We start from the raw sequence: 71,108 nt of genomic DNA, 5'->3' as shown, positions 1-71,108 counted from the left end.
GAGGGAGTGAGGGAGAGAGAGAGAGAGAGAGAGAGAGAGAGAAAGGAAGACAGTTTGCCAACAGTGGCGCTGCCATTGTTGTTTTCCCATGAGCCCTCAGTCTGCATGGGTCTGAGGTGGCAGAGCGTGTCAACACCGAGCTGCTTTTCACTTCCTTGTTTACATGATTTCCTCCAACCCCCCACCCCCCAAGGCTGACAGAAATACACAGTGCTATCAAATGATGTGTTCCTATCAGATGTTGCATCCTAATCTTCTGACAAATTATGACGTTATAAACAGCCGGATTATTATTCATGTTCATAAAAATGTATATAATGGTATTCAAAATACAGAATGTACTGTATGTTTCCACGGCCTACTATACTTTTAATATTCTGAAGAGGACTTAAATAGATTATTTAATCAACAGTAATCACACAACATATTTGTTATCTATTTTAATAACAACTTCCTCTGCTGCCTTTTTCTTTTCTTTTTTGTTCTTGGCTTTCTGGTGTAGCGGACATTTAACAGTGGGTGGCAGCAATCACCCAGAGTTGCATCTACATACTTGTAAATGAAACAAAAAAAAGACGACGCAGCAGCAGCAGCAGCTCTCAACACGTTTATTTTAAGAGGGCGATTCCATCTCTCTTTTGTGTGCATGATTGCATCCTCGCGTACAAGTATTCATATACAAAATTATTCTATATTCATATTCAGTTTCTCTTGAGCACAAATTCAAAATCAACATAAAACACGAGTGAAGAGCACATTAAAGAGCCGTGGAAATGGCCTCCTCGTATCTCGTCTCCTCCTGGCTGTGTGTCCTCTGGGTGCTCCTGCTGTCACGGAAGTTTAGTGTCAGCACGGTTCGGACCGGCAGGGACGCACTCACCTTGACATGATCAACTCGGAAATGAAAAGAACGAAATCCACACAGTCAGAATGACAGATATGTCAACCAGGGATTTGGGCTTATTCTTTCTTTTCTTCTCTCTTCCACTCTTCCCTTCACATGTCTTTTCTCTCTGGCTTCCCTTTCTTTTCCTACCCATATCTTCCTCCTCCCTTTCTTTCCTCCTTCCATCCATATGTTCTGTCTTCCCTCATCGCGTTCCTTCCTATTTCATTTCCCTCACTGCTTCCTTCTGTCTTCATTGCGCATCGTTCTTTATCTCTTTCATATTCTCTTCCCGACTGGGATCACTCCTTGACCTCTTCTTCTGTTCCTCAACTCATGCCTCCCTCCAACAACTCTCTCCTTCCTCTTTTTCACCCGTCTCACCCATTCTTCCGTATCTACTTTACACTAGAGCCACATTTTCTTGGAGAGGATTATTATGTTCAGCAGACTGTGTGGTGATTATATGTTCATCTAGTCTAATCTGAGTTTGTGTGCAGACCCGCACCCGACCAGCTAAGTGCTGTGTAGGAAAAAAAAATCACGCCACAGTGAGTTATTTCTGGCTGGGTTAATCTTATTTCTCTGGGCACTTTGATAATGGAGAGGACTTGAATAATGAATGTAGTATATAATACTGTTCTTCAGGCCCACTGAATGAGTTAAGCAAGTATACCTATAAGTGAGTTTCTGTGAGTGTCTCTAATATAGTGCCCTGCGTCCTCCTTTGTCCTTTCAATGCCTTGTTCTTCTTATTTTGTATTTTTTGGAAGTATAGAGCAACACATATACACTTCAGCAGATAAGAATACTACAATGACAGAATGTTATGATGAAATACAAATCACACAATTATCTCTAACATTCCTGATCAAGAAGGGCATGTGTGTGTGTGTGCGTGTGTGTGTGTGTGTGTGTGTGTGTGTGTGTTTGTGTGCGTGTGTGCGTACGTGCTCACATCTCAGTCGTCTCTAAATAATGCATGGTGTGTTAGTTAGCAGATAATTTGACCTGACACGCACACACACACGCACACGCACACACACGCGCACACACACGCACACACAGGTGTGCCAATCAGGTCCTACTCCAAAGTGAAGTAAAAGTTTGCATTTAAAACTGTATTTTAAAGTCAAAGTAAAGGTACTTAAAAGTATTTTTACTACGTATTATCAACATAATTTACATAACTAAGTATAAAACTAAAAGTACAGACTTTTGCAGGCAAAAGGACCTCAGCTTCAGAGTTATTATGTTATGTCATATATCATTGATGATGCATTAAATAGCATTTTAATATAACAGATAGCCTCGGTGGATCTTATTCTATATACTTTTGGGTCGTTTAATTTCCTGCCATAATAACAATGACGTATTGTATTTTTTTAGGTTTTTAAGATCTTAATCTGCAAAGTACAAAAAAGCCGAAATATAAAGCATTGCCATTCAAATAACATCTCTATACCTTTAATAGTCTTTCTTGCCGTGATATGAAAATAATCGTATATAATGTGCACAAGGGAGAAGGGAATGGAAGCTACAGATGGACAGCGTCTCCTCCTAAAGACACCCATCACCCCGTCCTCAAGTTTCTAGAAAGTAACACAATCTCACTCTGTGTGTGTGTGTGTGTGTGTGTGTGTGCGTGTGTGTGTGTGCGTGTGTGTGTGTGTGTGTGTGTGTGTGCGTGTGTGCCCATACTTGTACTGCACACAGGTGTGCGTGTAGACTTCAGGAGTAGTTTGGTCCCGAGCTGGTTTGTCTTCTGATGATAATAGAAGGAGACTAATAGAGCTGCATGTCTCCCTTCGCTCTGGTCACATTCTCATTTGTTGCTACTGGCAATGAATGAATTATTGAGTTTGGGGTGTCTTGGCTCCGACCCCTCCCTCGTTGCATTCCCTCACTCTGTTCCCAAAGATGACAGCCACCTTGTGTGTGTGTGTGTGTGTGTGTGTGTGTGTGTGTGTGCGTGTGTGTGTGTGTGTGTAATGTGTGCTTTCATCCTCATTCTGTCAAAAAAGGTCTTCCCTGCATGAAAACATCTCAAGCACCCCCTCTCTCTCTCTCTCTCTCTCTCTCTCTCTCTCTCTCTCTCTCTCTCTCTCTCTCTCTCTCTCTCTCTCTCTCTCTCTTTTGTTTGTTTGTATATCTCTCTTCATAATCTTAACTCAGCTCTCTTTTTCGTTTTAACTATATTCTTACTTGCATAAGGCTTGATTCAAAACGAGTTTTCCTCCTTATCATAATGCATAAATGGGATCTAACACACCTCCATTATTGCATGAGAAAGTGCAATACACCTTTGAGCTGCTGCTGAATAATTAAAGTGCCCTCAGTCGCCACATGCCGCTAACGCTTACCAGCCTTCAGCTCAACTTACCACATAGCGAGTACGTTATGATATCAATACTGGTATTACAAAGATCAATTATTCACACGGCGAGGCTCCTTTTTTAACCTTTGCATTACGTCAGAAACACACAAAGATATGGGGCGTTTGAGGCCTAATTGTTATCTTTCTTAGAGGGTTTGATGATATTTAAATGGCGAAACACCGTCTGAAAGATGTCAAAAATATATATTTCCAAATAGATCAAAGTTTGGAAAGCGGGCTAATATAATAACAACATTTAACATTCGCATTTTTTTTCTGCCTGCCCTTTAAAAAAAAAGAAGAAAAATTCATTTTAACGCCATAAATAAAAGACTGTGATTAATCACATCTCAGCATCAAAGAGAATATTAATAAGAGCCACAAACGTTTCCGCCTAATTGCGAAGTATTGATCCTCTGGCTGAAACAACCCTCCGACAGTCTCACTGGGAAAAGCACACAACCGCTGGTCATGTTGGCTCGGATGATTCCGGTGGAAGCTTTTTATCCTTCTAATTATTTAACACAAACGTGTTTGGTTAATATTAGGAGAAAAGGGGCCATCGTTGTGAGCGGATACACAGAGATAGAATTAATCAGGAATTCTGCGTAAGAGTTTGCGATTATTTTGAACCATAATAATAATGATAACAACAATAATAGCAATTCATAATTGCAATGTTGGCCTAAATGGATACAGAAGTACAGCCGAGTGAAATTGTGCCCCGATCCTCTGAAGTAAAATATGTAAATACACATATGAGTATATAATAAAAGGGAGAAATACTTACTTAGTCAAAAGAGCAAAACAATAAATTAAAAAATGTAGAATAAAAAGACTTTAACGTCCCTCTTTCCTCGCTGAACATGTTGTGTATCCAGCTCGTCTCTCGAGAGAGTTTCCAGTCAGACTTCTACTCCCAACGCCTCCGCATTACTTTGTTTTATACCAATATATAATTAATATTGCATCGTCATTACTTAATAATTTCAAAGCCCGTGCAGGAGATAACCCGGTGACACGAGGTCATCCATAATTAAAAGCGCACTAATCAGAAGGGCCTTCAGCAGCGCCTCGACGACGCGCATTCAGCGCTGCGCCGCGTGAAAACCGAGGCCCTTTATTTTTCTGTGGCGTTTATATCATGTACGACAATACATTTTTAATCCCAGCAGAGATTTGGGGAGTCATAAATAAAACAGCCGGGTTGAATTCCCATGAAACAAACAAAGATTGCGGTTCAGGGTGTAGAGGAACTTTGTTAGACAGTTCATAACCTTTTCTTTTTGTCTATAGTTAAACTCTTTCTATGCCGCATTTATATGCCTATATGATCTAAATAAAACACAAAACGTCGCTGCCCCATTGATTTTCTTAAAAATAACCAATAATTTATTAAGTTTAAACTTCACACATTTTTAAAAGTGAAATCAAGAGTGAGAAAAAAATAAATACTTAAATTAGGTGATACTGTATATATCTGGGCTACATAATAATTAGAGCTCACCTATAATGCCCCAAAACATGTTCACATCAAAATACTAAAATATAGCAGCAGCCAAAGCCACATATATGTGCCTCATATGACGGTGTCATTTCCATTTCTAAATAATTCAAGATAAACAGACTCAGTGTGTCGTGAAATTGCATTACTGTAATTATTCATATTTGTGCGTAAATGACCTTCAGACAGTTCACGAGGAGGTTTTAAAAAAAAAAAATGTGTGGTTTAAAAATGTGAATTTTCTTGTAACCCCTCATCTTCAACTCACATTTGTCTGAATTAATAGATACAAAAATACGTGAGAACACAGTTCAAGTGATGCACGTGTGAGCCAGTGACGTGGAGGATCAACTCAACCAACATTACAAAAGATTACCCATTATCATCATCTCTTTCTCTTTTAAAATATTCACACAGCATCAGTTTTACACCACTGACAAATAAACCGCCCATGCATTTATAGCCTCAAATCTTCATTTCATTATTTAAAAAAAAAAAAGTGAGTTTATATCCCTGAATGTGACAAACTGTCAGGGTGGATTTGCTGAAAGTTCATATTTAGTGTGTGCAAGATACACGATCAACAACATTAAAATCACCCTGCTCACAGATCTATAACACAATAATGTATGAGTGCCATATTAATAAGTAAATCGAGAGGGGAGGGAAAGTGCAACAACGAAGAGTGAGTGACACGAAATGAAAAACAAAACAAAAAGGGAAAAGTCTTTGTGGAGATAATCCCAGACGAGACGTGAAGAGCTGTTGATGAATCCCTGTTAGTTATGCTACTTAGGCTATTATTAATCACTCGATCAAAAATGTAGTAGGCTATTTTATTCATGATGTGTGAAACTCAGTGCACCGCGGAGTATTTCATTCGTTTCTGTTTCTGCCGCTGGTTACAAAACCACACTCGGACCACGTTCTTTTTCAGGTCCAGTTTTTCGGCGATGGCCGCAATTTTTTCCGAGGAAGGCCGAGGCTGGATGGCAAAGTAAGCCTCCAAAGAGCGCTTCTCCGGCGCGGCGATGGAGGTGCGCTTTCTTTTCCTCTCGTTCCCGTTGAAAAGGTCCGGCTTGGTGCTTTTCTCTCGGTACGCAGCCTCTGCTTCCTCCAGCCAGGCCTGGAGAACCGGCTTGAGCGCTATCATGTTGTTGTGGGACAAAGTGAGGGACTCGAACCTGCAGATGGTGCTCTGACTCAAGGACCCCACTCCGGGGATCTTGAGGTTGGCCAGTGCCGACCCGACGTCTGCCTGGGTCACCCCGAGTTTGATCCTTCTCTGCTTGAACCGCTCGGCAAAGGCTTCCAGCTCCCGGGGATCCGACTCCACGTCGTTGACGCATGCCATGCCGCCGTGCACGGACAGAGAGTGAGGGTGGGCCATGTTGGCAATCGCCTGGTGCAGCTGCCCCATGGTCTGCAGGTGGTGGTGAGGGTGCTGGTGGTGGTGCGCCGACGTTGTCATCCCGGGAGGCTCCGGAGCGCCCATCCCGGTCATGGACAGGCTGGTGGAGAGGTGGTCCAGGAGGTCCCCGGCCTCCAGGGTCTGTCCGAGGTGGTGGTGATGGTGGTGGGAGGCGATGGCGGAGGGGACGTGGGAGATGGGCACCGTGGTGGAGGAAGAAGAGGATGCTGAGGTGCAGGGGACACTGCTCATGGTATGGTAAGTCACGTCTGGTTTGAACGGGTGACTCTTGCCGTGAGAGACAATGCTGTCAGCAGCTGCCAGAGCCTCTGCCCGTGCCAGCAGGCTCTCATCAAAGCCTCCGAATATATTGCCCTGCAGCTGCAAGCAAGAGTGCGCATACTGGAGTCAGTGGGGAATTCTGTCAGGCAGCTCTCAGGATCTAAAAAACATTTTCCAAAGGCAAGCAGCACCGAGGAAAGGAGAGAACCCTCCTCAAAGCGCAGGTCATAAAAATTAATATGAAAGCAAGAGCACTGCTTGAAAAGACATGTGGATGAGAGAGGGGAAGGGGGGGTGGGTGGGATGGAGAGACGAGGGACACAGTCAGGGGGGGGGGGGGGGGGGGGGGGGGGGGGGGAGAGAGAGAGAGAAAGAGATAGTGGATAGAACAAAGTCCTGTCAAATCAACTTTACAGACATTCCCAGTGTGATATTTTCCCTCCTCTCCCCCATATACGCCACAGCCTTTCTCCCCTGACCCGAACGTACCTGCGGGGCGGGCAGACAGACTCTGCGCATGCCCTCCGAGCCTGAGTGCAGGCCGGGATACTTGGGCTCGTGCAGAGCCGGGTGCATGGAGAAATGCTGTTTGCCGTTCATGGTCATCATCCTCCTCCCTTCGAGCACCTCGCAAGCAGTGTGGCCCCTGACATGAAATCCGGGGAGCGGACAGCCACAGAGCTCCTCTGCTCTGCTTCACCAGACTGAGCTGTTAACATCGACAGCGCCTCCCGGCATCCCTCTCTCCCTCCCCTCCTCCCCCTCCTCCTCTTTCAGCCTCCATCTCCTCCTTCCCTCCCACCTGCTCAGTTTACAAGTTGAAAAATGTTGGCTTCTGTGCGCAAGCGCCAAATGAACCCAAACATCACACTTTATATTTCTAATAAAACGTGTTTTTGTGGTGATGTCGTTGTTGTGTTTTAGCAGTTTGACTGATGAGGATATTGGGCGTGACACAAATGAAACCATCGCACTACGATGGGCCAATTGATTCAGCACCACGGACAGCGCTGCACCGCTGAGAATAGTGCACGCTGCTCCAGCGCTGTCCATGGTGCTGACAGTGTTCCCTTTATAATGACATATAACAGATAAATAGCATAAACATACAATATAAAGCACATCAATTAATTACATTCTACAAATTGCATCAAAGTAACAAGGCCTGCATGGTTGCTGACCAGTTGACCCCGAGGGCCTTGGCCTGCTCTCCTGCCATGTGGACGCCCATCCTCGGGGCTGCATTTACAGCCTTCTCGTGTGGCCCCTTGATAACTCACAAAGTCGAGGTGGACGGGCCGAAAGAGGAGCCAGGCAGGGCAGAGGCAGACCGATGACACCAGCGGGTCCATCCGATCCTGCTAGCCGCCTATCTTGTTCCCCAGACTCTGAATAATTTAGCTGCACGGTGGCAGGCATCCATTACCACGCTGGCATGTTCTTATTCATTACACAGATTAAAACAGCCGAGTTCTTTTCTCACCGTGCAGACCTGTTGCAGTCTGGGGAGCCAAACTTTAAGAGCTGCGTGTAGGCTGAGCTCTATTGCATGCGGATCGGAAAGAGAAAAGACTTGACTAGCATTTAGCAGATGGAGACGCATTTCAATAATTAAAAAGAAAAGCTGAGATCTTTGATCACAGCCTGAACGTTTTGATTTTGTATCTAATGAGTGCAAACTGAAATGTTACAATACAGCATCAATACAATTCTTTTATGAAAGAAAAGTGAGAGAAAGATAATGTAAGTGTCCAACATGTGAGAAACTGTGAGAAGACTGTGCAGGGATCCTATGGAATGTATGAGATGTTAGTCTGAATAAAGCCTACAGTCCCTTTTCTCACCCTTTCCTTTTTCTTTCCCCTTAATAGCCGTTACACAGCTGGGACCATTCATAATTTAGAGGCCAATGTTTACGTCTCTGTCATATCTGTGCTTTTTTATTTTCTGAAGATTGAATGACATGTTTTATCAAGAGTGCTGTCATTTTGTGGCCAAATGTAACAGGGGCTCTCTCCTGCGTTTTCCCAGATGACCCAACTACTGTCACACCATGAATTCCTTTACTGTGGTGCCGAGTTTTAGTAGGCTATATATTTGTTTAGCTACAATTCAGCAGCCTTATTTGATGTTTCTCAATTAATCAGAACTTATGAGTTTTATTTGTTTTCATCAAAAAACATTGTTTTGCCCTTCTAATTGATAAATGTGATTTTCCTGACAAAGTCAGATCAGAGTTTAATGGTTTAAACATATATATAAAACATGTTAATGTCAAATACATGTATAACTTGACTCACTAGGGCACTATTCCTTCGATGCTTACTAGTAATTTTAACATCATTTTATTATTATACTAGCCTATGATATAATATCAGAAAAACATCCATTCTAATTTTTGTCATATTGTTTTTATTCATTTATTTGTTATAGCTATATCAAACTGTACTGGTAATTGGCTTCCGTAGAGCACAATTGGGCTACAAGTGCTGGTTCCCTAATCTCCCATAGCAGACCGCTGTGGGATCTGCCCAGAAGAAGTGCACCACTCAGGCCCTACTTTGACATCCTTTCCCCTTGGAAGAGCCGGAAGTCCCTGAACTACACTGAACACTCACATGACTTCCAAAAGGGAGAAACACGATTGCATTATTCAGGGATATTTCAATAAGTCATAGTCGCTGTAATTAAACTGAAGTCAGTTTGTACTGTGATTTGTTTGCGGTGTGGGTGACAAAGTCGAGGTCATTCTTATATATTCCAACATTACTAGTATGATTATATATTTATATTTGCACCCAACATGTAATTATAAACTAATTCTAAAACATGCAATAATTGTGTTTTGAGGAATATTTAAAGCCTTGGGCACTCCGTCATATAAAAATAGTGCATGCGGAAGACGTCATTATTTTCTATAAACAAGGACACTTTGTCTCAGAGGCTTCTGCGTAGTTGGTCGTCAGGTCAGCTAATTGATGTATTAACATTTCTGTCATAACATGCAAAAGAAAGGAGACCACACAAGAGTTTAAGGTAATATTTTCTGGAATGCTTTTGCTTGCATTTTTTCCCCTTACTATATTGACATTTTTTTGGTCAATTTTCTTTTTTCCCCAGATCAAATTCAAATTGTATTTTTTCTCTTTTTTTCCCCTTTCTTCCGTTTTGAACGTTTTCCAAGCACCCCATTCCTCCATCTTTATTGGCAAAAGCAAACATGCTAGTAAATTAGAAATCCATTTTTTTTACAAACAAAATACATGAAGAAAATACATCCACATCCTGCAAATATAAACAGTAACAAATCCAAAACTATTATCCAATAAACATTTACATTTTTTTTTTTTTTACACCATTGTGATAGTAGTATACAGAAGATAGTACAAAAAGTGGGAGTGAAACCTTCACTGTATCCTCACTTACACAAGCAAGAACCTCACCTGCATAAGTTTGTCCTATACAAATGCCAATGACCTCATATAAATAAAAATATCACAGGAGCAAACCATATCAAACTACTGAGCGCCAAAGACAGCGGCTTCAACTTTCCGTTGCCCACCTGAACGCCACTGATCTCAGTAGTTTAAATGGGACAATGAGGCCACTGGCAGGAGGCTTCTGAGTTATTAGTCAACAGTGAGATATGCAATCCAAACAAGAGCGCTACCGACATTGTAGGTGGGAGGAAATCACGTAATGTGTTTCAAACAGTTTCCATGTGGCGCTAGTTCACGTTAGGGAACAATGCAGACCGTTGCTGTAATAAAGTCTGTTACTGATACTCCCATACAGATAGAAATACGTGTATATTTACATGCAGGTCTCCATATACAGGAAGATCTCTACCTGCACATTTGTGTTAAGTAGTCAGACTGCTACAGTTATCTTATAAGTTACTTTTGTTTTGGTGCTTCAGTGTGACTGGTTGTGTCCTTGGATATGATTAGTTGGAGTTATGATAAGCGTACGCCTAACAACACTTCATTAGGCTGCGTGTAAACAGTTATTTGTTCAAGGGAAGCCCCAAAAGTAAAAACTTGCGAAACTGTCAAAAAGGTACTCATGTTCTTGCATTGAGCACATTCGCAGATAAACTTTAATGAATTTAATTCCTCCCACCCTAAGGATTCTAAAAATACAGTATTTTCAAAGAAGGCAAAATAAAAACTATTTGTCATGAAAGGTGTACACGTGCACTTGTAGAGTGGGTTAAGAGCACTGTCTGACAATGTTCAGATGCAGGCAAAGCTGCACTGATGTAAAAATAATATTGCAAGTGTTTTCCACAGCTCAGAAAGTTCATTAAAAAAAAAAAAAAAAAGAAAGAAATGTCCTACTTAGATGACAGATTTAGTGAAATAACATGGACTGGTTTAAGCACTCTGAGCACTCTTGCCTGACCTGCTCTACCCGACTGAACCTCGTCATTCGTTTAGAATGAAAAGAAAATCAAAGAAAACAGAAACAAAAACCGTAATTTCTCTTTCAAGCATTTACAAAATTTACAAAAGTAAATCACATATCTTGTAAAAAGTCAGCCATCCGCTGATTGTGTAAGGCAAATAAATGTATATATATACACACACATATAAACATAAATATAGATAGATATCTATATATACACATATAATGTGTATATATATACATGTATATATATATATATATATATATATATATATATATATACATGTATATATATATATATATATATATATATATATATATATATATATATATATATATATATATATATATATTTACACACACACATATACATACATACATACATCCATACACACAAATATATATGTATATACACACATATATATTTTAAAATCAACTGTTCCGTATTACATTCAAACACCTGTCTCGCGATCTCGCATCTTTGAAATGGGTGATCTGAGCCTTGTCCTGCCCGGCCCTTTGGATGACCAGGAGACAGAATAAAACAAGTGAATAATGTTGCACACTCTTAGTAAATGTAGAACCCTGTGTGGGAGTTCACGTTTACACAGAGTGGCACCGGACATTTAGTGAGCAACAAAAAGCAAGCGGGGAAAAATTAGAGATTTTACTACAAGACTGTATCTGACGTGCATGGACACGGCAATTTGTAAACATAGTTTAGATTTTTCTATTGCACTGGTATCCTTCTGTACCCGCACTGGCTCTAATATGGTTAGGGCATCGGCACCTTTGGGTGCTGAGCAGTTTGTTTGTTTGTTTGTTTAGAATACAACATGCGCAAACTAGTATGTCTTCATGCCGCCACAGTGAGAAACATATTGTGGATTGTTTAACATGTTGGGCTTATCCATACCTAAACAAACGCAGAGAGCAAAGTGAAAGGGAAAACCATACTGTGCCAATACAGGCACTGCACAGGGCATTTATGCAGTGGAAAAATAAATAAATATCTCTCTGGTAGCGACAGAGAACGTTCTATTGGTGAAGGAATGGCTGTCCCTGAACTGAGGACAAGATTTAAAAAGAAAAACGGGTGAGAAAAGAGTTTAAACACAGGATGTATAAAAATACCTATTCACAGTAGACACAAATGTTGTGCATTACTGATATTAATAATCTGGTATGCACACTGAAACTTACATAGGTTTTTCTATCTATAAAGAACAACTTAACATTTATCTTTCTCAGCAAAAGTGAGACGTTTTAAATAATTGTTCAGTTCGAGGGATACAAAAACTGTCTGCCCTCTGAACTTCTTTTGATGTACAGTAAAGTAAAAACAGGTTTACTTTGATTAGTCTAAAATTATTTAGTTTGAAAATACTGGAAAGGAAAAAAAGTCAATTTCTTTCAGATTTTTTTCTGCACACTGGGAAAAAGAACAGACGGATTGGGCTGGAGAGCAGGCCACGACGAATCACAACGCCCTCATCGTCTCCAAGACCGGCTCTCATACTCGTCATCTTCATCGTCGTCTTCCTCCTCCTCTTCTACTTCACCACCAGGCAAATAAGAGGTAGATTCCTTCTGTGCGAGTGACAACAAAACAAGTGATGTTTTATTACATTGTGTGTTGAAACAGTGAGGGGATTTAAATGAGTGAGACGGTTTTACATTTTTTGCTAGGACCCATTTCGAGGCACATGTGTGATGGATAAAATAATGTATTAACTGATTACCCAACTGATATGCATCTTGGAATTGTACAATACAAAGATTTTGTTGCACTTGTCCTAGACAAGAAGCACGTCTGTAGGTCGAGGCTGAAGCGAAATGTTCAGGACTTTTTGCAAAGAAAAACTTGAGTTTTCTCACATGAACCACATTTCTTGCTGTTTTTTTTGCTAAACTGTCAAAAGGAAAGCTTCTATTTCTTTCTCTCTGAGGCCTGAGATACACGTTTGATTATCAATAATCACTGTTGAATCATTTCGGTGCCTGTCACACACAAAAAGTCAGCCCCTAGGTCACAAAAACTTACTTGCACACCTCAAAAAACTAAACTAAAAACATGAACATACAGTATGAGGATGTCACCTGACAGTAATGCAGTTTTACTCAAAGGGCTAAGATGCTCTTAGTACTGAGAGGCTTGCCCTGATTTTCCATTGGGAGCAGCAGTGAAAGATTTACAAGCACTGGAAAGAAATGTACAAGTAAAATCTGAGAATATAACTCAAACTTTTAAAACTTAGATTCTCCAGACATATTGTAAATTGACTTCCTCTCAAGGTTTGTGGGTGGCTATAGGTTACTGTTGAAAACGCATGAAGCCAGAGGTTTGTGTGTGTGTGTGTCATACCGTATTGTCCTCATCTTTAGCCTCTTCCACCTCCGGCTCTGTTGTAACCAAAGGCGTCTTTGGCTTGTACCAGGAAATCTGCAGCACACGACCTTTGAACTTTGCTCCCTGGTTAGCTGCCTATAAAACAAAAAAAGGAGGACAGTTGCAAGTTACACTTAGTTTGTGTTGCTTTTGTTCCAGTTAAACCAGAACAAACATTTAATAATATTCATTTAGTAAGTTACCATTTCAATTGACTTACATTCTCTGCTTCGCTTCGCGTCTTAAAGGTCATGACAACACTGTTTGCGTCTTGGTCACGGACATCTTCAACCTCACCAAAATTCTAACGTAAAAAATAAAGAAAATCAGTATTCATGTCAGTGCAATTCTCTGTGTAACAGTTATTAGTTCAACTCCTGAAGCGGTTACTAAATTATACAGAACAGTGTAATGCAGTCCTCACCACAAAGTGAGGCATCAGCTCTTCCTTTTCCTCCTGAGTGACCCCCAAAATAGCCAGGGCCCTGGGTCTGTGGTCAACCACCATACGGTTCACGGTCCCGCTTCGAGCCATCATCTCCCGGCTTCGTCCTCTGCCACGGCCCACATGCGCCAATCCGGGATCCAGCGCCATCTTCCCTCGACCCCGACCTCGACCCGCTGGGGGCCGGATCAGACCCAACCAAGTCGCCTAAAAAGGAGGACAGTTCGGGAGGTTCAGTGTTATAAAACAACTGACTGGCTGCCGCTTCCCCCCCCCCCCCCACCCAACAGACACAGACGGGAGTGAATGGGCGCCACCTGGCTGTGTTGAAATAATCATTTTGAACAGATGTGGGGGAAAAATGCATTGATGTGTTGTGCTTTTCAATGTAAAAAAACAGAGCAGGAAACTACAGTGTTTATTTATCATGTGTCTAGCATAAAACAAATAATCTTAATTCATACAATTAACAACTTCGTGAAAAAATACAAAAAATAAAAAGTCAGTATGGGCAAAATATTGCATATCTTTTCTTATCCTTAGAGCTTAAACATTTTCTTGACTCGACTCTAGCCTCCTCCTCTGTCACTCTCTGCCCTTTAACATTAGTTGTCACTCCTACATTTTTACAGTGGCATCTCCTCGCTTCCTAACCATTCCACAGCCTCACAACCACTCTCTCATCCATTTGTCCCGTGCTCACTTCTCCCTCTAATTGTCACCCCACAATTTTCTGACAAGGACCAGCAGCTCAAACTTTAATGAAGCGGGCTCCATCAGAGTAGGACCCGTGTCTGATTTAGCTTCGTTAGCAGCTGTTCCTCTGGGCTTGCTTAAGTGGCTGCAGTTTAATGTGCAGAAGGAGGGTTGGATTTGGAGGGGTGGGATATGCATTTTTAATAACTAGCTAATTTAAGACCCACAGGGGCAGAGGGAAAAAAAAAATGCCAGGCAGGGAGTTGCTAACAAAAGCCATGTTCTTGTTCGGCTGATCTTGTGACACAGCCGACCTCGTCTGTGTTTGTGTGCTCGAGATGTGAGCCAAGTCCGAGCTGGCTCACAGCTTTGGATGCAGCTCAAGAGAAATTCTCTTTTTCTTTCAATTCGTTTCATGATGAACAGCATTTAGCAAACAAATTCACAGCTTCAAGTACTTTTTGGGTGTGTGAGCCATGTCAGAAACAATAATCAACTATACCATTTCAGAATAAACAAGATGATATGTTAATAGCAATATCAATACGCTTGAAAGTGTCAAACCGTATTACACAAACAAGAGATCTGGGGATTGCATATTGTCTCGCATATTTGTATTATTTGTAACTCATATACCAATCATATATTGATATCAGCATAATTTAGATATCCTTGAAAGCATGATTTGCAAAAGAAACTTTGTTTATTAAAAACTTAGTTTTAATGCTCCCAAAAAATTCATACATACATTATGTGACCTAAGACTTCTTTTATTGTTAAGTTATTAGATTTTAAAACAATTGTATAGATATTGATTGTATCACAGATATTGTATACAATTCTACCTCAATTCATCCTAAAATGCTGAGTATTATGTACTGACTTACTAAACACAAGCTTTTTGTACTGTCAATACGATTTGAGTTCTATAATGCATTACGTCTATGGAGGAGCATTCACTCCCATTGAGTGACATTCAACTTTAACATTAGTGTCAATGAGTTTTCATATGATTATAAAGTAAATCTATTAACATTCCACTGAGCATCAGTTCAAATAAAGACCTCTATATTTCAAAATAAAAATGTGTGGCGCAGATCTATGTGAGACTCCTTTTAAACACTTGAAAGTGAGGATTTTGTTTGTATTATTTATTCTTGTCAGATTGTTGGCGTGTGTGTGTGTGTGTGTGTGTGTGTGTGTGTGTGCCTGTGTGCGCGTGCGTGTGTGTGTGTGTGTGTGTGTGCGCGCATTACCTCCACCTGTAACTGTCCCAGTTTTCTCTTGAGGTCTGTTGTATCTTCTCCAGAGCTCATCTTCTTGTGAAAGTCCAGCTCAGCATCTAGCAATTCCTTCTGGGCCTGGTCACGTATCATGTAAAATAAAATACACATAATTCAGAAAAGAAATGCATAAAAGCAATGAAAGACTGATCAAGAGATTTAACATAGATCTACAGTGGCAGGACAGAACTTCATTTTTGTCTCTCTGTTAAGGACATGAAGCAAAACCACTAAGCTCGTGACCAAAATGGCCCAAACTTACATCAGTCTTTGTCTTTGACTGGCCGTGGTTTGGTTTAGCACTGGATACCTGGGAGGCAGGGTTCATTTCATTCTGCAGATGTGCGATCTTCTCCGTCAGCTCCTTTAGCGTCTTCATGGTGTTGGCTCGCTCCTCAGGTTTCATCCCTCGGTTCTTCTCCAGGCGGTTTATCAAGGCCTGGAGACAGAAGGACAAGCAGTGAGAGAAGAAGGTGTAAACGATCGTAGAAGAGGCACGGACAGAGCCCAGGGAAACAAATGAGATGGACTGGGTGAAGGCCGGTCTTACCTTCTGGCACTCAATCTGTGTCTTTAACATCTCTTGCTTCTTCTTTCTCATGTCCTGCTGGAGTTTCAATGCCTCCTAAATGGAGAAAAAAAAATAAAAATACATTCAATGGAGGTGGAAAATATGCCATTTTCTGTTGGTGAAATTGTATTTCTCAATGGTAGCCTGTTTTCCCCACTAGTGGCCTCTGAGGGGGAAAAAAAAGGGTTACTCCCAGCTCTGCTATTCTCGTACAGGTCAAAATACGTATTAAAAAATTAAGCCGCATGCCTGTTTCTTCTTGAGGATTTCCTGTGCTTCTAGTGCTTTTCCCGTTTTCCCAAAGCTCTTTGAGGATGACTTGAGGGCTGGGGAAGCGTAAGGGCTCTTCTGGGTGTTCATCAGTGCAGACGCCACCTAAGTGTCACAGAGAGTGAGCGAGAGATTGAGCAACACATTTAGTCCGCAGAATGAGCGCGTCTACAGCTGCAATAAACACACGCAACAGTGCTTTCTCGGTGCCAACACAATACTATTTATTCTCCTGCATGTTATATCCTGTTAAGATGTGTGAGGCTGTCAGGGCAGCGTCACTAGGCTGCAATCTTAATGCCTCCGTGGCTACAAGGTTCATGGTGGTAAACTGGCGGTAACAGTGTTCTCCTGTTTAGAATGGCGCACACACACAGCTTTGTGTTTTAATCCTATGCTTTGAATATTCCACAGACACTGCTGGGAGCAATAGCACGTTTGACAGACAACAGGCAGATACATTTCTCCCTGTTATTTGGAAAGCCTCTAGACTGGACAAACTGACTCAGAATAATATTATACCGAGCATGCCAATATGCAAAACTAAAATAGTTGACATTATAGCGGTTCCAACATTGTCATTGTGATCATATAAGCAGGCTGTGGTCAACTTAATCAACTTTTCACGGAGAAACTACTGGCCTGACATCATCTGTATTCTGCTGAAGATATTAACAAGTGTAGTATTCCAACAAATCATTTATTTGAAATCGCCATTCCACCTGGCCTGGCATCACCTGACACACACTGGTGGAGAGAACAAAACGTACAGTGACAGCATCGGTGTTTGGGTTCAGGCTGTCAGGCTTGATCGTAGCTGTGAAGCCAGGCAACACTGGCATGCGATGCTTGGGTACAGTCTTGTTCAACACATAGGCGGCTGGACTATGCTGCTTTATCCCCTGCTGATAAAAGAAAAGGGAGAAGAAAAAAAAGTTAATCTGGGTTGCAGAAGCGTGGCGAGACTAAGAGATCAGCAGGAAAAGATGAAGGACTTCTGTCTCTTAATACTAACCGTATGCATGTTGCTGTGCTGCAGCGCCTGGCAGGGTGCTGATCCGGCCACCTGGCTGCCTGAACTCTGCTCCTGAAGCCCTGTTGCGTTAGTGCCGGGCTCGCGGTGCCAATACACACGGATGAAGCGGTTGTTAAGGACCGCCTCGGTGCTGGATATGGCCCGCCTGGCTTCTTCATTCTTTGTGTACTGGATTAACGCCGCCTCTGGGTCTCCGCCAAACACCACCTGGATTTAGAGCAGAGCGTGCAGATTAGGTATCTGTAGATTACAAAACTAATTCTTCTGCAGAGTTAAACATATTCAAGTCATGAAGTCCTATAAATAAAAATAAATATATATTATTCCATGTTGTGTTGAGTCTAAAAGGTGCATGTGAGCCACATATGGTCCTGTTGCATTTTGTCATGCAACGTGTGAATTCTGAACTATAGTCACATGTCTGTCATCAGACTTTAAAAAAGTGAAATAAAAATGATTTCTGCTTTACTTTTTGGTAAATTAGGGTCTACAATTACTTCTTCTACCACTAATCTTTCAAAATGTCAAAATTATTATTTCAAAACTGACACATGTAGCCTTTTGCAGATTTTCTTAGTGGGTGGGCCTAGGTCAAATTATTTAATAAAACCAATACAACATGTCTTGTTTCTTGATAGGTCAGATATTTTTGGAGATGTGCATTACCTTTAACAAGTGACTGGTGTCGCCAAGCCGGATTATTATACGGTTTATTGGGTAGTTTTTGATGGGTGCACAATTTGATTTTATGCTGACGTTGCAGCATCTGCCATCTGTGGCTTATGTATGTGGTTTATATGGCCACCGTGCCAGGATATGTAATGCTGTTAGTTCTGATTACATTACATTACATTTAGCAGACGCTTTTATCCAAAGTGACTTACAATAAGTGCATTAAACCACGAGTACAACTCATGATGATGCTGTACAAGACTTGTATGACTTAACTTCTGCTGCATTCAGGCAAGTATAGTAGTAATAGTCTATTTTGACAACTGACACCTGATTTTCTCTGTGACCTCTGCCAACAGCACTGTGTGATGCATTTTACCTGGATATTGACGATGGTTCCAAACTTGCTGAAGTGCTCATTGAGCTTGGTGATGTTGTTAAGGTCACGTGGGATCTTGCGCACCTCCAACTTGGTGTTCACATAATGATACCTCTTGGGAAAAGTGTTCTTATGTTGGTTGTTAAAGGTTGGCCTGAAATGAGAAGAAGACTGTGATGCTGACATCTGAAGTTTGCCAGAGTATTTATAATAAAAGCAGACAAGCTAATCAACATTCATTTTGAGCGAGATCGCTCACAATGTTGATGATGCTGGCAGTGAAATGCAACCCAGAGTCAAGGCCTGAGGTTCGAGTTTCTGTCTTCATATTAAAGTTCATAACGCTATACTAGTTACTAGTAACACAGATCAACCTGGTTGACACTTAAGATATATTAATATATTAAGTAGACCCTTTGCAAATTAAGCAACACCTTCTTCCCACAACTGACACAAAAGATGGGCTCTTGAACTACGAGTCACCTTGGCTTGAAACAAGGCTCCTATTACCTTTACCAGAACAAGGGGGTGGGTAGTTTGTGTGATGGGATCTTTGCACATCACCCTGATGCAGTGCAGTTTACATGCGATCCAAGCTTTAAAATGTTCTCCCTTTCAAATTGTAACATCGTATTTTTGAGCGATATTTGTAAATTAGGAGTGTCTTTAAGATCCGTACTTCTCCATCCAGGGTTTTTTAACTGTTGGTGCCTCAGCGACACTGGGACCCATGGTTCTCTTCCTGGTGTCCTGCTCTGTGTTGAAACGGAGGGCACTATTTCCAGGAGTGCTGGCTGCAGTGGCGGGTTCTGTCTGTATCACAATGTTGGCAGCTAGAAGATAAACACATAATAAACCCAAAGAGAAACCATAATTAACAAGAGGGAGCTTTTTTTTGTGCAATTCTCTACAGAACTTTTGTTTGGACAAGTATTCATACTTTCCCAATCAAATATCAGCCCAACACTGCCCATTTCCCCAGATTGTTACTAAGAAGCCCAATTGCTACCTCTGGATCCTTGTCCTTCGTTGGAGGTGAGGCCAATAAGGTTGGAGCGCTGGGTCTGCACTCGGGGAATGAACTGACGGTACGGGTTACGACCTGCTGCTGTCAGGCCTGGTGATTCTGGGTTATAGCCCTCTGGATCATAGTTATCTAATAAACAGACATAGAACACAAACACACCGGTTTAGGAGGGAATATTAAACATTTTAACAGCGATAGACATGTGAACAAAATACCAAGGAAGCTAGTATGAAATTACACTATGAAATCCAGCAGTACTGTATAAATAAATAAATAGTGCCTGGCATTCAGTGACAGCCAGCACAAATCAGTTTTGTAAAGAAGGTCATGAGTTTAAATGTGTGCAATGAAGTTACAGCAACTTGTGACAGTCAATGGTAAATACAGCTCTGACTACTAATTAAAATAAAATTTATATTGAGAATCTAATTACACTCACATGGCGAAGTACAATTATACTAATAGAAAAATATATAGCCTAAGATGATACGCCATAAGATGTAAATTCTTATCCTGAGACACCATTTAGTGCAACACTAAATTTAACAAAATGGGGCCTTTCAGGACTAATGATTTTGCCTGATTCAGAGTTGAATTAAGGCCAAAAACCTGAGGTTGTAACTAACTCAAAATAGACCTCCATTTTGTGTTGAATTGGAATTATTCATGAGCTGAAGTATGGGAAAAGCACACAACACAATAAGATGTGGCAGAGTTCAAGTGTATTGCTCACTGCTACTTTGTCTTAGGTTAAGAAACAGTGCGACCACCTGGTCAGATGCCGTTACTGCAGCATGAAGAAATATAAACAGAATTTCCTAATCTTAATACGAAAAGCATCCTTGCTTACATTCAGACTGGACATATTGGGGACGAAGAGACACAGATGAGGACGAGGGTGGAAGTGGAGGAGGAGGATGAGTAGGCGCCATCCCCACACCAGGAGGTCGGATAGGAGGAGAAGAAGTGATTGCCGTTTGGTGGTTGGCGGTATCAATGCCACTGGTTGCTATCAGTGGGGGTCCTGAGGGAGATACAAGTCCAAGCACATGTGTCAGGTATATTGCAGGTATAACAGGGAGTCATTGGTTGGCACTAAAACGTTCATCATGCTGCAGTTTCCTTTAATATGTCGGTAAAGGTGGCTTAAATATATATATATTTAAATCAGATTTATAGTTTATCAGAAAACAAACTTCACACTAAGAACACAAGTTCAAGAATCAATAGCATTAGACAGGATGGGATGTCGGAAGAAAAACAGTCTAGCGAAAGTATTTTTCTTCCAATAGGTAAAAACAGAACCCTCTTTACGAGTGTGAATATTATGTTAAGTGTGTTTTCACACTTAATGTAGTCTCTACAAAACGGGGTACGGATACGTTATAAAGCAAACTGGATTTCCAAAACAAAACAGGTAGTGAATTTTACTCGTTTCTCTCAAGAATTGTTTGTCAGATGCCTCTGAATATGGAAACGGCATCACATAAAATGAAAGGCTACACTCTGAGAACAGATTTCTGATCTTTGCAACACTCACAGAAGTTAGGACATAACTTTGAGAAATTGATAAGGAAGCACATAACCAGAGATGGAGGAAAAATGTGTCTCATGGTGCAAACAAGGACGTGAAAAATACAGTGTCTTACAAAAAGTAGTCAACCCATGTTTTTCTTTTTTATTGCCTCACAACATGGACTTAAAGTAGTTTTTTTATTTACATTTTATGTAATGGACCTATACAAACTAGAAAAAACAACAACTTGTAATGAGCAGCAGTGGTTTGTATAAATCAAAAGTCACCAGTTGTACTAGCCATTGGAAATGATGCCGTTCACATCAAATGGCACCACATGTGATTTCTAGGAGTTGCACTTCATGCACCAGTGTGGTGGTACTACTTACCATTCATAGGGAAGACACCTGGGGGTGGAGGCTGGCCAAAGGGTGGCATCACAGGCATCCTGAGGGGAGGCGGTGGCTCAGTGATCGGGGGCATGGGCAGGCCAGCAGGGGGCATGACAGGTGGAGGAGGGAACGGAATCATGTTCGGTAGATTGACATCGTCAACAATGAGAGGGTCGTTTCCATGGTCGAATGGACAAAGGTCACCACGTACACAAAATCCCTTTTCTGTGTGAGACAGGGAGGCAGATGTCAAAACTTTTGCTTTTTCATTCATACACACACACAGACGTAGGTATATTACAAGTTCAGGACAGAAAAAAAACATGCTCTAGGCACTGTGGTAACCTACCTACTGTAATCCTTCTCAGGGGTTTGGGCCCCTGGAAGTCAAATGTATTTCACAAAAATATGACTGAAAGGGAAATTAAAACAAATGAAAAGCGCAATGCGAATAAAAAAAAAGATGAAAGCTTGTCCAAGTTCAAAGCAGCTAAGACAGAGTACATGTATTTACCCCCCAGTCTCATTAAGAAACTGGGTCCCTAGTGGCAGTGTTTGAGCACTGTCAGTGCTCAAACACTACAGCAATATGCTTCAGGGACAGCGGGTAAGTTTAAACCCTTGTGTGTCTCTGGGGTGAGGTGGGTGCGAGCCTGCTTGCTTTTCTCCCTTTCACTGGGGAGAAGTAAGGCAGTGTCTAACAGTGGTCATTAGTGATGAGACTAAACAAGGCAATCAATAACCCTCCCGGGAAGATAATGGTAACTGTTCAAAAGTAAACTTTACACAACAACGACGTCGTCACATTTCTGATAGAAAGCAGAAATCAAAAGCATTAAGTAAATGATGATCATCATCTCGGTTCCTACCGTCGTAATCCCTGCAGCGCTGTTTGAGCGAAACGCTCTTGTTGCTGAATGGCTTGCCGACACCATCCTGCCGCTGGGAGCTATAGTAGCCAGACCAGCTGTCTGTAGTGCTATCGGGCAGGTGAACCGGTGTTGCTACGGGAAGACCCCCAGCTACGGAGACTCCAGCGGACGACGGGGAGGAAAACGGATGCAGAGGTGTGGGCAGAGGCAGGAGAGGCGATGGGTGCTGCTGCTGGGAGCCAGATGTGTTGGAAGAGTTGAAGCAGTCTGCATCCTTCCTTTCCAACTCAAACTTTGACTTAAAGTCTGTTAAAGACAAGCACATAACAAAAATACATAATAAATTCCTGAACAATAGAAGATATTCCAACCCTGAACAATTTTAAGCTTTAAAGACTAGTGTAGATTACCGTAACCGTGTGGGGGATATGGCCAATTCCAGGCCGTGTTGTTGAATCCCCATTGATGTAATTTCAAAGTTGTCCACATTGTTCCTTATCAATAAAAAGAAACTCCTAGCCAACACTGACCAACAATCCAATAGAATAGAATACAAACAGCTACATCCAGAACTCCGTTTAGTCTACTCTCAAAAACCTGAAGCGCCTCTGTGCATTTCACACTGAGGATGTCTCCAGCAGCACTTCTGCATCACTTCTGCACAGTTCAACTGTGCCGACAGGAGCTTTAGAAACTTCTCCAGGGTCTGATCCCCTCCCTGAGCTGTCGCCATTGGTTGTGGGAGAACTTTCTCACCTCTGCCTCCTCTGTGCTCCATGTCCCTGCTCTTTCCTCGGCTGCCACTCCTGCTCCGGCTGGGGCTTCGGCTGTAGCTCCTCCCGCGGGGGCTGCCCCTGCGGCGCTCGTGACGCTCCCGCTCACGGATGGATTCGCTTCCACTTTTCAAGTGCCGATCGAAATCGCGGCGCTTGCGCTCATCCCGCCTCCTGTCATCGCGGCCCCTGTGTAGTTGATGAGTTAGAGGGAATATATTTCAATAATTATCTGTATGCCAGTTTTGAATAGACATATACAGTCCAATAGACATATTTAGGAAGGTTGTAAATGTAGGTAAATGTAAATATGTTCGAGTGGCCTGTATTTAAAAGTACTGAAGAATGAATAAGGCTTTGAGTTGAGAAGAATTTATTAGAGCGGTGCTTTTATTTTCCTTGTTTGGTAAGTATATCCAATCATATCTTAAAAAGTGAAAGGCCTCTCTTCTGTCTGATCTGCTCAAAAGCACCGTGTTAATTTGCTGTTGCTGCAGCTTTCCGTTAATGAAACTGTAACATGTTTCTTAATGTATTTTATATTTCAGCATAATCCTGTTCATTCCCTAAAAGGCTCTTTGTCTTTAAAATCTCCAGGAAGTGTTGAGTTTCACTAACTTTACACAGTGAAAGCACAGGAAAAATAAAAATGGTCAGAATAAATAAAGGAGGTTTATTTATTATTTATATGTTTTCCCACTGTCTTAATGATAATGAAGATTAATCACAGACCAAAGCTGATTAAACACTTCAACTGTTGTACTGAAGGTTAGCATGACAGTTATTGTTTTGTCCTATCCGTTACTGATGATGTGTGTTATAGTCAAGAGACCGGCTACTGGAGACCAGGGCCTTCATCAAGCTAAAAGCAGAACTCATGGGATTTCAAAGTAACTATGCAAATATATCCACACTTTTAGATCTGTACATAACTAAAAAAATGCAAAAACGATGTTCTATTTCTCGCTGCTTTCATCTGCAGTAAGAAATGAAGGACCTGTTTATTAGAATGTTTAGCTTGACTCGACTAGAATTAAGGTTCTAGCTGTCTCGTGTCAGAATAGTATCTGCATATGCACTGCTTTGACATTAAGCCGTTCTGAAAGGCACAGCCATACCTGGCATCATTGAAGTCAGCGCGGTTTCTCAGAGGACTTCTTCTCCGCCTGATTCCTCTCTCTTCCTCTGGAGTTTCAGCCTTCAGGGGAAAAAACTGTTACTTGTCAAAAACTCTCCTCTATTTTGTGTTTTTAAAACAGAATATATATATATATATACAGTGTTCTATAATATACAATGAGATAATCAAATTTGTTGCTCTAAAAGTCCTTTGTATGGACCACCATTTGCTGTGATATGCACTACCGCCATATCCACAAAAGTACTTCAAAAACACTTTGAAAATGAATAGCTTGCCACACAGCAAAGTCAATACATGTTACACAAGGGACCTCTGTCCATGTAGCATTTTTGTTTCTGTGAGAAAGCATCTTGCCCCCTACAATTATTAAAAATGACTTAAGAGCGTTTGCAAGCACACGCAGCTGCCTAGAGAAAAATAATTGTTGCACCCGCTTTCTTTTTTTCCCCCTCGAGCATGCCACCTCTTAACTGTGTGGCCGCTCTGAGCATTTCTAGTTGAAAATCTCTAAACTTTTCAGAAAATTGCTGGTGATGTCACTGTAGAAAACAGGCTTGTTTTGGCCACGTTTGTCAATCCTCAGCTATATGTCAAACAGACATACCTTTTTTTTGGAGGGGGGGGGTCCTGTGACTATGCGATGGTCCCGGGACAAAGGATGTCGTATGTGTACAGATTGTAAAGCCCTCTGAGGCAAATTTGTGATTTGGGGCTCTACAAAATAAATTTTATTAAATTGAATAGCAAAGACTGAAGCAGTTCGGCCGGCCGGACACCGAATGCTGCTCATTAGTGTTGTACTTTTTTAGCCCTGTCCTCCCTGATTGTTATGGCTGTCAGATTGAGCATTCACAAACTCATCTATACAAAGTATGAAGCAAGCAATCTCCAGTTGGTGCTCGGGTGGAAAAAACAACGTCAAATAAATAGATAGTAGGCCAAATAGATAATAAAAAGCAAAGTGACGATGCTAGTCAATCGTACAACAACAGTGACATGTTTAAATTATTGTTGTCATGGAAACAATACAAAAAAGTGCTCAGCACGCTTTTCTGATAAAACTATAGGATGAAGCACTCTGCAGCGCCCTGCGGACGCTTTTTTGACAGAAGCAGATGCTATATGGACACATGCCCCAATTCTTCTTACCTCCACACCATCAGCTTTGACTGCAGGTGGTTTGACTTCTTCCTTCGGTACTTCCTTGGCAGGAGGATTTCCAAGGTAGTTCTTGGTTGTCAGACTTTCAAACAGTTTATCGACAAATCCTGTTGTCTCTGCAAAGACGACACGAATAATGTAAATAAATGTAAGCTTTTATTGAATTATGTGCAGTTTTGATAATTTCCCCTGAATGAGCAATATATAACATTAATTATGGTCATGTTGCATTTAGGTGGGCAAGGGGCCAGGCATTGTGCATGCTGGCTCAAAATAGAATGGGACAGTAATTAAATTTGATCAATTACCCTTGTTTTTACCTTGTTATGTCAAAAAGGCTGTTGTGAAAAGGGACTATTGGCCTTCAGACATAACATTTACTGACATTCCTCATGAAGGATTATCTGCTCCTGGCTACAATAAATATATCCAAAGTCCACACAAAAAAAGTTCATTAAAAATAGGTCATTTGAACCATGTATTTGAGTGCAATCTTCAAATCACAGATTGCTATAGGCTTAAGACTTGGTAACTTAATGTGTGGGCTTGCTCTGTGCTTTAGTTCAGGAATGATTAAAGTGTCAAGGAATTTAAAATGTCAAAACTAAGATGATGTTGCAGGGCAAAGAACCAAACTGTAATTTGAAAACCTTCACAACTGGAGATAAAGTTATCGCTGAGACTCAAGCGAAACAAGTTTAGGCTTTCTGTAATACAAGCTGGAGACATCAGAGCTTGACATGTTTGGGATCCACAGATAGTAAATGGTGATCATGTACAGCTCATTGCATCTTTAAGTGTATAACTTAAAGTAACTAAAATAAAATTAATTCAGCTTGTTAAGCTTAATGATAGAAATCTCTGCCAGAGGAAAACCTTCTGCACAACTTTCTTGACCAACAAGAGCTGAGGGCAACAACTGCATGTTGCATTCAGTCACATTCGCAGATAAGCTTTGTGTGACATGGCATTCATACCTTTTTGAAGAAAGACATCAAGCTGATCAGCACACAGTGCTTTCAGATCTTTCTCCGATTTGTCCTTCTTTACAAGCGCCACCACATAGTTGGCTAATGCAGAGGGGTCAGCATCACATCTGTAGGATCAAGTATACATTCTCAAATTCAGCAATCCAGAATTTTACTTTAACAACATAATGACAAAGTTTGCCAAAACTTCTTAATTATTGAAATAGGAGAGACCAAAACAAGAGACAGGACAGAGCAAAAACAGAAATCAAATTCATAGTTAATCTAACTGCAATATACTATCCACTGGTGCCCAACCATGCATGCAGAAATGTTCAAAACAAAACCTAAACGTAGTCAGTACCAAGTGAAAACCTAACTATACCTGCATTGTACAACATTGCTACAAAACATTTTTAAAAAATGGCAGCCAAACTTCAGCCATAGGAAAACACTCTTGACAACTTCAAGCTAATATATAACTAAATGTCTAACTATACTCTCAAACCTGCTTCACTACCATTTGACCGTAACGAACCAATAAGGGTCAGAGATCAATGTGCCTAAAACTAAGCTGTCAGTAAGAATAATTGTTGTAAAGTTTATGACGTGCAGCAGCTTTGAGAGCATGCTTTTATTTGTTAAGACATTAGGCAACTGTTACTGCATCACCTACACCTAAACAGTGTGTGTGTGCATGACACCACCTCCCAGTCTATGCACCAACTCATCTTTAATTACTTTGGTAAATACGTAAATTAAACCAATGCATCCATCTATGCACGTTCTCGGACAACATATGTGTCCTCATTACAACGCAATTTAATGATTTAGCTAACTTACATGTTTAAAAGAGAAGCAAAGGGAGACGAAGTACGTGCGTGTAACTATGGTAACTCAAAAGGAGCACCCAGTTCGTGTTAAGATATAATATAATAACTCAACGCTAGATATAGTTGAAAAGCACTTGCTTTAATCTCAAGTAACGCAATAAGCTTGCAAGTTATCTGTTGCAGCTTGATAGCTCGCGACAGAGCTGCGTTAAAGTCACATCATCGTTAGCCAACAACGTGCCTAACTAACCGAAAATAACTGCGCGACAAAACGCTTTACGTCGTGCACAATATTATTGCCTTCAATGTCAGTTGATGAGAAGTCCCACAGCCTCTCTCTTTTTCTGTAGAAAGCCAGCTAGCGGCAATGGTGGTTTTGCTAACTCGTGCAAGAATTCGCCATCAGATTCTAGCAAGTCCCCCATTGATGCCTGGCTAACCCACTGGCTCGCTAGCTAACGAAGCTACGTACCATGCAAGCGAAATGCCATTATAATTCAACACTCACATTGGTTCTAGGAGTTTTGCCAGCCACGACTTCAGGGCTTCAACGTTCTCTATGATCATTGTGAGGAAGACGATAATACTGTCTATAAAATGAAAGTGCGTTTGGATAACCCTGCTTTCATCGTCTATAAATTTATAAGCTTTAAGGCCTTCTGTCGCTCTTCACTGGCAGGTCGGACGAAGTGCTTTACGGCATGGCAACACAAGTTGAGTTGTCGTAACGCAGGCCAAGGCGACGGACGTTGAAATTATGTCGTGTCATTAGCTATATTCAGCGGTGTTCATGACATTTAGATCAGCGGCGTATTAGGCCAGTTGAATTAAAATATTTAAGAATAACCCCAAAAAATAATTACCACGTGAATACAAATCCTAGTTTACTGGATAACAATAAGATTCCTGAAAAGTTCTTCGGACTACATTTCCCAGAATGCTATGCGAGACGATGCTCGTGTGTGTCGTCAGCCAGGCACCGGTGGCGTGGGTTTCTCTTGTCAAACTGGGATACTACTTCTACTGTTTCTGCTGTCTAAACAATAAAACAATTCTCCAAATTGCTCGTAATTTGGGTCGAAATGACGGTGGGTTGTATGCTCCATTTGTCTACAATTTAAAATAGTTAATGCTGGTTCGTAGGAAGTGGCTTCGTTAACTTACTGAAGCTAGTAGTTACGTTAGCTAACTTAAGCTAGCTAGTTGTCGAGTCAACTGTATACCTCAAATAAATCTGTTTGAGTTTTACCAGAGATTACAGCTGTTTTCTTGTTTGTTATTAGAATTTGTTCATTCTAATCTATTACATTAATACATTATCGCGTTCTTATGAGTTTCCTTAAAGTGTATTTGTGTTATCAGATCAAGTTTTTTTCAGTTTAATTGCAGCTATTGCTGTACTGCATTTTCTCTTATGATCTATACTCTTGCACTTCATTGTATTCTAGGAGCGGAAGGGAACTGCAAAGTTAGACTTCTTGAGAAAGATTGAGATAGAGGTCCAGGAGAAATGGGAGAAGGAAAAGGCATTTGAATGTGATGCACCGACAACAGTTGGGGAAAGCACACAGTGAGTATCTGTTATCATGAAGAAGGACCATATGTTTAAGTGTCACACTTGAATAATGTAAGACAGTCTTTTAAAAAAGCAATTCTCATAGATTGCTGTTCTCAGGAATACAAGAGCATTGCAGGTGTACAAAATCAACTGATCTCTTCCTGATGTAATTTAATAGGTTTCATAGTAGGTACATAATGTGTGTTTTTGCCATTTGGAAAAAGAAAAAAGCTGTCAGTGAAGTTTGGAAATTCAGTCATTCGGTGCAGTTAACATACCAAGGGTGAGCCTTTGAAACTAATGGTTGCCCCGTATTATTATTACATATATTGATGACACTTTTTTTTCTTCTTTCCAGCAAAAACAAATTCTTTGTCACCTTCCCCTACCCTTACATGAATGGCCGATTGCACCTTGGTCACACGTTCAGCTTGTCAAAATGCGAGGTAAGTTTTTCATACAAAATGAACTTCTTCAGTCTGTACCTATGACATATTACTGATGATTATGATCACTGACTATACTTTCTTTCGTAGTTTGCTGTTGGTTACCAGTCTCTGAAAGGGAAGAAATGCCTCTTCCCATTTGGGCTCCACTGCACAGGAATGCCAATCAAAGTTAGTATTATTGTTTTCTTTTTAGTCCATCACATACACACTTGTGTGTAGTTGCAAAGATATATAGAGCTGATATTCTACTTTTTTCAACAATTAGTACTGAATCTTCAACCCTCTCACAGGCACTGCCTTTTCATTCTTTCTGGCATACACTCATATTGTTTCCACCAGGCCTGTGCAGACAAGCTGAAGAGAGAGATGGAGCTTTATGGAAACCCTCCACAGTTTCCAGATGAGGATGAGGAGGAGAAGGAGAAGCCAGAGACATCTGATGAATTCATCATCAAGGACAAAGCAAAGGGCAAGAAGGTCAGGATCTGAGGCACCTGACTGATGCCAATTTCCACATAATGAATGGAGAAAAATATACAGTTTATGTTTTTGTCACTAACAAATAGGGCTCATTACTTTTAAGTGTGTTTTCTTTTGGATCAGCATTCCCAAAGGGTGTGTCAATTCTTTTGGATCAGCATTCCCAAAGGGTGTGTCAATCTTTTTTTTTATTCCTTTGTTAGAGTAAAGCAGTGGCCAAATCCGGAACTGCCACTTTCCAGTGGGACATTATGAGGTCTCTGGGCTTGAAGGACCAGGAGATAACCAAGTTTGCCAAAGCTGAACACTGGCTGGAATACTTTCCTCCTCTGGCTGTTAAAGATCTCAAACTGATGGGAGTCAAGGTGACTACTTGTAAACATATAACTCTAGCGAACATTCAAGTTTGTTTTCTCTCTGTACTTATGACTCCATGACTGCTTTTATTCTACATTCTTTTTTAATAGTTTACAATTTGCTGTTAAGCCTTCTGGCAATGTCATGGGGCTAAGCTAATTAAGCATATGTGTAAACAGGTACACACTAAAGTGAGTCATCTTTTTGTTTGATACCTGGAATTCACCAGAATTAATTGACCCTGGGGATCATCATGTTATTCATTTAGTCGATTGTGCCTAAATCCTGGTTTCTTGTCATCACTTCACAGGTAGACTGGAGGCGTTCATTCATCACCACCGATGTGAACCCCTTTTATGACTCATTCGTCAGGTGGCAGTTCATCACGCTAAAGGAGCGAAAAAAGATCAAGTTTGGCAAAAGGTGAGATGGTTTAGGAGTTACCATGTAACTGGTTAACTTGCTCTGTAGCACTGTCTTGGTAGTAAGACAGACTCTATCTTACAAACAAGACAGTACCAGATAGAGAAACGTAACGCAAGTAAAGTAGGAAGTGCCCTACATTATGTCGTGGGAACATTTTGTGCACTTTGTCTTTGTTGCTTTTCAGGATTAGTTGAACCGTTTGGCCAAAAACAATGTCCTATATCAATGTTATTTCTTTCCATGGGGTAAAAGCAAAGGGAATATTTAAAATGAGCTCCAGTAGGTAACTGATCTTAACGTTGGCCTTTTAGTCTCATGCAGTTTTATTTGCATTTGGCATTGTATGTTCTTTCAATAATATATTGTGACTGTCCCCGACTCCTCTGCAGGTATACCATCTTCTCCCCCAAGGATGGACAGCCATGTATGGACCATGACCGGCAGACAGGAGAGGTAAACTTACTTCGCTCAATAAAATAATGTATTAATTGTATTTTTAAAAAAAATGGTGATATGATTATGATCAATTGTTAACATTAAACAGTAAAAGGAACAGTGTTCTCACAATTTTGCCAATTTTAAAATGATTGTTCTTTAATATACTGCCAATTTACCAAACTACCTCACATCCAAAACACTTGACTGTGGGATCATTAGTGCTTTTATTTGACTTACCCTTTTGCCTCTAACTGCAGTTTATTGGGGACGTAGAAAATTCCATATATTTAACTGAGGAAATGTTGGTTTTACTTTTTTGAAAGGAAACATTTTTAAAATGGTCTTTTACTTTTGATTTGAGACCATTTTTAGAGTTGTTTTTGTTGTACCATTTTTCTTCACCTGCAGGGAGTTGGACCTCAGGAGTACACTCTCATCAAGATGAAAATAATTGAACCCTACACAGCAAAATTCAAGTCCAAAGTCTTTTATAGCAGGTAACAAATTACAATCACTAACACTGATTTAGTTTTAGGTGCACTTAACTATAATGCTCATTTTGATAAACACAGTACTACCGACTCTTAATTTAAGACTGAAGTTAAGCGCTAATGCTATCCTCCTCACAGCGCCATGAAAGGCAAAACCATCTATGTGGTTGCTGCCACTCTGAGACCAGAGACCATGTTCGGTCAGACCAACTGCTGGGTAAGGCCTGACATGAAGTATGTTGCCTTTGAGACAACCAGCGGGGCCATCTTCATCTGCACCAGCAGGTCTGCCAGGAACATGTCTTTCCAGGGCTTCACTAAAGAGAATGGAGTGGTCCCCGTGGTCATGGAAATACTGGGACAGGTACTAACTTTGTGTATTTCTGGCTTTCATCTGAAAATACACTTGCCAAATTCATTCCTTTGAATTAATTATGCTTTTCCTTTTACCAAGGCACATTTGCTAAACAGGATCAGGTGGGGTACATATGTATTTACGATTGAAATTAAACCAGGCTGTGCATATCTTTTCTTTCTTCTTCTAGGATATTCTTGGCTGTGCCCTGAGTGCTCCTCTGACCTCCTATAAGACCATCTATGCTCTGCCCATGCTCACCATCAAGGAAGACAAAGGTACGAGTCAAGAAGTTCAGAAACAAATAGCAGAGATGAATTTATTCAAAGTGTTTGCGTCGATGGAATTTAGCAGTGTTTTTTCAAGGCAGAAATGTTTCACGTTGGTTGAAGTGGCTTCGTTGTTCTAAGGTTTCTTTGCCAGTGTCACTCACAGAAGTCAGATTACCCTTGGGTGGAGGCACCTTTCTTTGTTTTTTATGTGCCAGCTTGAACTTGAGTGAAATGTATCTTGACAGTTGGTGAATAGTTCAACAGAAGCTGCTTCAAATGTGACAATGTATTTATATATGTCTGTTTTAAATAAAGATAATTATTACTTTATGCAGAAAAATCTGCACTTAGCTTTATCCCGTATCCTTCCTTGTCATTGATTTAATTAAAGGAGCTTTTAGAAAAGTCTCAAAATAGAAGATGTCAAAGGATGGCTGCTTTTTTGACCTGAGGGAGAACATCTGTAAACATATTAAATTAATCAAATTGCACCGAGAGGGCCTCTATTCTGTTAGAAGTCAGTGCTATCTATTTTTCTGGTCTGTGGTGCTTCAGGGGTGTAGTTTGTCTTGAGTGTCTTCATGTGTTCTGTTGAGGTTTGTTTTGTAAATAGCCTTAATTGAAATTTCTGAACAAGTTCCCAGTGTGCCATGTTTTTATGGGTCAGGGAGATCAATGAGGGAGGGTGAATCTGCGATGACCAGGGACATTTTCCTGTTTTCAGATCAGGTTTATTTGTTCTTCCCTTCTTCACAGTTAGTTAGTTGCTGCAGTGTAGCTGCTCGGCATTTCAAGAAATGAGGTGGCAATAGCATTGAAGGTTTACAATGTAAATGGGACATATACTACCTGGCGTGCATAAATACATTGTATGTGTTGGCCTTTTTGCCTTGTGTTGTTTTTCTCAGGTACGGGGATAGTTACCAGTGTGCCTTCTGATGCTCCTGATGACATCGCTGCTCTCAGAGACCTCAAGAAAAAACAGGTAAGCTATGCTGCCATTAAGGAAGCCTTTATCCCTCAGGTGAAGTCTGATGCAGAGAAACACAAAAAACAGAGCTCAAGTGCAATCTGGAAACTTTGATTTCTAAAATGTTTTACAGATTGTGCTATTAAATCCGCTGTGCTATTTACTTATGTTCAGATGGACTAAATCTCTAATTCTTTAGGAATCATTTTTATAAAGACGCATCCATTGCATGCACTACCTTTTGCATTTGATTAAGATGACTCCTAATACTTGCATTTTACGACAGCCTCTGCGGGAGAAGTATGGAATCGAGGACAAGATGGTGTTGCCTTTTGAGCCAGTAAGCTGATCTTTTTGATTGTTGCATTGAACAAATTCAGTCCGAGATGGTTAATGGAGCCTTGATATGTGAGTTTTATATTTGTGTGCACATGTCAGATCCCCATCATAGAGATACCAGGCTATGGTAACCTATCGGCTCCTTTGGTGTGCGATGAGTTGAAGATCCAGAGCCAGAATGATAAGGAGAAGCTGGCCGAGGCCAAGGAGAAAGTCTACCTGAAGGGATTTTATGAAGGGGTAAGTTGACTGAGTGGGTAATATGTAAAAAATACATCCATAGGTCAGCAAAATGCAACCCCCCTTTGGATTTAACTAGGTTTGAAGCTTGTATGATACATTTCCAAGACACAAAAAGTGATTCACAACTTCAGGGTAGACTAAATTATTAATTGACTGGCTATTGGCTACGTGTTGCCCTCAGACAGTTTGTTTCTGCCTACTATGAAACTCTGCATAACGGCAAGCTGAATGTGTGTACATCACACAGAAAGATATGGGCATATCAATTGTATATCTTTTGCTAAACCTATTTTTTCTGTAACAATATGATATTATTCAAGTCATACCTTCACTGTCAGCTGGTTGTACATTTGAACACAATAATAATTTAAATGTAGACACTGCAGGGGACCACTCAAAAAGCACATCTCAAATACAGTATGTAAACTGAGTATGTGTCATCCCACTGAGCAGTTTATGACGTGTGATTGTTGAATACACTGCAGAGATATGACCCACTTCTTGTTGACTGTCCGTCAAAACTGTGAAATAATTGTATCACTATTAATGAAATGTTTGTGTCTGAATTCCTGTCTTAGATCATGCTGGTTGATGGCTACAAGGGGCAGAAGGTCCAGGATGTCAAAAAGCCCATCCAGAAGATGATGGTGGAGGAGGTAAGACATTCCTTGTTTCTTTTTTCTTTTTTTAAGAATTCAAAATAATGTATATTCAAATAACATGTAGCACAACAATTTGTGTTGTTTTTGGTGTTTTGTGCACTGCTAATTATGCCATGTATGATAGATTTTTAGTCTATATTTACCTGGAATGATGTTGGCCCTTTACCAATTCTTTACAGGGCGAGGCTATGATCTACATGGAGCCAGAAAAACAGGTCATGTCACGTTCAGCTGATGTGTGCGTGGTGGCTCTCTGTGACCAGTGGTGAGTGCCACGTCAATTCTAAACACTAAAATCTTTATACTTTAAAGCTTAAGGTAACAGGACAACATTATTAGAATGGCTCTGAAACTGCATGGTAGTGTGACAGAATCAGAACCTTTTATTGCCAAGTATGTTTTCACATACAAGGAATTTGTCATGGCGGGTGGTGCAACAACAGACAATAAGATTAACAACAATCAACACAGTGCAAGAATTAAGAATATAAATATACGATAAAGATAAAGTGCACAGCCAGGCATGTTTCAGTACTTTAAGTGTATTTAAAGTAAAGAGTTGTGTGTATTTAAGTGAAGAACTAGGGGAATATAAGTGAATACATTTTTTTCGGGTAGCTTTTTTGGTAAATGTTGGTAACAAAATGTTTTAATACTTTATGACTGAAATGATTGGAGATGGTTTGTATTTTCAAGCATAGACAGTCTCATGCCTTTTGGAATTTCTTTGTTTAGCAGCATGCTAATGTATCTTCCAGGTATTTGGACTATGGGGATGCAGAGTGGAAGCAGAAGGCTAACGAAGCCCTCAAATCTTTGGAGACGTAAGATACTGACCTCTGCTCTGACGTACCGAATTCCCTTCCCTGTCATGTTTTGCTCTGTGCAGTGTGTGTCCATGCTTGTGAAGGGCTCTTCTGAAGGTCTAGATATACATAGTATGAAGTGTACAAAACAAATTCAATTACTCTGTTGCCTGTAATTACCATAGTGAAAAAATCAAAACAAATCTAGTCATGCCAATGTCTAAAAGCAAACATAACTATTTCCTGTGGTTTTATATGCTCTATTTTGCACAACACTACACAGATTTTGTGAAGAGACCAGGAGAAACTTTGAGGCAACTTTGGCCTGGCTACAGGAGCATGCCTGCTCTCGTACCTATGGACTTGGTGAGTGTTTATCTCTTGTTTTTTTTTGTGTAAATAATTGTGTCATGACTATTCTTAATGTAGGTCACACAGACAACTCTGTTGCTGCGATCATTGTTGCATATTTAAAATGCAATATTGTTTCTTGTATTGTACAACCCAGCCACAGATGAACAGGACTTTATTTAAGTAGCTGTTTTTGGTCTATAGATGGAGATAGAGGACTGATGATAGCGCACCTAGCAACAGTCTGCCTTTCTGTTCATGCAGACTGGGAGCCAGCTGGCACACATTGCAGGCTAGTGCAGTAGTCTAGGCCTATTGTAGACTCCTACTGTAGAAATCTCCCCACACAAATTCAGATTATGAAGCAGAAAGTTTTACGAAACAGCATACTTGTTGACGACACACGTAACAATACTAGACAGACTGGGAGGCAACATAATTTTACATTGTACATGTTGTGCAGATTTATTTCTGTCCCACTTTTCTGAAGCAAAACAAACTTCTTCGTCAAGAAAAAACGTAGTTCATACACTAAAAGATAACAAATAAAGACACAAGTTTATATTTTGATAAAGTGATGATAGAGAATATGTAGATTCTGTTTTACATGCAAAGAAATACACAGACTGTACCCCCGGTCACAAAGTATATTCAATGTGTAAAAAAACTTTAAATTGTGTAGTTGTGCAAGTGTAGGTGGATTTATTTTCTATTTAATTATATTAAGATTTTATGTTGCTCCCATTTGCACAATGTTATTACTGCTCAACCATCGAAAGCTGGTCCAAGATCTCAATAGGAGCTTGCGGGAAAGACTGAAACATGAGTTTAGTGCATTTTAAGGCTGGCCGAGTAATGTTGTTCCCCTCCCACCCTCCACATATTCCTTAAAGTTACCAACATTGTAATTTGAGGACAAGCTGCAAATCGGTGAGTGAATAACTGTTGCTGCGTTCTGTCAAAGTAGCAGGTTGAGTTTAGTAAAAGACTTAATTCTAAGCTTGTTTGTCAAGAACTACACAATAACGCGCAGGACTTATTCCATTCTGTTAGTGTTGTCCTTGGCACCAGAATGTAATCAGCTTGACAAGATGGCAAATGCAACAAGAGATTGTGTCGGCTTACAGGAGACAATTGTCTCTTAATAATTTTGTGTGTTTTTTTTTGCTTTCTCTCCCGTGTTTGTGTGCGTGTGTACACCTCCTGGTTACCATAGGAACGCGGCTGCCTTGGGACGAGCATTGGCTGATTGAGTCACTATCAGACTCCACCATCTACATGGCTTACTACACCGTAGCACACCTTCTCCAGGGGGGGGTGCTCAATGGACAGGGAGCCTCACCACTGGGCATCAAGTACGACACACAACACACGCTAGATTAAATGAGGATTAAGCCCTAACTGATTCTTCCCAAAAATGTAATTAATAGAAAAAATGTCCACTCAATGACAGATACTGCATTTTAGAAACAGCTTAGAAAATCAATTAAATATTCTCAAATCTGAGGTAAAATAATACCACTGTCAAATGCTCCATTTAATTTCATCTCTTAATCTTGCTTCAACCCAATACATCCCTCTTTTAACCTGTTGACCGTTTTGTTTGACCACAGGCCAGAGCAGATGACCAGAGAGGTGTGGGACTTCATATTCTTTAAGACGTCCCCTTTCCCAAAGACAGACATCCCTAAAGAGCGTCTCCAGCGGCTTAGGAGGGAGTTTGAGTACTGGTACCCCGTGGACGTCCGTGTGTCTGGCAAAGACCTGGTGCCCAACCACCTGTCTTACTACCTGTACAACCATGTGGCTATGTGGCCCAAAGACAAGTGAGTTTGCCCGCTCGATTCACCAGTACGGAGAGGGCAAACAAAAGATTCCTAGCATGTACTATAATTCATTTGATTTTAAAAAGTGAGTGTTGGATTAGGGTGAACTTGATTATGTTGATGGTGAAGATGGCACAAATGAGAACATTCTCTCCCGTCCACAGGGTTAAGTGGCCACAAGCAGTGCGAGCCAATGGACATCTGCTCCTCAACTCTGAAAAGGTGTGTCAAATATTAATATTGGGCAATATGAATCTGTATAATTGAATATGAATCTCTTAATTTGATATTAAGATTATGATCTCAGGAGAAAAGGCCAAGTTCCATCTGATGTGGCATTTTGTCTGGGTTATTAACATTGAATAACAATATTTATATAACATTTTGCTTTAAATATTTGTATTTAAACTCCTCTCTTGTTATGTGCCGACAATTAATTAGTCTTTGATGCTGTTAAGACTTTGAATCACTGTATCTGCTGTTGATTTAAACACCAACAGTCTGTAACTTAATGGTTTATTGCAATAAGCATTGTAATGAGCTTGTGTGGGTGGGCATGCTTGGAAGATTTTGGGTGCTAACATCTGTTTTCTATCCACCAGATGTCCAAATCAACTGGAAACTTCCTAACTCTCTGCCAAGCCATTGACAAGTTCTCAGCGGACGGTACACTCACTTTTTTCTTGAGTGATCTCCCTCCTGTGTTCTGTTTCTGATCGTTTACTCTCTTATCTGTCATGTTTAATTAAAACATGGGAGACAAAACGCATCAGGTGCACTTTGAGAACAAAGTGTTTTCAGAATGCATGGGCCATTAGTCTTGGTTATAATATAAGCATCTATTATCCTGTCTGAAGATAATTAGAAAACGCCCAATCCTCATAAGATAGTTGAGGTGTTGTTATCGGGTGCTATGAGCTATTGTAATTATCAGATCTCTTTTTTTGCACTTTAAGTAATGAGTTTCTGTATTAATTTATAATTAATGCAGTGCTCGTTTAAAATATGCCAGTTCAGACCGGGCCAAACGCTTGACATTTGGTGTTGCTACTTGCTCATACAAACAACTTCACACTCAACATTGTGCTTCCTTGTCCCGAGCAAAACACCTGCCATGACATAAAGTAGTTGCGTCACACACCCACGTCACAGCTTCTTAAGCTTTGTTGATAACCGCACCTGGCATTGTAGCACGAGCCTCCGTACGTATCGCACGAGCTCCAGGCATGCACAGAGCCATTAATCCTCAATGCGCTGTTTGTTGTATTATTCTCCAAAACGCCAGAGGGCGTAGAAACATCTTTAACTGTGAAGAATCAAAAAGACTGTCGATGTAACTGGCAAAAAGCCTTAAAACAACCTCCACAATGCCAAGGAAGGATTGTAACTATCTGTAATCTCATAATTTATATTTATGTGCTATGTTTTGCCTTTGTACAAGCCCTGTAAAGAAACAAGTCAAATCGTAGATGCATTATGAAGAACCAAATATATCCTGTATACAATTTGATTTGGCTCCAAAATATATACTCAAATGAAGGCTCCGGTTTCTGAAGCATCTACAAACAAATTGGCCATCTTTGTATAATCCCATGACATATAAATAGCCACGTGATCGCGCCAGCCAAGTTACACAAATTCAGAGGTGCACTACCAAGCAACTTCTTGCCATGATTACGTGATTTTCTGTCGTGCCAGCTTCACTACGGCAGGTATAAACTAAACTTTACAGTCAGAAAAATTGTTGAAATACACTCTGCTTCACGGGGAAAAAACCCACCATTGGCAAACCTTGCTGTTGGGCAAGGAAGTCAACTGCCTGGGGTCCAAATATCCACTCTTCTATCTCATTGTACCCTAAAATAACTTACAAAGCCCACAAAAGCACATACATGACTGTGTACCTCAGAAGAAAATGTTTTAGGGAAATACATTTAGCGGAAGTAATTACCAAATAGGCATTTTATAGTCCCTTGCTTTGACATAACCTCTGTGGTTATACAGTAGAACATGGATTTAATTAGTGGAGGTGATGTAGATCAGATGAGCTGTTCTCGAGAGATATGCGAAGGACACACAGACGGAGAGTACTTGCTTTATAGTTGGAGCTATGCTTCAGTCAAGGTGTAACAGTCAGGCGGTTCATATGCAACCTTATCTCCCCATCAAAGGCGAGTTATTGAGCAGCATTCAGTTTTTTTCTATGGAAATGTTCCAATCAATCGGGACTTGTGATGTTTTTGCATGATCGTCATTCCAGAAAGTCGGTACCCTCTGATGCTCTCCACGAGACAAAAAGGAGAGAAGACAAATATAGACTCTTAATCTAATATTTATGGGAACATGAGAGGACGACATGGTTTTCACTGAGGAGTTGTGAGACCAAGAATAAGACTTGATGCACAGTGAACATGTAAACCCCTGTGTGTGTGTGTGTGTGTGTGTGTGTGTGTGTGTGTGTGTGTGTGTGTGTGTGTGTGTGTGTGTGTGTGTGTGTGTGTGTGTGTGTGTGTGTGCGTGTGTCTTGAGGCATAATTAATCAATTTTGGAGAAGTCTAGTGTTGTTCATCTCCATGTCTACTTGGTTTTAGCTGTTTTTTCTATAGCTATCGGATCGTTTTCATCTATACCTGGTAAAGACATAGATTAACCCCGGTAGCCATACTAGTTTGTTGTTGCTTCTACCCTCTCTGTTTTTTATGTTCAGAACGAGCTGAATAATAGATAGGTGTGTTGTTGTGTCTCTAGAAGCCGCCCTGTTGTGGGAGTAAAAGAAACGACATGGACTGACAGCTGATAGATGTATTAAGTTGACTTGGAGTATGCTGGGTATTTGAAGTTCTCTCAAACTGTAGAATGCTCTGAACTTTCAAAAGAGTAAAGACGTGCTATGTTTAGTGTTTGAATGTGTACGAATAAAGGGACCTATGCAGTTACATATTGAATTCCCAGCAAATGACAAAGGCATTGATGACCATTGGCCATGTTAGGTTTTTGCTTTGAAACATGAACTATAAATCATCTTCACACCAGTTATATTGCACCTGTCCTGCCTTCCTGCTGTTTTGACACACTTGTTGTGCGTTTCCTCTTTCAGGTATGCGTCTGGCTTTAGCTGATGCTGGGGACACGGTGGAGGATGCCAACTTTGTAGAGACCATGGCTGACGCTGGCATCCTGCGCCTCTACACCTGGGTAGAGTGGGTGAAGGAGATGATTGCCAACCAGAACAACCTGAGGACAGGACCTGCGGACACTTTCAACGATCGTGTCTTTGCCAGGTAGATGCAAGTATTCATTGAGACAGGGTGGTATTGCAGGTACCAAGATATACTGCATAGCTCTCATAAATTATTCAGGATATCGCATCAAGCGAGGCCATACATGTTTTTTTAGATCAAAGAGACGGGGAATTTAGAGCTGAATTTCAGATTTGAAAAAACACAACCTTGAACAACAGTCTTTGACATGTCAACGGATGTGGCATTGATTGGTTGTGAAATTAATAGTCAAATTTGAGCTTGAAATAAAAAAAATTCAATTGTTAAATCTATAAAGTAAGAGAAAATGCCCACCTTAAGACCCATACACAGAAGTTTAAAATGGTTATTGGAACTATCAATTAAGAGAATAATCTGATATTGGCATTGTTTTTGTTTAATGTATAATCAACTACTCAATGAGTCTACATATCATTTCATATGTAGTGTATATCACACCTTTTTAACTCTGTACTCTCCAGTGCTGAACAAGTGACTGGTTTACTGGCTTGGCAAACTGATTGTAAGGATTTTGTGTCCCGTCTGTCTAGCGAGATAAATGCAGGCATCTTGAAGACGGAGCAGCACTATGACAGGATGATGTACAAGGAGGCTCTGAAGAGTGGCTTTTTTGAGTTCCAGGTAAATAAAATGTTGATTATAATAAAACGTCTCTCTAAGGCACTTTGTTATCATCTTCCTATCTGAAAGACAAGCATGTTTTTCATCCTCCATAAGCATTTTATAATATTACAAATACTGCAGTGAAGAGAACATAACCTGATTGAGGATTAAAAATTCACCCTGACCATGTGATGAATTCACTGGAATAATTTAGAACTACTATAATAACATGACAATGACCTTTAAACTGTTTATGTATGCAGGCAGCCAAAGATAAATATCGTGAGCTTGCTATCGAGGGCATGCACAAGGATCTCGTCTTTCAGTTCATAGAGAGGCAAACTCTGCTGCTGGCCCCCATCTGTCCACACCTTTGTGAATATACTTGGGGTCTGCTTGGCAAGGTAAGATAATATGGGTTTGGCCTCATAATGTGGGTTTCATGTTCCAAGTTGCCTGTTTGCTTTGACTGTGGGTTAAAATGTGTCTTTTCATCCTCTCGTCCCATCAGTCCCTCGTTTTTATCTCCCTTTCATACGCAAGTAAAACAGAAAAATTGTGTGGGAGAAGCAATTCCTGTGTTAATTTACATTCATGAATACACCTGGGATCAACAAGCTAAGATAACATACTTCATGTATTGTCGGTCTGAGCTAATGCACACAGCGGTTGGCGTACATGTCCACCAGCAGCCTGTCTTCACACTATAAGCTTCATCTGCATCAGTATGACTGGAATGCACTTTTGCACGCTCCCAACAGCACAGCAGAGAGCCAAACATATTTGTAACACTGACATTAATGAATATGAAAGAGTGCTGCTCTGGAGATTTATTTTTTGGTTGGATGTGGGCCTTTTTGTTGTTGCTAAGCGACAGTGTTTTTTCCAATCATGTGTTCAGCACCGCTAGCTAAAAAGCTAAGAGGCATTTGGTGGACACATTAGTCTGGCATTCTTACTCAGAGGTGGTCTTTGCCTAGTTTGGTTATTTGGTTCGCCACCAAAAAAAAAAAAACACTTCTTGACATGCATTATCTTTCTCCTTCAGTCATTAGTCATCCCTTTTTTTTCTCCCTTTCCCCAATAGACCAGTTCTCTGATGAAGGCATCGTGGCCTGTCGCAGGTCCAGTAGATGAGGTGCTGATCCGTTCTTCTCAGTACCTGATGGAGACCGCACACGACCTCCGGCTGAGACTGAAGGCATACATGCAGCCCCCCAAAAACAAAGTAAGAAATGGGTCTGTGTTGTTTCACATGCTTTACTACTACTGCACGTCACTGCTGTGGTGGCTTTTTTAAGTAATTCTGAAAATGTATATTGATTTCACAGTTCGTTCAAAACTTGTCTGAAAGTGCATTACGTTTGGTTATTTAATTGGAGGCAGTGTTGTGTCAGAGTCTTTTCGGCCTCAGGTGTTGTTTAACTCGAGGAGAACAATGAGGCAGAAAACAATAAATCAACTTGAAAATATCAGGCAGCATGCCGAAAGAAGAGTTGCTGTTCAATAGCATGTCACCATATCTGCTGACAATCTGCTAAATAACTGTGAATCATGTTAAATCACTTAAATTAAATCTATGAAGTATTAGATTAACTAAAACCAAGAACTCAAACTTAATATAAAATTATAAAGGAGGTATTAATATGACTTGGAGTGTCACAAATCTATGCCTCGTATCTACTTGGAACTTGATTTGTATACATGTATAGCAAAAGGCCTGCATATATATACTGTGCATATAGATGAGGCCGATTTGAATCCTGCTCTGTGTATTTTCCATTTTCCATTCCCAGGACAGTTTCACTGACCCTGTTTTAACCATGCATACAAAATATGTAGGAATAACCTTTTCAATGGTGTCTAATTCACAGTTTGACAGAATTTGTAGACTATCGATGTTGCCCTTCTCTCTCTTTTTCTTTTGCCACGGCATTTTGTATAAGGCAGGTCTCAGGATATAGGTCTGTGTGAGGAAAATTGTCTTTACTATCTATCCCTTTAAATACACAACGTACTTCGTATATCTCTACTTTAAAGAATCCAAACTATCCCTGAAGTCGGTGTTCGGTTGACAACAGGAATGTTACTCTATTGTTTGTTAACAGTTTGGGTCTTCGATAAGTGGCTCGAGGCAGCTGAGAAAAAAGCAAAACAAGTATTGACAAGGTTTGAAAACGATGATATCTCAGGCTTCCAGACCGCTGTTATTGAATTGCTGTAAATGTTTTGTTGCCATGGAGGCAAGATGGATGGATAATGAGGAAAAAAAAGGCGACGGGGAAAGATGGAGGAGGCTGTCTTTTTATCTTAATAATAATATTGTTATCATACATTTTTTTTCAAGGAGGCAGATGGATGTTATTGGCAAACAAGTCTCTTACCATAACCTCTCCATGGCTGGAACCATCATTGGACATGTGACCATCATTTTCCAAATCACATAAGAAGGATTTGCGAATGCGCAAAAGCCTTTAAAAATAGATCTTAGGTATCAAGTGATTAATCGAGTGATGATTCATTTTTTTCCCAACCCAATGCAATGCACTGTGAGTTCAAGCAGTTCACTGTTTGCTTCTGATTAAGTCCGCCCATCAGAGTCCTTTACCTGACTATGGATACATGAGATGAATCTGAAATGCTCTTCTTTTTATGCTGGTTTCCCCCCAACAGAAAGGCGACTCAAAGCCCCCAGCCAAGCCTTCCCACTGCAACATCTATGTTGCCAAGAGCTACCCTCCGTGGCAGCACAGTGCCTTATCTCTGCTCGGCAAGCACTACAAGGTGACAAACTAACAAACATTCATACACGTTTGCACATTTGTTCCATGTAAAAAGTACAGGTGTCCATGGCATAGTGATGCACTGAAATACTTGCCCTTGATCACTTCAGTTATGCTATGGAGTTCACCTAGTACATCCACCTGGCTTTGTTTTTATTTATTTTTTCTGTGTCTTTTCAGAGCAACAATGGAGCCCTTCCAGACAACAAAGTGATCGCGAGTGAGTTGGGAGCCCTGCCTGACCTAAAGAAATACATGAAGAAAGTCATGCCTTTTGTAGCTATGATCAAGGTAAATCTGGAGGAGGTACAGGAACAGTGAAGTAGCATGTGTGTGCATGTGTAAAGGAACATACCCAAGTATGTTCCTTTACACATGCATATACATACATACACATCCGTTCTTCATCGTTCTATAGAGTCTAAACTGGGAAATTAATTGGTGCATAATCATAATTTTTTCAGTTTTTATTTATTTGTATTTAATGTCAGTATTCTACACATATTTGTCTTTTAGCTCCTTTTTGTGTTTTTTTTTCTTCTTTTTCTTCTCTGCATTGTTGAAGTTTTTTCTTTGTGGTCTGTCCTGGTACTTCTTTTGTTTGAACAACAGTGTTACATGGACATTTCTGAGATACTTGGTCTATTGATTGAAAGAGTACAAAAAATGCTTTTGACAAGCTGTCTCGGCTTGTTCTTGTGTTTGTTTGCTACATTCATAAAAATGAAAATATTTTTTTCTTTGCTGCTTGGCAGCACTCTTTGTCCACGATTCTTATTCCCACCTTCAACATTTTTGGCTGCTTTCAGATTATGTTAAATTGCAAATTACATCACGTATAGTTACGATTTGATCAAATAACAGCATTCACTAGATACATTTGGGCCTGACAAGTTGGCAAATCCAAAAAAAAAATCTCATTACGGCAGCATTAGAATGACCAATATCTTATCCCCATAATTCTGTATTGTATATTAAAACCTGATTTCTTCATTAGGTGTAGGGCATATTCCATTTCCTCCTAATCTTCTGCTGCTTCTTCAACTGCTGTCTTGTTTTTCTTTATTTTTATTTAGCAATGTAGCTTTCTGTTTGTTTCTTAGGAAAAGATTATGTCCATCATTTGTGCTTATGTTGTATGATTGATTCTGACTTCTTGGGTTCTGCAGGAGAACCTGGTGAAGAACGGGCCAAGGGTCTTGGATCTGGAGCTGGAGTTTGATGAGCGGGTTGTTTTGATGGACAATCTGGTCTACTTAACCAATTCTCTAGAGGTATGTTTTTGGATCCCTCTTAAAATCAGACATACCGTTTAAGGATGACCTCTAAGTGTCTGTCCCAACTAAAAACACACCTGACAGGTCGACATGTTTGTGAGTGCAGAGTTAAAAAAAACGTGATCAAATACTAAATTTGTTAGTCAACAACCCCAAGCAGCAAAAATCAGCCCTAGCAATATATTGTAATTCAGTATCCTCTCAAATGTAAACAATAAACGGAACAAGTTCACTTGATTATGTTCTGTTTGTCTTCACAATGTCGAACTGTAACATGCAGTTGCAGCATTTTGGTTTCCTATAAAATGCCTCTGCTTGAAAGCTGAGTTTGGCTACTTTGGCAAAAGTCAGTTGAGACAATCCTGAGCTCAGTTGTCAGTCAGCAAAGCCCTTAACACTTTTGTCTGCAAAGAGGCTTAGCCTACTCAAAAGTAAAACCTGAGTCCCGAAGATACTTCTGCCAAACCAGCACATATTTAACCGCAGAAAGAAAACTGCACATAACTGCAGACTAATACCCTGAATCCATTTCCATTGTTTTTGATAGATCATAGCTAAAAGAAATAAGCTGCCACAGAGAGCAAAAACTGAAAAAGAGTGATGTATTACTTAACTGTATGACTAGGGTTCAACTTGCTTACTTTTTCTTACCTGTGTTTCACTATTTTATAATACTGTTATGCTGCTCCATCTCAAACGGAATCACCATCCCTGATTTGGAATGTGTGACTGACGAAGCCAGATGTTGTGTCTCTGATCTCTGCAGGAGCCAGATTAACGCCACCCCTGTTTGCCAGTGTGCATACCAAACACGCCTGTATACACACTATCCTACGGTGGATTTATCTCTGCTGATAATCGTTCTTTTTCACATCCCTTACAGTTGGAACAGATTGACATCTTGTTTGCATCTGAGGGTGACGACAAAGTGAAGGAGGACTGTTGCCCAGGGAAACCATTCTGTGTTTTCAGATCAGAGGTAAATGCTTTTGGCTGTGTTAGTTGCTTTCAAAGCAGAGTGCGTGAGTCTGTATTAGAGGGCAGGTGTACGTTTCTTTTTCAGCCACCTATTTATCAGATTTTGTGAACTTTCTGTGTTTGCATATTCGCAATATGGTCATGTTTTTGTGTTTATCGCTGGAGGTGCTTGTTTACCTGTGTGCATCCCTTCTGCAAGAGTGTTTCTGTCTCCCTGATGAAAGAAATGTGTGTTCACACTTAAATAACGACAATTAAATTAAATGTTTGTGTCATGCCTCTATTTCCCCAGCCTGGAGTTTGTGTGTCCCTGGTCAACCCTCAGCCGTGCAACGGCCAGTTTTCTACAAAGGTTGATATCCGACAGGGAGACAGCGGAGACAGCATCATCCGTAGGTTAGCCAAGGTCAACAGACTCATTAAAGGTTAGTAAGATGGATGGATATACAGCAGAAATCCACAAATTATGGTTGAGATCCCAAAACGAGTCTGTATTAACGAGAATGAAAATGAAGGTTAGAATTTTTACTCTGTTTTGAGGTAAAAATGTCTTTAAACCAAAGTCAAAAGTAAAAAAAATGTGTGCACAGATTATTAATCTTTTCTGTGTATTAAATTACATCAAGACTTTGTGACTCAGCCAACATATCATGTAACTGATGTCCAACAGCCGAATCTGGCCTGGCACTATTGTCCCATGTTAAGCCTCCCAACCTTTTCCCGTCTTTCTCATCTGCCATCATTGTGCACGACGACTGGGGAACGGAGTTGCAAGAATGCAGCCTGCATTCTAAAGCCTCTCACCATCTCCCACATTGCAGTACCACTCACCACCTGGTTACCGACTGTTACCAACTGTTACCAGGCGACACGCTCCGGTTCTGAAAAGTGAAGACAATGCAAAAGTGTCTCAAACTTGCACTACTCTGGTTGCAAAAACTAGTCTGATTGTAAAGTTAACATTGTAAACATGAGTTTATGGTTTAATTCGCTAGTTTCAAGTCTTTTTCATTACAGCATAATGTTTAGTTAGTAGATGATGGTCACATTTAGAGTAAAATAGACCATAAAGCAGAGTATGCTGTAGGGCGGGCTACAGGTCGCTACTGCTACTAGAACCGTATGTAGTATCTCTACGTTAACGTCCGTTAACCAATTTGGCGACGATCAAAATGCCGAACTCGAGGGTTAAAAACGGCAATGCACAAAACAATAGCTGATGTAAAGGTCAGAAATCCAACGGGAGTGGGATTATGAAAACAATCCCATTCAATGTGTGAGCCAATTTGCTCCTCTCCTCTCTGCCTGCAACTTTTCTCCTTTCTCCGTCCCCCACATCTTCCCTCTCTGCTCTGATTCTCCATTTCCTCCATCACTCACTACCCTGATTACCTTTAACATTCTTTGCACTCTTTCCCTGGCAACTTTTTCATTCCTCCTATGTGTCTCACCTCCACTACTTGCCCTCTTATTGTGTAATTATTCCATCCCTTTACTTCTTTCTCCATCTTTTGTCTCTCTCACTCTCACACACACCTCTCTGACTCTGCCTGTCTCCCCTCCACCAGATCTGTCCAGAGTCAAGTTGATGAGGTACGAGGACCCTGTGCTGGGGCCTCGCCGAGTGCCCGTCCTGGGACTCGAAGAACAGGGCAAACTGCCCATCTCCAACAAGTCGGTGTTCAACATCAATCTGGAGGAGAAAAGGGTCACTCTGGCTGACAACGGCCTCACTGTGGACATCGGGAACTCTCTGGTTTATCTGGTTCATTAGAGTTACATTCTCTCTCTCTCTTACACACACACACAAACACATACACACAAGCATGTGTTAGCACATTCAGCGGTGAATTATTTGTGAAAGGTTAAATTGCGTCAATAATTGTGGCCAAAAAAGCTAATTTTGACTCAAAGCCATAGAACACTGACGCAAACATATATGTATGTTTTGTAAATCATGTTTCTGTGGATGTGAGCATCTGAAACTAACTGGACCTCAAGAGTTGGCTTCTGTACACGTACATCCGGAATTGGTTTTGGTCTGCACAAAAAGAAGATGGTTCTCCTATTCCACAGGAAAATTGGAGGCTGTTGGATCTTTGGTACTAAAATTAGGTTCTTTAATGGTGTGAAAAAACAAGCGGTTTTGAAAATATCCTATACTTTCCCCTAAGGATTTCATATTGGAGGATAACAACAGGATTTGTAATCTGTTTCTTTTTGTCGTCTGTTTAAATTTAATCTCTTAATTTTTCTTAATGACCCACTCCTATTTTATATGGCGCGCAATAAATAATTTGACTCTTGGATCTTCTTTTTTTTTTTTCTGAAGGGGATGAACAAAAGCCTTATTATTTCACTCGCCGACCACATATTGTATTCAGTTGTCAGACTGCTCCTGCATCCTCCTGAATGCCTGTTGTTTTCATATGAATGGTAATGTGTCTGCTGTGGTGTTTTATACATTGTAGGTGAGGCATATCATTCCCTCATGTTTTGTCATCCTGTCACACAGCTTTCCTATTTTCTAGGAGTGGATGATGCTTGTATCACTTGGGCTTTCCAGAGAAATAATAAAACTTATGAAATATTCAGCCTCCTTGTTTGTTTATCGCTACCTTCTCTGTCTGGTTTTCAGAGGACATAAATAAGACTACTGTTTCCCACAAGAATACTACTTTTGTGAGTAATGGTTTCGGTGAAGCCATTGGATGCCCATTGACTATTTATTGGTGACTTGTATAGTGGGGATATGCAAAGGAGAGTAAACGGGCAATAAATGCTTCAGTTGACTGCATAAATGAGGAAAAACTCAAGCTTTTTATGGAAATATATTCCCTTTGTTGCTGAGTATTAGATAAGATTGGTAGGCTACTACCCCATATGAGAGATATATATAATTTACTTATTAATTAACTTAAAATAATTAGAATATTATAATAATTGTAAGTTATGGCCCTCATATATATATATTATATATATATATATATATATATATATATATATATATATATATATATATAATTGTAACTTAAAATGAAGCTAACATTTTAAGTTATGGCCTGCAGCCGGCTGACTAGACTTGCATGACTGGAAACGGCTTAGTTCAAAGGTCACCACGTCTCCCTCCCAGCACCTCTAAAGCGCCCTTAACAATACGTTGGATGAAGTTTGCTAATTTGGGAAAAAAAACCTGCTCTTATTCGTTTGACTCGCACCTGTATACCTTCTGCCTCCCCTGGTTGCCTGGCAACAACGAGGTCCCGGCAGGAAAGCAACATTTCCGTCGGAACCGTAAAACCGATGCGGTAACGACGTCACGTGACAACGGGTGCTAGCTGGAGCTCAACTTGCAAGTGAGTGAATATCCAGGCCAGTCATGTTTCACCCGTGTGTTTATGGATATATATTTTAAAGTTAATGTATCTATTACATCTTTTTAATTGTATTATTATTTCAGAACCGTTCCAGTGGTTTGGCTCTGTGGCTCTCTGGCTCCATTTACTTTTTATTTCAAGGACTCCATTCAACTGTAATCCTTTTGATGCCACTTTCTGTGATGCATAGCCTACAAAGTAACACAACCATAATAGTTTACCCTTTATTTTTCTATCCTGAGAGCGCGTTCACTTTCATATCCTAAATTACATGTTTCTCACAATTTTGGGTTAAGATCCATTGTGAATGTGAGTGAACTGTCTAGGCCTCGAAACCCACAATGGTTGCATTACATGTTCTTACACCACGTAAAGCTCCCCTCACTTCCTCTTCTGTTACACACACACACACACACACACACACACACACACACACACACACACACACACACACACACACACACACACACACACACACACACACACACACACACACACACACACACACACACACACACACACACACACACCATCAGTCTAAATGTAAAGGTTAAAGTCAGGGCAGGAAATGCATGAATGCAGACAATCCCATCTAAATATGAGCCACGGGTATTTCTTTGGTTTCACTTCCCAGCACTGAGTCTGTGTTTCTGCCTCTGTGTGCCGGTAGGTGTAACCGTATGCTGTTGTTAGTGTTATTTGTGTTAAATTATGCACGTCTTTGAATATCATAGGTCAAACAAACTGTTAGAATTGACATAATGTGTTTGAGCTTTTATTTGACATCCATAATTTGATATACGTCGTTTTTTACTTAATTTCTCATGTATTTGTGCACATTTTAGAAGCGCTGCGTATCTCTGTTTCAGCCTAATCATGTAAATCATGGTGACGGTGGCTCAGTGGGGGAGCAGGGTCGTTCTGCAATTAGAGGATTGGCGGTTCGATCCCCGGCTCCGCTTGTCCATGTCGATGTGTCCTTGGTCAAGACACTTAACCCCAAATTGCTCCCGTTGCTGTGCCTACGGTGTATGAATGTGTGTGTATGAATGTTAGCTACTCCTGATGGGCAGGTGGAACCTTAGCCCCTCCCATCGGTGTATGAATGGGTGTGAATGCTTTGAGTGGTTGGAAGACTAGAAAAGCGCTATAAAAGTACAGGTCCATCTACCATTTAAATCAGTAATCACCCGTGATAAGATTTCAGCTTGTTCCGACCTTGTATAAATGCATTTGCATCTGATTATTTCATACCAGGCGTTCATGTTCATGGACCCCGGTGTGCAGCTGCCCTCTTTGCATTCGCTACATTAGCGGGGGCGCAGTGAAGTCACAGACAGAAGGCAACTACAAGACTTATCTCTGTCACACAGCTTCTGGCCGAGCCATTCGACTGCTGGTTTATCTGCTCCGACACACACCCTCTCACTGGGGAAGTGTCACTCCCCCCTACACCTCCTCATTCCTGCTGACTCCCTGCTCCCCCTGTCCTCTCTCGCCTCTTCGCCTCACCCCTCTCTGGATGCCAGCAGCTTCTAGTAATGGAGCAGATGACAGTCACACACCAGTAAGTGCTTTTTCTTGTCTCTACCGGTACACATTGTTGTCACCACTGAATGTCAGCAAACAGCTCACTTCTCTTTCTGTTTTTTTTTTTTTAGCTTCTTCATTTCGTCTTAATCTTTTTCTCCTTTTTATGTCTCTATGATGAAGGATAATGCAGATCAAACCGTAACATTTCTTAAATGCCTTATTGCTGCATTCTAAAATGTCAACTTATCTTGCCTTCATTAACATTTCTGGTAATTTAGGTGAAACAAAATCAAATGTCTGCCTACAGGAAAGCAGTAAAAGAGTAATTGTCTAATTTAAGACTCATTTAACATCAAGCCTGCAGCAAGGCACCAGTTAGAGGCTTGACACGCCATGATTAATTTATCAGCCATCTATCTAAAGACAAATATGTGATATAAAAAAAGAAAATCTAATTTCAGACCAAGGCTGTCAGTCACCCATGGCTCAGCGTCAGCAATTCAAAAGGAGAAAGAGGGGGGCGTCACCACAGGAAGTGAAAATGACTTGAGGTCAAACAATGTTCCTGCAGTGACAGACCCAGTACTCACACAGCCCGGTCTCGGCATCACCACGACAACCATCACCACCATCACACAGACAGGAGGAGACTGGAGCTCCGGCCTGTTTGACGTCTGCGGAGACAAGACTACATGTAATATGAAAAACCCACAGAAGCCGTTGACTCACACACCAATCAGAACATGACATATTCTTTGTATCATCTTTAGTTATTTTTCGTTCAATTTCGCATCTCAGAAACATTTTAAGTGTTATTTTTGTCTCTCACAAGCAAACACACATCGCTCACACACACACACACATTGTGCTTACCCTGTGCTTGCAGGTATCCTTGGTGCTCTGGTGCCGTGCTGTTTAGACCTGAGTTTAGCTCACCAGTATGGCGAATGTCTCTGCATGCCTCTGCTACCGGGATCCACTTTTGCCATGCGAGTTGGGATCCGGGAGCGGTTCAAGATACGGGTGAGTGTGTGTCCCCTATTAGTCAAATGCAAAAAACATACGTGTCAATAGCAAGTGACGTTTTCATGTCAGAGCGTCCTTGAACACACCAATAAGAACACTTTAAAACTGGACACCGCAATAAATGGAAAACCGATAGCTACCAGTAGATATGTGATACAGTAACATCACTAAATGCACTCACAGGTTCACTTTTAAGTCGTGCGAGTGAATTTCTGTTTCCATGTCTCTTCATGTCATGCACCTCATGGTTCCGGGCGTGTTCCTGCTCGTTGTTGCGTCTACACGTGTGCTTCTTCTCTGTGTGTTTGCATGCACGTGCGTGCCCGTCCGCATGCTTATCCACAGGGAAGTGTGTGTGAAGACTGGACCACAGTGTGTTGCTGCTACCCTCTGGCTGTATGTCAGATGATAAGAGAGATGAAGCGGAGGATGAAGACACAGACCTATCATGTGTCCACTGCCCTCAAATGCTCGTGAAGAAACTCTAGCCAGCAAACGAGGCCTGTCCTTCCACAATGCAACAGGGACGGGAGAGGGCCAACTACAAGACGTGCTGTATGAATAGCACAAACGATCAATACCAAAAGGTTTTAAAGGCCCATGAGAATGCCTTGGACAATGAATCATTGATCAAAGATTGACCTTTCATTTCACAACAAACAGCAAACACAACCAGAGCTGTACAGTCTGAATCAGTGTGTGTAGGGCCTGTAATTAAAACCTATATACCTTTATACTGCTGTTGGGCCTCTTTTTAGAGAGGATATTATAAATAGACTTGTTTGCAATATTTTACTTTTCTTACAGAGGCAAGAATTCATCCGCTACATTCTGAGTTGGGTGAAAAGCAGCTGGCAACACTTCTTTCCGGTTTCAGTAGCTGTCGCTGGTACGACTCGGTCAGACAACAGAGACTTTCAAAACGTTTCTTTATTTCTTACCGCATGGAATTAATTCAATCTTAACTCCAAGGTAGTCAACAGCTCACAGCGACAATTTCTTTAAAAGAAAGTGGGACAAACGAAGCGAGAAAAGTGATTTGGTTGAACCGACCCTTTGATTTGTTGCCTCGCATTCTAAAGGTCACCAGACAATGTGTCTAGTCTCTCTCAGACACGAGGGGGAGATGAAGCGAGGGAACATAAACCTTTCTAGACCTTGATGGACAAATTGAACTGACATGGGACATTCAGGACACTGTGAGCAAATCAGACTACTGAATCTAATTTTCAGCATCACATTTAAAACTAAATCCAAGTAAAGCAGGTGAACCACATAAAAGCCGAGTGTGCTCAGCCATTTGGTTTCAGAACACCTCATTGATTTTGACAGTTGTTTTCTTCGTTTCAGCGTGTGGAATGAAAGCAAGTGTGCGAGTCTCCGTTCAGTATGCAGAACCACTTCTCTGATTACAAACAGGCCACGGCATTGCTCCGATTACAGGTCAACAGTTCAAGTAAAGTCTGATGGTAATAACGTCCATTTCCATATTTCTGATATTCCTTTATCCCTCTGTTCTTTAGTTCACCTCAGGCATTCATTCATATTATCAATCCAGCTCTGATTGCTGTGAACCTGAAATGCCAACCATTTCTACACAAAGCAGGTCCTCAAAGGGCAAATATGTAATTTGTTAACTCTTACGGATGTGGTCCCCTACCTGGCAGCTGCTTCAAATGAAATGGGGAAGAGAAAATGGATTTCGTCTCAAAAAGGAGAGAGACAGAGATGCGAATAATAAAATCTAATCATATTTTACTGACTGTACAGTTAATCTGCTGCTTGAAAATACATATTTGTTTAAATCATAGCAATTCAAAGTGTACATTATTTTTTGTTGTTGTCAATTTACAATTTACTGGTAGAGATCAATAAAACTACCCCGGATAAGCTCCAATAGCTGCCATCCTTATGCTGTGAGTTGCTGTTTACAAGTTGCATGTTGCTTTATTGCCTGTCCTCACTTACCTGTTGAAGTGAAAATCCTTGTGAGTTGCATGGCAGCTGTGACATACTGTAAGTTGCACATGGCCACAGCGGTAATAAGGTCCGCAGTATCTTTCTTCTGTCTGCATTAGGCCCCAGTGTTTCCTGAGCAGCCCTGGTTGGATAAATCTTGCTGCAGCTCCACTGCTCTCTGCCACCTGGGGGTTGTTAGTGAGCGGGATCTGCCTCGAGCAGAGCTGCCTTCGGGCACTGTGGTAACATCTCTGCCTCCCTGTGCAATGACCAAATGTTATTGCTTCTGCATCAATAGCTTTAAATTGGGTTGGTAAATTGAAAAGCTATTTGCTTTGCAAATCAAATACACCCTTAAAATGTCCTACATGCTCGTGCAACCTTTATATCTATATTTACACATAGATTTATCTATATTTATTTTCAAACTGCTTCGAAGTAGTCGCTACCATAACAAGGAACATTTATCTATTCTCCAAAGCCCCGTTAAAATGTTTTTTTGTTTTTTTTCCCTCCTTAAGCAATTCATATTGTATGTCCAGAGTAAGCCCCACAGTTCTACTATTAAAGGGTCAGTTCAAGCTATTTATTTTAATCTACTTTGGGGGGGACTGACCCTTTATTTATGCCACATTGGATTTACTGCTGTTTCATGGAATCAAACCCCAAATACAACGAATGAAACGAGGAACCCTTGTGTGTGCTTCCAGTTAAACCTCAAACCTATTTACATCTTGTACATTTACTATATCGTCTCACACACTGACACAGCCTGGCCTTACGTCATCTACCGGATACACTTCCATGACTGAACCTTTAGGGGGCAGTGTTGTCCCATATCTGGACCCCTGCTGTCTGTTTCTATTCCCACAGCTGCTCGGTCTTAAGTGCTGATCTGAGGTCAGATTTGGGACTTCCACATCAGTCGTAGAGGTCAAGATTTGAAACAGTGAAGCCCATCCTAATTCAGCAGTCGGACAAGGATCATAAAACACCTGCGCTGATGTTCTTTCCTGCTGTTTCAGCATGGAGACGACTATCCCCACAGACACATCAGGTGTAGAGTACAGGCTGTTATCGACAACAGCCCCGCTGGGAGCTGTGGGTGTGTATATGTGTGTGATATATGCAGTATGTATCCAAAAAGGCTTTCCCCATGATTGTGCTCATTGCACAGGGTTACTGGTGCACAGTAACCACCAGTAAACAGATGACATACAAAACATAGCACAGGGAGGGAATAGATCATGCCCTCCCGAGCTTCCCACGTGACTGAATAACAACCAGCTGAAGGTGTGAGTGTTTGTTGCTTCCCCAAACTACACACTGACATTTCTGATACAGCTTTTTAATGGCTTTCACTTCCCTTTTTCCTCTCTGTCGTCTCTACCTCCTGCATGCATTTTCCTCTCGATGGTCTTTTCATTCTTGCCTTCCCTCCATTCCTCCCTTTCTCCTCAATCATTTCATTTCTTCTCCTCCCTTTGCCCTCTTTTACTTATTTCCCGTCTTCCCGACTGCTGCTTGTGTGTATGTTTGTGAATAAAGAGAGGCGAGAGAAGGAAAGAGAGAGGTGTGGAGGGACCGGCAAAGCCGGAGCACTTGTCCCCCTGGTGATACTTCTATCCAGGACAACAAGCACCACCTGGGGTTTGCATAACACACACTTCCCCTCTCTCTCTCTCTCTCTCTCTCTCTCTCTTTCTCTTTTCATATCATTTTCTCTGTGTTACTCTTTTGTTTAATCCTTGCCCTTCCTATGTCTCGCTCTGTTTTTTAATTCTGTCTTTCTCTTACACAGACCACACACACACAATCATCATCATCATCGTCGTCATGCGGGGAGGCGGGGGGCATTGAGCTGCTGGTTCGCCTGCAGCTACAGCTGTAGAAGCCTTGGTAGTTTGTATGGGAGTCGGTGGGCTCTGCCACTGAGTGGAGTCGTCCTGTTTTGGGTTGTGTGTTTGTGCGGGATGATGGAAGCTTGGAACTGCTCCTCAGACTAAGCAGACGGTTTTATAGATTTTTCTTCCCGAAAGACAGAGGAGGAGGATTTCATTCTATGATTTGACTTCAAAAACCACTGGCGTACTCAGGGATTATAATACTAGAGATTTGCTTGCTTTGGTAGTGTTTGTTCCACGCCAGGACTATATTCCTCTCTGACAAGAAAAGGGAGGATCCTTTTTTTTCCCACCATGTAAGCTGTCGGTCCTTTGAGGTCATTAAAGAGTGGCAGTAATCAGAACTAGAAAATATGGCAGATGGCTTTAATTTCCTCTGGCATTCATTTAAATAAACAAATATGAGCAATGTTTACAATTTTATCATGGTTCATATTTGATTATTTGGATGTATTTTTAGAAAAAATCATGTTTGAAAACATTAAAGCAGTTGATGATTAATTAAGTTACATGACATTGTTTATATTAATAGCTGCAGATTAGTTTTGGTCCCATGTTAATTTTGGAGGTACCACCCAGAGGTGAAGAATGGGTTTATACGTTTGACTAAATGATGAAACCGTTTATATGTAACTGAAATTTCAATTAGGGGTTTGTGTCAACTTCAAAGGAGGTCTGATGTGACCGTTTATATGGGAGCTGAAGCAATAGGAGGAAAGAAACAGAAGTCAAATAGTTTATAGGGTTTCTTGAAGGAAAAAAAACACATATTTATTGTTGAAAGATAGCAAAGTTGCAAAAAAGAAAAGATAATTATCAGGATAATTTCTTCCACAGAAATATTTACTGTGGAAATATTCTCAAAGTATCTAACTGGTGCGCAAGGTAATAGGAAAAAAATGGAGGGCAAAATAATCATGGGCCTCGTACAATTGTGATTATTGAACACCTCTATAATTAAACACATTTTGAGGGTGTTCAAACAAACAGATGTCAGCGAATGTAAAGCTTTCTTGATTTATTCTTGCCGCCCTGCATCAATACTCTCAGTCGTGCCGTGATGCTGCTTTATTCACGTCTCGCTATAGAAGTGTCATTTTCCACCATCTCTTTTAGCCCCTGTGGAGTCCCCATACAGACACACAAATGATCACACCACCACTGGCTTTTTGAATCTTCGCCCTATAAAAACATGCATATTTTTCATGTGAGCACGGATTATGGATTTCTACCTGCAGGCTGGGAGGACCAATATTGTATGATGTCAGTACGGAGACCAAAATGTCCAACAGAAAACCTGAGGGGATAAACACTCCATTTGAAGGTGTCATGATGGCTTATTTCTTGTGACAACTTCAAAGTGCATGTTTAGGCCACAAGGTATTTTTGGCATTTCACTGTGCAATGAGGAATCTTAATAGCAGTCACTTCACACAGAGACCCTTCTTGTAGGGGGCCCCTTGACCCCCAGGGCCTCTGATCTCTGTCTGATTGGCTCTATCAAAAATCCCTGCATGGATGTGAGGGGTGCAAACCTAAATCCATGAGCAATGAAAACTAATTTTGTGATCTGATAAGTCATCTATTTTTCAACTCGAAACATTTACATCTTCAACGCAGTCTGCCAGTTGAGCTGTGTCTGATTGTTCTGCTTAATAGCGAAATAACTCCGAGCTGATAATATTCCCACGCACAATTCAAATATGTTTTTTGATAACACCAGAGTGAAGTCTTGTGTCCTTCAGGCCTCCCCAGTCATGGGATGGAAACATAATTTCCATTTAACATCTGTGAACTACATTTCTCCCTCTAAGACCAAGACTTATTTGCCCTGTGAAGATTGTCAAATATCAGACACACAGATGAAGAACTGTATGATCTAGTGCAAATCCAAGTGGACTGAAGTTGTCCTCGAAGAAAACCCAGGTCCAACTCCTTAATGCATCATAAATATTTAAGGTTTTCGATTTTGTCTCATGCACATATTCTTTTCTCAAGCTATTTCTTGGTGAGCAGTGACTTCCTGGATTCTGTGTGTGTAATCACAGGTTATCATTCATGTTTTGAAATGGTTTAAACGTACTTCTTTGAGCTAAACTAAACGCCTCCTGGCTTCATCTCCATTTGTAGCACACATACTAATACGAATTTCTAAAGTGTCACATGCATTTGTTTTATTGTATCACCTATGTTTATACTACTTGATGAATATAATAATGCAAACGTGTAAAAACATATATACAGCATTTATATGAGCTTTCATTCCAACATCATTCTATTAGTTCTAAAATTGTGCAGTTATTTTAGAATTAGTTTGCTCCTCATTCTGTCAAAGTACGTTGGCAACAAATAACAACAAAACACCGTTTGTTGCCATTCAGATGAAGTTAATGTAAAAGAAGGCTGCAGCTTTAGGACATGACAACTGGCATGGCAGTAATTTGGGGGATTTATTCTCATTTTCATTACATTACATACATTTGCATAGGAAACAGAACTCAAAACACGAATAAAAATAAATTATTCCATAAGACTCCAAAAATATTCTGTTGCTCCACATAACAGCTCAGACTGGTGGAAACTGTCATCGCAGACGAGACCTAACACTGTCCCTGGAGATTAACTTCTCATTATCCACTCTATTTACTGCTGGCTGATGTGACATAGGAGGAGAGATGCCATGCAGCTCTGACAGAATGATGCTTCACTTTCTGCTCTGGGGCTTTTTTCCTGTAATATCTCTGTACAATCAGTGGGTATCTGTGCAGGACTGGTTGCTGGAAAAGGTCAAATGTGCTGCATTGACTCGGATAAATGAAGGTTTAAAAACAACTGTCAGTCAACATGTAGGCCAGGAAATACGCTATGGAAAGTGGCATCTTACTTATTCTGCAAGTATATCAGCATAACATCATGTACTTTGCAATGTTATGGATATCCCTGATAAAAACATTAAACATCCAAATCATGTATTACTTTGAATTTCCTATCTGACTTTCATACCTGTCAATCTCACACCCTTATTTACGCTGTTGTTAATAATTGATGTACCATTGATTTTGCATGGTAAACAAACTAGCTAATATTTAGTCCACATTATCTGTTAGTTGCATCATGATGTAGTCTTAGTCAATAAATGTTTCTGCACATCATCCTCCAGGCCATTTCCAATCTGTCAGCCCTGTCACATTAGCTGTTCTGTACTGCATGTATTCTATATGTCTCTCCATACCTAATATCACATGGCCTATACAGTAAGTGTGTATACTGTATGTTTGTGTAGTTTGTGTTCGCCTCTTAGCTTACATGACATGAAGGGTTGTTACAGGCTGGCGTGTGTTGCATTATGCTTTTATCTCTACGACACATGCTTCCACAGTCCTGCCATTGATGTAGGTGTTCTTTCATCTGGCACATCCAAAGTGTGTGTGTGTGTGTGTGTGATTACTACATGTCAAAAGTCTGCAGTGCCTTAGTAAGTGTGGAAAAATAAGTAGGTGTGCGGTGCAAAGGCCGTTGAAATGATACGGAGAGGAAGAGAGAGAGAGTGAGTGAGTGAGCGAGCAAGTGAGTGTGCAAACAAGCAATGCGTAGTCTTTGGGATTCGTCTTCTCCATCCTCAGCTTGTTTATTGGCACATAGCCCGGCTGGATAAAGTTAGTTGGTAGCCTTGACAGTGTTAATAAATAAGCAATGTAAGGGACATGACCTTAATCAAGTATTCATCCAGTGATGAAACTTGATTCAATATCTGGATTTCCTAAGAATTACCATCAAGCTGCAGGATGCCTGTTCTGTGTTTTTCAGAATAAGGTCCTGATTTATTTCTCCCTGCAGGCTTGGAGGACCAATATTGTCAGTACGGAGCACTACTTGTAAACGTCCAGCAGAAAACCTGAGGGGATAGACACTTTGTTTGAAGGTGTCACGATGGCTTCTTTCTTGTGGTAACTTTAAAATGAATATTTTTATGTTATTTCACTGTGCAATGAGACATCTGAAGAGCAGTCCTATCACACAGATGCTCTTGCTTGTAGGGGCCCCTTGACCCCCAGGGCCTCTGATCTGTGTCTGGGGTGCAAACCTGAAACTATGAGCAATGAAAAACAATAATATGGTCTGATGAATCATCTATTTCCAACGTGACAGCTGCCATGGTGGTTGAAGTAATTCTAATAATAATAATAATACTTTAAGAACATCCTGAGTATGCTGAACTTTGTTCTGTTTAGCTCAAGTGTTGTCAGTCAATGTTCAATCAGAATCAGAATCATTTATTATCCAAGTACGTTGCACATACAGTAGAAGGAATTGACTCGGTGAAAGGTGCATAACAATAAACATAGACATAGAATAAAACTATTACAATGAAAATATAATAACATTGTGCAATAATAGATAAATATGGTAAACAACAAACATATAACTATACTTTAGAACAAGTGGCCCTTTAAACTATTGCTTTATATTTGTGGATGTGAGTTTTTCCACGTAATCACACCAGATGTACTGCTTCTTCAGGAATTTTCAAAGAATTACAAAGAGATTAACCTGCAGGCTTCCTGTTCTATGTTTTTCAGAATAAGGTCCTCTGAATGGAACACTATTTAATCCATGTCTAAAACATTAAAAAAATTATAATTAGCAACATATAAAATGACGATGCACTGAATGCACACACACACACAAAGTACCCACAAAATAATTTGCATGGTGCTAAATGCACTAGTTTTTAATAGAATGGAACATCAAAACAACTAATAGCTCTGTGGAGCTCATTATCACACACACACACACAAACACAAAAACACGTCTCACAGATGAGGGGCCTCTGACATTTAGTATATTGTTGGACATTTTTTTATTTAGCCAAAGTCCATCTGTCATGGTGTGTGTCTGTGTGTTCTGGTTGTGTGTGTGCGTGTGTGTGTGTGTTTGTGTGTAAATGTTCCTCCGCTTCATTTCGAAATGCCCTTGAATAATGTGCAACCTCCAGAGAACCATGTAGAGAATTAAATTAGAACTGTGATTGAATCACATTACACCTGCCTACTGGCTGAAGCTAAAATATTCAACTGCTTATCTTTGTGGGGTTGAGGTTTCTTCTCACCACCTACATATACTCACAAGCTTATTAATCCTTCAGAATGATAAGCTGTGTTTGTGTGTGAAGGAGAGACAGTTATATGTATACAGGTGGAGAGAGTTGAAAGATGAAAGCTGGTTTCCATCATTCAGCATGATAGCAGCATACTAGCCCCCCCCCCCGGATTACCTTATCGCAGACCTCTAGATGAGTGTGTGTGCCTGTCACAGTCGTCACTTAGAGATATGAGCAGAGGATTTTCTTTACAGGCGGGTGGGTTACTGCTCTTTTTCACCTGTCCACATCACTCACTCCACTCTCGCCCCCACCCACATGCTTCAAAATGATCAGACATTACATACAGTGTTTTTTAAGAGTTACATTGCATTGTACAGGGAAAACTGCATGCTTAATTTGTTGTTTTGGATGATATACATGCAATACACTTTGCCACCCACCTTATCGCTATAAAATTAAAACTGAACTGCCTCCATTGTGAAAAGAGAACAGTAGTCAAAGCCTGAAGATTCCTTCAAACCTCCAACACTTTGAATGATCATAGTGTTTATTTCAGAGTCTTCGGCCATGCCAGCTGCTCTGACACGTTTTACTCGTACAGTGGTGCTTTGAGTTAAAAACATCAGCAGGCGAACATGCTCACAATGACAATACTACAGATGTTACACAACTGTAATGTGGACCATGTTCACAATCTTAAAGGGTTGTGTTAGAATTACTATTTGCACTAAACATAAAATCCAGTTGAAGCTGATGGAAAAGTCATTGGCTTTGCAAGCATTTATTTATGAACACAAGTATTGGAAGATCGAAATGCTGACCTAGTGAAAAGTTAAGGGAAGGCTAAAGTGAATATAATTCATTCTGATGAGGAAATTAATGTGTGTGCAGACTTTCACTGCAATCCATCCAATAGTGGAATAGTCAGGGGGTCGCCACAGTCATTAGTATCTTCCCCTGGGTACTATGAATGTCTGAACAATAAGTCATTGCAATCCGTCCAATACTTTCTCACACAATCTCTGGAGATTGCCATCTCTTGAAAGATGCTAATGAGTGGCTGAACACCTAATAAAAATACTAACATGGAATTCATTCCCTGGGAATATGTGTTTGAGTTAACAGGGAAGTGAGTGATGCTGATGAACAAGAAGTCCTTGCTGGCCCGTTTGAGGTAACCTACTTGTAAATTATTAGCTAAGTTACAAATTTGATTTTGTTGTACTCCAATGCAATGTGGCGTGCTGTGATTGTGTCAAGAACAAACATTAACAACAAACATTAAGCTCCATCAAGTCTCCCTATAATGGAAACTTTCCAGACCCGACTTGACTCACCTCACCAATCCGAGAACACTAAAACAAAAACAACAGATAATGTGTAACTACTGAGGGCCTGATCTCCCTGTGTGAGATGTCTTATCAAAACATAGTCTCCTCAGTGTGAACAAGTGCGGAAGACTATAAATAAACCAGAACCAAACAGCCTGTCTCTCTCCAAACACAGCCCAGGCTGGGATTGAGCAAGCGTGTCCAATCTAGAGTTCCTAGGCGCTACAAACATCTTTTGAGGATGACATGTCAGTCAAACGAACAGAAAAACAAAGAAGAGCGATGAGGCATGGAGGAGACCTACTGGCTGAGGAGTCACACATATACAAGACACACATGTGTACACATAGAAATACATGTGTGCATTTGCATTTGCATACATTTGCACATGTGACCACAGGCAGAGAAATGGACACAAGGATTTAAACAATTTTACCCAGCAGAGATACTCCCCCAACTCATACATGTGTGCCATACCAGTCACACATGCAAATAGTGAACGCTGACAAAAGCAACCTCTTGACACAACGTTTGAACAAAAAATGGAGAAAGAGGGTAAAAAAAGACAGAGGGCCAGGTAAAGAGACATATAGAAGAAAGAAAGACAGACAAGCAAATGCACCAAAGGAGCACATGCCCTTCAAGAGAGAGCAACACAGGGGATTCAATTAGAGGGTATTGTTTTGACTTCGACTCCATGGGACACCAGGAAACATCAGTCTGTCAGAGGCAGCAGTGGGACGGGAGGAGTGTGTAGTAGTCCATTTGTGCATATGCGTATGGATGCAGTACCGTGCGCATGTGTGCCAGTTCAGCATGGACTAAAAGCACTCATGGTGACATCTGTGGTCGAAGTGCGTCTGGCCCGAGGGTAGCCCCGCAGAAAAAACGAAAATAAATGATGAGCTCCATCTCCCAGCCAACACCTACATCAGTCATCCTTTTGTTAGTACAGCTAAGAGCTGTGCGAGGAAAGCGAAAGGCTGTGTAAAGTACAGAAAAGCGACGGGGGAGACCAAAAGAATAGACAGGAAGAAAGACCAGGATGGAAATAGCAAGACAGAAACAGATAGTGGCAAAGATAGACTGACAAATATTTATGTAAAACAGAGATGAGAGGGGAAAGGAAGATGAAGCCACCGACCTGCTCTACATCCTCTTCTCAGAGTGTCATTGACAATCTGAAAGGGAGGAAAAGTTGACATTTCAAAGTAGACATCTGGTGGAACAATGTGAAAAAGGGAACAAGCAGGCGAAGATCAGACAGAGAGAAGACAAGGTGAGAGGCTCAGAGAAACAGAGACTCAAGTACAGGGGAAATCAAATGATAGCCATAGTGTATGGAGCTCCTCAGATGTTAAACATGACAGACAGGAAGGTGGGAACACTTGGATAGTGTTCATCCTCTGCATGATATTAACACTACATCTACTTGACGGGCCTTGTGGTGAGTTGTTTTTGTTTTTGTATCTCCGCCAAGGAGTCTTTGGTCATGTGTGTGACTGAGTGTGTGTGCACCTCTGTGTCTGTCCACGGCTAATCTCACATTCTGCTGCAGCAAACTACATAATATTTTGGGTGCCAGTCACTGCGTCTTGCCGAGACACCCAACAGTTATTTTGAGATGACAAGACTGATGCACTGCTGTATGCGTCAGGTCTGTAAGATTCCTATTGAAACAGACAACTGGGTGGACCTCTGTGATCCACATGCTAATGACATGAGACAATATAACACACATAATTAATAACAGACTGCTGTTCACAATATATATTTAAACATGTTGCAAAGAATATGACATGAATGCATGACATGGAACAATATGTTTGGAAACAGCTATTTCAAAGTTAACTCTATTTCTCAGTCAAAACAAAACTCAGGTGCCAAACCTGAAACAGATTTTGCTTTATTTTATTGAATCCAGGTTTAACCCAGCCGCTTAAAGATCCCTTCCTAATGTACTTTCAATGAAAGTGATAAGAAGTCATCAAGTAGGTATCTCTCAATGTTACAGTCCTTTTAGGACAAAATGTCCTCAATGTGTTTCCAGTTTTTCCTTGCTGAGCTGTGGAGCGTCACCATATCAGCCCGTTTCTTACCATTTCTCTCTCCCAGCCTGTTCATCTAACTGCATATTAACTTTAGTGTCGTTTCAGACCCTGCCACTTCCTCCTGTCCTGCATTAATGCCTGTTCTCAATTCCTCCATTATCGTACTACCCCACCCACCTGCTCACCTGTTCCCATTTCCCTCTTTACCCTTGCAGTGTATAAACCAGCCCATTTCCGCTATTGTGGTCTTACGAATTCCTCTTTAAGTGTTCCAGCCTATTCCTCTGCCCGCTGCCTGGCTGCATGATCATCTGCCTGTACCTTGGACTTCTGCCTTGGTAAATTTGTCTATTGTTGTTTGCCTGCTTGGTTTTCTGACCACTGTTTGTGTTTTTGACTACAAGTGGAGACAGACTTTTGTGTGTATCTGTTTGGTATCTGTGTCCTGCTTTTGGGTCCAAACCCGTAGTCGCTGAGGCATTACATGGAGAGACAGTGAATTGTATTATTAAACTACTACGTTCACTATAAAGACCGTAACTTCAGAAGATACCCACTTGATTCACTCAGAAAGTCAACGCCTCAATTCTACCAATCCAGAATCGAATCCTCTTTGTCTAACCCCAAAAAGCTCTTTTCTATTTTTTCTAACCTCCTTGACCCCCCTGGTCCCCCCCTCCCTCCACCCTTCTACCAAGCCACTTTGTTGACTACTTTACAAAAAAGATAGACGACATACGCTCCTCATTTACTAATCCATCTTCTATAACTACACCTCCAGTAACTCTTCTTCCCCCTCGTTTTCCTCTTTTATCCCCCTTTATCCTCCCAATCAAGTTCTTACCTTGGTAACCTCTGCCCGCCCAACCACCTGCCCCCTTGACCCCATCCCGTCTCACATTCTCCAGTCTATTGCTCCTGACCTTCTTCCCTTTCTCACCCATCTTATTAACACCTCCCTCTCAACCGGCTGTTTCCCTAACTCTCTGAAGGAGGCAAGAGTCAACCCTCTCCTGAAGAAACCCACTCTCGACCGGTCTGAAGTCAATAACTACAGACCTGTCTCTCTCCTCCCCTTCCTTTCCAAAACTCTAGAGCAAGCTATCTTTAACCAAGTCTCCTCCTATCTCCACAGCAACAACCTTCTATACCCCCACCAGTCTGGATTCAAGGCAGGCCACTCAACAGAGACTGCCCTCCTTGCTGTCTCTGAGCAGCTTCACACTGCTAGAGGGGCCTCTCTCTCCTCTGTCCTTATCCTTCTAGACCTTTCCGCTGCCTTTGACACAGTGAACCACCAGATCCTTATTTCCTCCCTCCAGGACCTGGGTATCTCAGGCACCGCACTCTCACTCTTCTCATCCTACCTCACCGACCGCACTTACCGGGTAACCTGGAGAGGATCTGTGTCTGAGCCTTCTCCTCTGACTACTGGGGTCCCTCAGGGCTCAGTCCTTGGTCCTCTTCTCTTCTCTCTGTACACCGACTCTCTCGGCTCTGTCATTCGCTCGCATGGCTTCACCTACCACAGCTATGCTGACGACACTCAATTGTTCCTCTTGTATCCCCAATCTGAAACACAGGTAGCAGCACGAATCTCTGCCTGTCTGACTGACATCTCTCAGTGGATGTCCGCACACCACCTGAAAATTAACCCGGACAAGACTGAACTTCTCCTCCTTCCAGGAAAAGGCTCTCCCACCCACGACCTGACTATTAACTTCAACAACTCAGTGTTGGCTCCGACTCTGACTGGCAGGAACCTCGGTGTGACACTCGACAGTCAACTTTCCCAGACTGCCAACATTACCGCAATAACACGCTCCTGTAGGTACATGCTGTACAACATCAGGAGAATACGACCTCTTCTCACTCAGAAGGCGGCACAGGTTCTGGTCCAGGCTCTGGTCATCTCCCGGCTAGACTATTGCAACTCCCTCCTGGCAGGTCTACCTGCTAATGTCATTCGACCTCTACAGCTCATCCAGAATGCAGCTGCTCGACTGGTCTTCAACCTCCCGAAATTTACCCACACTACTCTGCTCCTCCGCGACCTTCACTGGTTACCGGTGGCCGCCCGCATCCGCTTCAAAACATTGGTACTTGCGTACCGTGCTGCGAACAGATCGGGTCCGGTCTACATCCAGGACATGGTCAAACATTCGCTCGGCTTCTGCCAATTGGCTTGTAGCTGCCAATTGGCTTGTAGCTCCTTCACTTCGAGCTAAACACTCAACAAAGTCACGACTGTTTGCTGTGCTGGCTTCTCAGTGGTGGAACAAGCTCCCCATTGACATCAGGACAGCAGAAAGTCTCTACATCTTCCGTCGCAAACTAAAAACACATCTTTTTCGACTATACCTTGAATAGGGAAGGTAGCGCCGTAGTAGCACTTTGGTAGCACTTAAATGTCTCTTACTGATAGCACTTTGTAGTTTAACGTTATTGAAAAAATTGTACTTGCTTGATTCTTGTTGTTCTGAGTTTGGACTCATGGTTTAATGCACTTATTGTAAGTCGCTTTGGATAAAAGCATCAGCTAAATGACATGTAATGTAATGTAATCAGGAAGGGATTTCCTCTGTCTGTTTGTTTCACTGGGCATCTGATAATTTGTTTTGAGATACTCTTAAAAAAATGTGAACCTATCCTTTCACAATGTGTGCAATTTGACTTGATTGTTTTCCACCCACATTTGAGCTCAAATCCACCACAGTTGACTCGACATATACATTTAAACGCCCACAATATGGCCTTTAAAGACCACATGACCTGCTGCCCGGTGCATGACAAATGTATCTGAATGGAGAGAATGTGGCACCAAAGGGTTTGCAGGCTATTTTCCACTGGAGACAACCGTGCCAGAAATATGGATTATGCCCTGGCACTGCAAGGCATTTTACCCTAATGCGTCCATGAAATGCCCAATGCTACAATTTATTACGAAGACAACACCTTTTCTCCTCACTGTGCTGGAGTGATGGCAAGCTGAGAAAGATCCACAGATAGTGCGTGAAGAATAAGAACTAGAGGGAAAGAAAGGTCAAGGAATTAAGTAATGTTGGAAGGTATAGACAGTAAATGGAAAGCAAAAAGTTAATATTTTCTCGCCATTATTTAACATCCAATGTTTACATTGACATGTTTGAGAGGCAGATCTGTTGACATCACTGAACTGTTAAATGGTAACAGCAGAATTACAAATTCATTCATTTTCAGCATTCTACACTCGTAGAAGAGAAGTGCCGTTAACACCAAGGCCGGCTAATTGTTTAACCAGTGTTTAAAAATACATTGGAATCTGCAAGTTAATGATGGGTACGCCCTGCATGGATGTTAATATTACCAGCACAAGGTCATGCAAATGAGCACTAACATGTGTGACCGGGGGAACAAATCAATAACTTCAAATGGTACCTTTCATAGCAACTGTCCTTGTGCATCCTTATCCGCTCTCTTCCCGTCTGAACGTGATCACATCCCTGCAGCAGTTTAATCCTGATTAGCCCCGTAAAAGGGAATTTACGTAGTTAGAGCTGCCCTGGATTAAATGAGGCTGCTGTGAAAAGGACACGCTGCACGACACCGTCTTAGTTTTCTGGGGTGTGTGATGACTATAAAGCATTATGTAAATGCTCTTCTATTATTTTTTTTCACACCATCTTTTGCATTGCATCGGCTGTTGTTTTTTTCTAAATAACATGAAGTTATTTATATCGTCAAGGATGGATATATTGTGAGTGCAAACAAAGTTTATTCAATGGGAACTTATTCAATCATGAAGTCTTTTAGGAGTTTGGAAGGATCATTTTCTGCACTGCAATTTAGTTTTATCCAATAACAAATCCATTATCTTGATCCCATTGGGCTTTAGTGCAATATGCAGTACTGCATTGAGGACTACATACTGATTTATGCAACTGAAATTAAAATCTTACACTACAGGGATTGTGATTCCTGTGAGGTATTTTATGGTTGTAACAGGACAGTAGGAAGATAGAGCAGAATAGTTTGGTGACATGACAAGTTCAGGGTACTATTCAGCCAAGGTCAGGTATATGACACATTTTGGGGCAGAAACCTGTTTATAGATAATGGCATAATCCATCACCTTTGGTCTCTCTCTGATATACAGGACCCTATCTTGGGAATAGTTCGGATGAAATAAGTATCCACATGCGATCTGAAGATTGTTCCAACTTGCTAGGTGATCGAAAATATATTCAGGAAACTCACTTTCAAATATATATATTTTTTTTTTTTCAAGAGCATGGTCTTTCAATTTGAGAGCATGATATTTCGCTTGGATTTGGTCTGCTTCTGCTTTTACTGTTTTCTTACATGCAGATATAATGTTGCTGGCACAGATTTCCTGCGCTCCAGCTTCAGCCCTCCTTCTCGCACTCAGGCTACTTCTGGGTGCTTTTGGAACGTCCGCTCTCAGATTTCTCTTCTGCTCTTGGATTTATTTTGTGCAATAGCATTGTCAAAATTCTCCAACCAATTCCAGTATGCCAGGTAGAGCGTTGACCAGTGAAATTATCCCTTCATTGTTGCGGGTGTCCCACACAGGTTTTTTTACCTGGTTCATCCACTTCCGCTCCCAAAGGCTTTATTATGTACTTCCCTTGCATTCTTTACGAGTTTTTAGTTTTAAAAAAATGTATTGACAGCATGTATTTTTTAGAATAAAGGTTATTTCTCCTCAAGCTCATGTATGTTTATGTCTTTGCCATTAAATCCCTGAACTATTCTTCCCTGCATTCGGGTCCATTTTTTTTTCCCTCGCTCACACATGCTTGACAATATTAGCATAATACAACAAATTGGGCTCCTACATTTCAAATGACAGACTATTGCTAAGTGGTGAAAAAAACACTTTTTCAGTATGAGTATATTCCGTTTATTGCTCCGTCTGAACATTACGACATTTTTGAGAAATTTCAACATTGCTGATGTCAAAAGCTGTTTTCAAATCACCTAATCCTGCATCAGCAACGATGGCATGATGTTAATAACAGCTTGATACAATATTTCAAATAAATGCTTCTATCTAATTCCAAATTGGTCCGAATGAATCTAGTGAACACTGTAGAAGAGTGTATTATGTTTAGTGCTTCCCTTGGTACAGGTCATGGTACTGCTGTTCTGCAGAGTGGCATTTATTAAAGACCAAATGGGCCAAATGAAACAAGCAACCACTGTAAATAATATTGAAAATCAAGTATGACATTTGCTGCTCTTCTACATTTACAACATGAAGCAATTATTATGTGCGGCACAGTACCCGTGCCCTGCCAGTCTGGTTGCCTGCAATTGATAAACAATATTCTCTGATTAGGACATTAATGCAAATAAAAGAAAGTAGTTAAAGAGATATTTGACGGCTATAATAATCAGAATATTGCCTCAGGCTGATAGGAATGCATATCCACGTATTTTCAGAGACAGATCTCATCAATTGGATCTGTAAGTGTCAAACCCTGTAGATTATCATAATTTGTTATACGAAAACACGGCTGATTTTATCTGATTCAAGAACCTCAGGACAAACATGTCTCTCTTGGTCCATCCTCCATCTCTCTGCCTTATTTTCTAACCATCCCTAGTTTAATTTCTCCACTCCTCTGCCACTTCTCCCCCCTCACTATGTGTTCTGTCACTGTGGCTTTTTGTCATACTCTACCTGCGCTGGGTAATCATGCAGACAACCATGTGCAATTGAAGCTACATGAGTAGGAGAGGGGTTGGTGCAATACTCAGCCTATAGGCCCATGTGCCACAGCTTTGAAAGGGAAGACCCAGAGTAGCACATTAATCAGTCAGAAGAAGGCAGCACAGTTACTGAGAGTACAAAAAGAGATGGAAAAGGACTGAGTAAGGGGGGGTGGGTGTGTGACAGGCAAATCAGGTTTAGAGGGAGGAGAGAGGAGAGAAAGACCGGTGCCTGAAGGGAGGAGAGCTGAAATGAAGGTCAGGGTGTGGGGAGGGAAAGAGTTTAGAGACAACATCGTCTGCATGAGAGTGTTCAGCTCTGTCAAAATGTATCAGTGGACTGGAAAGATGATAAGCGGTACCTTATGCTACAGTGTTTGTATGTATTTAAGAAGTGCAGGTGTCAGTTTCATCTTACATCTTTAGCAACCCATGCTCCAAAAAAAAAAAAAGGTATTATTTATAGGGGACACTCGTTTTTTGTTTCATACTTGTATTTTGGGTTTCTCCCAACACAGACAAATATGGTGCACCTTTGCAAAGGTGTAGTTCTCAAGCCGTGGGTGGAACTACTCCGATGGGGGCCAGTATAATTAATGAGCCTGCATGTGACACAAATGTGCCAAATGTGAATTGCATATTGAATCGAATGTTTTCTTAAGCCCGTAGATAACTGACATAGTTGTCTTATTTCACAGTTTTGTGGGCTGGTAGGCACTCCAGATACCCAAATGTATCAGTGACATCCGGTGAGGTTTGTTGCTGGTGAGGCACTGACACACATATACAAATACATAAACCCAATAGAGTAGATAGAGCATGAACCCAATAGAGCTTAAATCACCATTCAATTGGCAGCTTACACATTGACT

At 40.9% G+C, this 71,108-nt stretch overlaps 4 protein-coding genes across 11 annotated transcripts; 2 read left to right on the top strand and 2 right to left on the bottom strand.

Moving 5' to 3' along the window:
• Nucleotides 1-5,623: 5,623 nt before the first annotated feature.
• Nucleotides 5,624-7,069, bottom strand: pou4f3 (POU class 4 homeobox 3). The gene is made up of 2 exons (XM_034550631.1): nt 6,950-7,069; nt 5,624-6,559 (listed from the first exon to the last, which is right to left on the bottom strand). Exons 1-2 carry the CDS (start codon nt 7,067-7,069, stop codon nt 5,624-5,626), a joined length of 1,056 nt encoding a protein of 351 aa, XP_034406522.1.
• A 4,162-nt stretch (nt 7,070-11,231) lies between these two features.
• On the bottom strand, nt 11,232-28,000 carry rbm27 (RNA binding motif protein 27). Of its 6 annotated transcripts, none has more exons than XM_034549422.1 (21): nt 27,800-28,000; nt 26,468-26,586; nt 25,479-25,606; nt 24,307-24,386; nt 23,172-23,377; nt 22,413-22,721; nt 21,541-21,768; nt 20,486-20,659; nt 19,618-19,764; nt 19,288-19,441; nt 18,609-18,762; nt 17,537-17,764; nt 17,292-17,426; nt 16,501-16,626; nt 16,231-16,305; nt 15,943-16,119; nt 15,654-15,758; nt 13,681-13,908; nt 13,477-13,560; nt 13,233-13,352; nt 11,232-12,457 (listed from the first exon to the last, which is right to left on the bottom strand). In XM_034549422.1, exons 1-21 carry the CDS (start codon nt 27,856-27,858, stop codon nt 12,359-12,361), a joined length of 3,135 nt encoding a protein of 1,044 aa, XP_034405313.1. In that variant the 5' UTR covers nt 27,859-28,000; the 3' UTR covers nt 11,232-12,358. The 6 variants fall into 6 exon arrangements, with proteins under 6 accessions (XP_034405313.1, XP_034405309.1, XP_034405311.1 ...); XM_034549418.1 differs by having other exon boundaries at nt 24,307-24,401; nt 27,800-27,979; XM_034549420.1 differs by having other exon boundaries at nt 11,232-12,454; nt 24,307-24,401; nt 27,800-27,979.
• A 253-nt stretch (nt 28,001-28,253) lies between these two features.
• On the top strand, nt 28,254-48,830 carry LOC117742282 (leucine--tRNA ligase, cytoplasmic-like). The gene is made up of 32 exons (XM_034549417.1): nt 28,254-28,379; nt 28,740-28,861; nt 29,208-29,295; nt 29,386-29,466; nt 29,638-29,775; nt 29,982-30,143; nt 30,446-30,558; nt 30,951-31,014; nt 31,408-31,496; nt 31,629-31,854; nt 32,036-32,123; nt 33,026-33,102; nt 33,374-33,427; nt 33,526-33,666; nt 34,248-34,325; nt 34,511-34,596; nt 35,090-35,155; nt 35,421-35,503; nt 36,705-36,843; nt 37,102-37,314; nt 37,479-37,536; nt 37,917-37,980; nt 40,412-40,595; nt 41,126-41,216; nt 41,462-41,602; nt 42,286-42,426; nt 43,872-43,982; nt 44,162-44,272; nt 45,151-45,255; nt 46,142-46,237; nt 46,529-46,661; nt 47,805-48,830. The coding sequence occupies exons 1-32, from the start codon at nt 28,374-28,376 to the stop codon at nt 48,008-48,010; spliced, it is 3,555 nt and encodes a 1,184-aa protein (XP_034405308.1). The 5' UTR covers nt 28,254-28,373; the 3' UTR covers nt 48,011-48,830.
• Nucleotides 48,831-50,182: 1,352 nt separating this feature from the next.
• plac8l1 (PLAC8 like 1) lies at nt 50,183-59,005 on the top strand. 3 transcript variants are annotated; one of them, XM_034550737.1, is made up of 6 exons: nt 50,183-50,279; nt 50,987-51,180; nt 51,608-51,840; nt 52,033-52,169; nt 52,980-53,061; nt 53,255-59,005. In XM_034550737.1, exons 2-6 carry the CDS (start codon nt 51,155-51,157, stop codon nt 53,332-53,334), a joined length of 558 nt encoding a protein of 185 aa, XP_034406628.1. In that variant the 5' UTR covers nt 50,183-50,279; nt 50,987-51,154; the 3' UTR covers nt 53,335-59,005. The 3 variants fall into 3 exon arrangements, with proteins under 3 accessions (XP_034406628.1, XP_034406627.1, XP_034406629.1); XM_034550736.1 differs by lacking the exon at nt 50,183-50,279 and having other exon boundaries at nt 50,838-51,180; XM_034550738.1 differs by lacking the exons at nt 50,183-50,279; nt 52,980-53,061; nt 53,255-59,005 and adding an exon at nt 52,518-52,973 and having other exon boundaries at nt 50,852-51,180.
• Nucleotides 59,006-71,108: the final 12,103 nt, after the last annotated feature.

This window comes from Cyclopterus lumpus, chromosome 14 (genome assembly GCF_009769545.1).
Source record: "Cyclopterus lumpus isolate fCycLum1 chromosome 14, fCycLum1.pri, whole genome shotgun sequence".
NCBI lineage: Eukaryota > Metazoa > Chordata > Actinopteri > Perciformes > Cyclopteridae > Cyclopterus > Cyclopterus lumpus.
This window is presented reverse-complemented; position numbering and strand designations above follow the sequence as displayed.

Bases quoted from the DNA above. Each gene is read 5' to 3' on its own strand.
- pou4f3 (XM_034550631.1), bottom strand. From the start codon at position 7,069: ATGATGACCATGAACGGCAAACAGCATTTCTCCATGCACCCGGCTCTG. The intron at 6,560-6,949 runs GTACGTTCGGGT...TCTTGCTTGCAG, and splicing joins TCTGTCTGCCCGCCCCGCAG to CTGCAGGGCAATATATTCGG.
- rbm27 (XM_034549418.1), bottom strand. From the start codon at position 27,858: ATGATCATAGAGAACGTTGAAGCCCTGAAGTCGTGGCTGGCAAAACTC. The intron at 19,442-19,617 runs GTAGCAATTGGG...TTTATCTTCTAG, and splicing joins CGAAGGACAAGGATCCAGAG to CTGCCAACATTGTGATACAG. The intron at 17,427-17,536 runs GTTAGTATTAAG...TTCTTTTATCAG, and splicing joins AGCACAGCAACATGCATACG to CAGGGGATAAAGCAGCATAG.
- LOC117742282 (XM_034549417.1), top strand. The intron at 29,776-29,981 runs GTCAGGATCTGA...TTCCTTTGTTAG, and splicing joins ACAAAGCAAAGGGCAAGAAG to AGTAAAGCAGTGGCCAAATC. The intron at 42,427-43,871 runs GTAAGAAATGGG...TCCCCCCAACAG, and splicing joins TGCAGCCCCCCAAAAACAAA to AAAGGCGACTCAAAGCCCCC.
- plac8l1 (XM_034550737.1), top strand. From the start codon at position 51,155: ATGGAGCAGATGACAGTCACACACCA. The intron at 51,841-52,032 runs GTAATATGAAAA...CTGTGCTTGCAG, and splicing joins CTGCGGAGACAAGACTACAT to GTATCCTTGGTGCTCTGGTG. The intron at 52,170-52,979 runs GTGAGTGTGTGT...CTTTTCTTACAG, and splicing joins GGGAGCGGTTCAAGATACGG to AGGCAAGAATTCATCCGCTA.